Source organism: Borostomias antarcticus (genome assembly GCF_949987555.1).
Source record: "Borostomias antarcticus genome assembly, chromosome: 17".
Taxonomy (NCBI): domain Eukaryota; kingdom Metazoa; phylum Chordata; class Actinopteri; order Stomiiformes; family Stomiidae; genus Borostomias; species Borostomias antarcticus.
This window is the reverse complement of record NC_140250.1, coordinates 19,062,081-19,134,169: the sequence shown is the minus strand read 5'-3', so window position 1 is coordinate 19,134,169 and position 72,089 is coordinate 19,062,081. Positions and strand designations below refer to the sequence as shown.

The 72,089-nt window shown below is 46.6% G+C and overlaps 2 protein-coding genes across 2 annotated transcripts; one reads left to right on the top strand and one right to left on the bottom strand.

The window, feature by feature from the left end:
* Window positions 1-37,664: 37,664 nt before the first annotated feature.
* On the bottom strand, window positions 37,665-50,191 carry tbccd1 (TBCC domain containing 1; the record flags this gene model as incomplete). Its single annotated transcript, XM_084452052.1, has 11 exons — window positions 50,051-50,191; window positions 47,430-47,769; window positions 46,824-46,985; window positions 45,893-46,009; window positions 45,375-45,624; window positions 44,388-44,574; window positions 43,446-43,952; window positions 42,807-43,014; window positions 42,542-42,560; window positions 39,290-39,552; window positions 37,665-37,937 (listed from the first exon to the last, which is right to left on the bottom strand). The coding sequence occupies exons 2-11, from the start codon at window positions 47,763-47,765 to the stop codon at window positions 37,665-37,667; spliced, it is 2,322 nt and encodes a 773-aa protein (XP_084308178.1). The 5' UTR covers window positions 47,766-47,769; window positions 50,051-50,191.
* A 1,180-nt stretch (window positions 50,192-51,371) lies between these two features.
* dnajb11 (DnaJ heat shock protein family (Hsp40) member B11) lies at window positions 51,372-58,120 on the top strand. Its single transcript, XM_084451863.1, has 10 exons — window positions 51,372-51,505; window positions 52,011-52,167; window positions 52,914-53,011; window positions 53,147-53,279; window positions 53,441-53,583; window positions 54,376-54,458; window positions 54,746-54,803; window positions 54,979-55,090; window positions 55,308-55,467; window positions 56,658-58,120. The coding sequence occupies exons 1-10, from the start codon at window positions 51,432-51,434 to the stop codon at window positions 56,720-56,722; spliced, it is 1,083 nt and encodes a 360-aa protein (XP_084307989.1). The 5' UTR covers window positions 51,372-51,431; the 3' UTR covers window positions 56,723-58,120.
* The last annotated feature ends 13,969 nt before the right edge of the window (window positions 58,121-72,089 follow it).

The window sequence follows — 72,089 nt, the reverse complement described above, 5'->3', positions numbered from 1 at the left end:
TCAGACCATGGAGGTATAATATAAACTATACGGGCTAAGACCATGGAGGTATAATATAAACTATACGGGCTCAGACCATGGAGGTATAATATAAACTATACGGGCTCAGACCATGGAGGTATAATATAAACTATACGGGCTAAGACCATGGAGGTATAATATAAACTATACGGGCTCAGACCATGGAGGTATAATATAACGGGCTCAGACGAGGGAAGGGTCAGGGTCAGGTGCTCCTCTAATATAAACTATACGGGCTAAGACGAGGGAAGGGTTAGGGTCAGGTGCTCCTCTAATATAAACTATACGGGCTAAGACGAGGGAGGGGTTAGGGTCAGGTGCTCCTCTAATATAAACTATACGGGCTAAGACGAGGGAAGGGTTAGGGTCAGGTGCTCACCATGGAGGTATAATATAACGGGCTCAGACGATGGAAGGGTTAGGGTCAGGTGCTCCTCTCATATAAACTATACGGGCTCAGACGAGGGAAGGGTTAGGGTCAGGTGCTCCTCTAATATAAACTATACGGGCTCAGACGAGGGAAGGGTTAGGGTCAGGTGCTCCTCTAATATAAACTATACGGGCTAAGACGAGGGAAGGGTCAGGGTCAGGTGCTCCTCTAATATAAACTATACGGGCTCAGACGAGGGAAGGGTCAGGGTCAGGTGCTCCTCTAATATAAACTATACGGGCTAAGACGAGGGAAGGGTTAGGGTCAGGTGCTCCTCTAATATAAACTATACGGGCTAAGACGAGGGAAGGGTCAGGGTCAGGTGCTCCTCTAATATAAACTATACGGGCTAAGACGAGGGAAGGGTCAGGGTCAGGTGCTCCTCTAATATAAACTATACGGGCTCAGACGAGGGAAGGGTCAGGGTCAGGTGCTCCTCTAATATAAACTATACGGGCTCAGACGAGGGAAGGGTCAGGGTCAGGTGCTCCTCTAATATAAACTATACGGGCTCAGACGAGGGAAGGGTTAGGGTCAGGTGCTCCTCTTATATAAACTATACGGGCTAAGACCATGGAGGTATAATATAACGGGCTCAGACAGAGCTGTACGGGACGAGGGAAGGGTCAGGTGCTCCTCGGGCGCTCACCATGGAGGTATAATATAAACTGGAGACGGCGTTGAAAATGGCTGCCTAGGTACTCCGCTATATTGTACGACTCGCTCCCACAGTCACTCACTATGGGCCTACCGCATGGGACCTGATGTGGGATGGTCCACTTGTCGGGGGCTTTGTGAATTTTCGGGAGGAGATATAGAACGCGAGGGCGTGGCTCGTCTGGGCCCCACAGATAGGCTGCGTTCCGAATCGCCTACTACCCTACTATATAGTATGCCAAAACAGAAAGTAGTATGTCCCAATACATAGTATGCCACATGCAGTATGGCAAAAATGCCAGGATGTGATACTACATCCGGTCGTATTTTTCAGTATGCACGCCAGCAGTCTTCTCTGCCTATTCTGACCATGGATGTATTATATAAACTGGATACAGCCACTCCATTCACTGGCCGCTATCAACAATGAAGCCCTATTGAACCGCGCCATCTTGGCAAAATTTGTAGTCATTTGACTATTTCCGGTTACTTTTGACTTGCGCAGTTGTGCTTTTCTGGCCTTCCGGTTACTTTTGACTTGCGCAGTTAAGCTTCTCTGGCCGACGCGCGTCCACGAAAAAGTTCACATTTTTTAATGAAAATGACCACAAGACAACCTCCTGTGCATAGTTGAAATGGTAGTGGGATACGGTGATAAACTGGAGTGATCATTTGACAGCAATTATTAGCCTTTTCCAGGAATGGACAGAAATGGGATATTTTTAGAATAACAGGAATTTATTCACATACAATGTAAAGGAGTTGATGTGTAGCATGAAGATGAAACGATACACTGAGTTTGGGTGTTTTCAGTCAACGTTGGCGTTCACCGCTTCCAGCTATCGAATGGCCGACTGGTGTAAGATGGATAGCCTAACGTTAGAGAGATAAATGTAGGCTATGGTTATGTTAATAAAGCTAACAATGATGTTGTAACATGCATGCAGCACTGCCGATCTGATCTGAACGATTGATTCATTATTACCATGGATCGGTATTGGGATTGATCAAGGGCGAATGTGAAATAGCAGCCAGGAACTCAGCGGGTTTTCCGAGATGCGGTAGCCGCGGCCAGAGCTCCTGCTGGCGGGGAGTGAAGCTCTTCAACTCGCCGGTCACTGACTCCCTGGAGGAATTTAGCCTGGCTGCAATAACGTTATCGCGAACGGAATGAATACCATCTACTAGCAAACAAAACATGTTAAATTATATTTAACCTGTTAAAACTAAGATGCCAGGATCAAAAAATAATTTCTCCAATTGATATATTTGACAAAAACAGGTTAATATGCAAGCCGGTTTTCATTGCTAAATCAAAGCGGGGAGAGCCGGGAACGCGCGTCTACATTTCAGAGAAATGTGAACTTTTTCGTGGACGCGCGTCGGCCAGAGAAGCTCAACTGCGCAAGTCAAAAGTAACCGGAAGGCCAGAAAAGCACAACTGCGCAAGTCAAAAGTAACCGGAAATAGTCAAATGACTACAAATTTTGCCAAGATGGCGCGGTTCAATAGGGCTTCATTGTTGATAGCGGCCAGTGAATGGAGTGGCTGTATCCAGTTTATATAATACATCCATGGTTTGACCAGTCTCTGCACTTATGGGAAGTAGCCTTCGACACAGGCCGTAGTTGGATCCCATCTAGCCACCGAAAGGCTGCACCTGACTCAGGTTGCCTCGCAAAAGAATAATTTTACATTAACTAAGCACTCACTGCCCCCTGCTGGTGATCTCTCTACATGACGCCGTAAATGACATCTGTCCTTACATTTTCAAAGTTCTCTCTTGCGTTTCATTTTATATTGGACAGACATTTTTGGGGCGCCAACCACACTGGCTCAAGGACATTTGATATATCAAGAGCCAAGTCAATATTCATATAAACCTTAAATTGAATTTTCAATTGAAAAGCAACATTTGTCCCTTCCAGCAGAACACTCTGGCCTGATCAGTTCATCCCTTCCTGTGAGGGGGAGGAGCCTAGACACCATCCACCCTGAGGGGAGGAGCCAGAGTCAGAGGGGTGGACGGTGTCCCAGAGGGGACACGAGGGTCAGGAGGGAGAGGGATTGAATTCCCCCCACCCTGTTGATGATGAAGCTAGAAGAAGGTACTGAATTCAATCAAAAAAAACTGATGAACTTTTAAACAAATTACTAACAGTAAAACATTGATAGCCAGTCACTGTCCTTTTAATGAATATGAGCCCCTGGCTGTTCCATTCAAGTTCCTGTGTGTAGGCAAGTTGAAGAATGAGTCGATTCAAATACAAACTAAATACAAGAACAAACTATTTTAATTAATAAATAAAAACATCAAATACAAGAACAAACTTTACTTTATTTTTTAAAAATAAATAAAAACATTGGCTAGCCAGTCACACAGTCTATTCGAAGTTGAATTCAGGTCACAGACTGTGTGCTTCGGCCTTCTTGGAGAGATAGCTCATCAGTTTCTGAAAAACAAGTGAAGTCAGGGTTTGGTGGAGGGCAGATCAATAACTTGTTAATTATTAGTTTTGGGTGATTGAGTCAGGTTTACAATCAGGTTCTTCATCTGCAGAACAGCGATATCGTCGATGAGCCCCACATCAATCTCATCCTTGGTCTCTTCACAAAGTCGAACCACCTGAGCAGAAAAAAACCTTTAGTCCTGAAGTCAAACCCACTTTTGTGTGAGTGGTGTAATAGTGAGACGTTACCTCTCCCTGGGACGTGGATATGGTGACGTGCGGAGAACATCCTGCTTCTGTGGACCACCATGCCTGGTCTTCACCGGTGCTCATCGTTCTGGAGACATGCAGAGAACAGCGAGGGAACGCATCAGAGAACAGCGAGGGAACGCCTCAGAGAACAGCGAGGGAACGCCTCAGGAGACATTCCTGAATCGGAGCTTGACACAGTATGATCTAAAACAAACGGTAGCAAACACCTAGATTAAAAAAACAAACAAACACAGAAATGTGTTCCTTGAGGAAAACCTGCTCTCAGACACATCAACAAACCTGGGTTTACTTGGCATCACTGCAGTCTGGTCACTGATTTTACCCACACGCGTCACAGTCCTCTTGGTCATGGCTGAGGCACACCTGAAAGAGACATCCATAACGATGGTGCTGATCTGAAACTGAAGCAAGTGCACTAACCCCGTTCACCCAAGGCCCCGGGCTGGTGACCGCTAACCCCGTTCACCCAAGGCTTCGGGCTGGTGACCGCTAACCCCGTTCACCCAAGGCCCCGGGTTGGTGACCGCTAACCCCGTTCACCCAAGGCCCAGGGCTGGTGACCGCTAACCCCGTTCACCCAAGGCTTCGGGCTGGTGACCGCTAACCCCGTTCACCCAAGGCCCAGGGCTGGTGACCGCTTGATTTGCAACGTCATATACTGCTTGTTAATGAGCCTCAGGTAGTTACTGTACCCCAAGTTCCCTGCGCTTCTGCTGGGCGCCAGTGAACCCGTTTTCTTTGCAGGTCTCTGAAACAGAGGAAGGTCCGGCGATGAGGATATTTTCTAGAAGAACTCCCACCCATGAGACTGTGATGATCAGAATTACTTACTTCTGGAGACGGACAAAGAATTATGGCATCAATTACCTACCTTTGCCGACTCTGCAGTTTTCTGTTTAGCTGTGAGTCTGTTGAGTGCAGGGTCACTTTTCTTAACTGCAGAGAAAATAGTTGATATTTTACTAGTGTCAAAGTCACCTTTATTTAAATAGCACTGTTCATACAAGCAAATGTAGCACACTGCTGTATAGAATAAATACAAAATAAACAGTTAAAATAGTAGATTAAAAAAAATAAACATTACAGATCATATGGTAAGAGAATAGAAAGTAAGAAGCAGTAAAAAAACAACTTGTCAGCATAAAATATTTTTTAAATTAGAACATAAAACATGATAAAAGCGAGATAATAGGTAGGCTATGTCTCAAGATCTCACTTAAAAGTTCCCACCGTTTCAGCCATTCTTTAGGCTTTCTGGCAGGATATTCCTGAGGCTGGGAGCATAAAAACGTAAGGCTGCCGCCCCATGTCTCTTGGTCCTGGCTCCAGGAACCGTTCACAGCTCAGTGCTAGAGGATCTCAGGGACCACTTGGTATACATCATAAAAGCATGCCTGACATGTATTCAGGTGCATGAATATGGAGGGCTTTGTAAAATATTCTTAAAATCTATTCCAAAACTGACAGGTAACCAGTGCAGCAATTGTAAGACTGGTGTGATGTGATCCCTCCTCCTGGTCTGCTGCAGCATTTTGTATCATCTGAAATTGACTAATAGCTTTCTTTGGTAGACCAGATAGGAGAGCCTTACAGTAATCCAGCCTGCTATTGATAAAAACATGCATTTTCAGTGTCAGCCTGGGAGAGAAAAGGTTTCACTTTAACAATATTTCTCAGGTGATAAAAAAGATGTCCTAGTTAAACAGTCTTCGTGAGTCCCAACATTTAACAGTTAAAACGGTGTATGTCCCTTGGGAGACCAGGGTTCGAATCCCATCCTGGGCATGCTTAACAGATGGGTTGCACATAAATTGATTTGTGAAGGCAACCTTACCTCTTTTACCGCTGCGCTTCCTCGTAAGCGGTTGGTGCATCTCAGGAGACTCATTCTGATACAGAAGCAAGCAGGATATTAATGCTGACGTTACTGTAAATGTCCACTAGATGGAGATGTTTAACCGTGATTTTTAACCAGGTGGTTTTACCTTGATGGCGATTGTGACTTCACCCACTGAAATATCATCCGCTAAAATCAGAATTTTTTGTAATTATCATGATAAAATGAAAACGTAATTTGCACTTTTAAATTCAGTATAAGGGTTTGCCTCATATCCTACCATTTAACAAAGTCCCCATTAATGTGTTCTGAAGGGCAGGCGGCATTTTCATTAGCTCCACTTTGAACACGCGATCCACTGTAGCAAGCGCTTGTTCCATTTTAGACACCAAATCGTTGATACGGTCTTGCGCTATATGGAGGGGGAAGGGCAATGTTAAGTTTATTTGATAAAAACCAGCCTCAAATGCGCGCTATTGGAGAATAAATAATGTGTAGACCTCATTATACCTTCTTTCTCAAACTGCTGGATAAAAAGCGCCCCTTTCTTCTGACGCATCTCGCTGCGTTCCTTGGTCTGCCCGTCAGCGCTCACTTTCCTCGTCCGTCTCGTTGCCATGATTTCTGCTTCAGCCATCAACTTCCCAACTTTTAAACCCTGAAACCTCACAGACTTAATTGACGCCACCTGAGCGTCGTGGCCACGAGATGCTCGTAATGGATTGAGCGGCGCAAAATACGGCCGCCATATTGGTCCGGTACCGCTGTCACGTGACAACCGCTCTCCTCTCCAGTTTCAGTCAGTAAAAGTAACCCTGCATCAAGAGATAACTCTAGAAGATAAGTAGAAACAAATATTTTTGTCTTTGAACTATCCTAACAGTCAAATAACATAAATAATAAATAAACTAAAAAATTACAAAATGCAAAACAGCAGCATCCAACAGTTTTAGTTGTATCTATCAGCTAACAACTATGTATTTATCATCGTTCACTTAAAAGAGCCGGCACATAGAGCCGTCTCGTTCACGACCGACCCATCACTAGTTTACTCGCCGGAGCTCCGTACTGGACCAAGATGGCGGCCGCATTTTTCGTCCGGCAGCAATCAAATCAACGTCAATGCGGCGTCTAGTGTATGGTCGTGGCTAGAAGGGATACAGCTACGGCCGGTGTAGAAGGACGGTAAAGGCTAGTTCCCATAAACGTAGAGGCCATTTAGGGTTAGATTTAGTGTTGGGTTTGACCAGTCTCTGAACTTATGGGAAGTAGCCTTCGACACAGGCCGTAGTTGGATCCCATCTAGCCACCGAAAGGCTGCACCTGACTCAGGTTGCCTCGCAAAAGAATAATTTTACATTAACTAAGCACTCACTGCCCCCTGCTGGTGATCTCTCTACATGACGCCGTAAATGACATCTGTCCTTACATTTTCAAAGTTCTCTCTTGCGTTTCATTTTATATTGGACAGACATTTTTGGGGCGCCAACCACACTGGCTCAAGGACATTTGATATATCAAGAGCCAAGTCAATATTCATATAAACCTTAAATTGAATTTTCAATTGAAAAGCAACATTTGTCCCTTCCAGCAGAACACTCTGGCCTGATCAGTTCATCCCTTCCTGTGAGGGGGAGGAGCCTAGACACCATCCACCCTGAGGGGAGGAGCCAGAGTCAGAGGGGTGGACGGTGTCCCAGAGGGGACACGAGGGTCAGGAGGGAGAGGGATTGAATTCCCCCCACCCTGTTGATGATGAAGCTAGAAGAAGGTACTGAATTCAATCAAAAAAAACTGATGAACTTTTAAACAAATTACTAACAGTAAAACATTGATAGCCAGTCACTGTCCTTTTAATGAATATGAGCCCCTGGCTGTTCCATTCAAGTTCCTGTGTGTAGGCAAGTTGAAGAATGAGTCGATTCAAATACAAACTAAATACAAGAACAAACTATTTTAATTAATAAATAAAAACATCAAATACAAGAACAAACTTTACTTTATTTTTTTAAAATAAATAAAAACATTGGCTAGCCAGTCACACAGTCTATTCGAAGTTGAATTCAGGTCACAGACTGTGTGCTTCGGCCTTCTTGGAGAGATAGCTCATCAGTTTCTGAAAAACAAGTGAAGTCAGGGTTTGGTGGAGGGCAGATCAATAACTTGTTAATTATTAGTTTTGGGTGATTGAGTCAGGTTTACAATCAGGTTCTTCATCTGCAGAACAGCGATATCGTCGATGAGCCCCACATCAATCTCATCCTTGGTCTCTTCACAAAGTCGAACCACCTGAGCAGAAAAAAACCTTAGTCCTGAAGTCAAACCCACTTTTGTGTGAGTGGTGTAATAGTGAGACGTTACCTCTCCCTGGGACGTGGATATGGTGACGTGCGGAGAACATCCTGCTTCTGTGGACCACCATGCCTGGTCTTCACCGGTGCTCATCGTTCTGGAGACATGCAGAGAACAGCGAGGGAACGCATCAGAGAACAGCGAGGGAACGCCTCAGAGAACAGCGAGGGAACGCCTCAGGAGACATTCCTGAATCGGAGCTTGACACAGTATGATCTAAAACAAACGGTAGCAAACACCTAGATTAAAAAAACAAACAAACACAGAAATGTGTTCCTTGAGGAAAACCTGCTCTCAGACACATCAACAAACCTGGGTTTACTTGGCATCACTGCAGTCTGGTCACTGATTTTACCCACACGCGTCACAGTCCTCTTGGTCATGGCTGAGGCACACCTGAAAGAGACATCCATAACGATGGTGCTGATCTGAAACTGAAGCAAGTGCACTAACCCCGTTCACCCAAGGCCCCGGGCTGGTGACCGCTAACCCCGTTCACCCAAGGCTTCGGGCTGGTGACCGCTAACCCCGTTCACCCAAGGCCCCGGGTTGGTGACCGCTAACCCCGTTCACCCAAGGCCCAGGGCTGGTGACCGCTAACCCCGTTCACCCAAGGCTTCGGGCTGGTGACCGCTAACCCCGTTCACCCAAGGCCCAGGGCTGGTGACCGCTTGATTTGCAACGTCATATACTGCTTGTTAATGAGCCTCAGGTAGTTACTGTACCCCAAGTTCCCTGCGCTTCTGCTGGGCGCCAGTGAACCCGTTTTCTTTGCAGGTCTCTGAAACAGAGGAAGGTCCGGCGATGAGGATATTTTCTAGAAGAACTCCCACCCATGAGACTGTGATGATCAGAATTACTTACTTCTGGAGACGGACAAAGAATTATGGCATCAATTACCTACCTTTGCCGACTCTGCAGTTTTCTGTTTAGCTGTGAGTCTGTTGAGTGCAGGGTCACTTTTCTTAACTGCAGAGAAAATAGTTGATATTTTACTAGTGTCAAAGTCACCTTTATTTAAATAGCACTGTTCATACAAGCAAATGTAGCACACTGCTGTATAGAATAAATACAAAATAAACAGTTAAAATAGTAGATTAAAAAAAATAAACATTACAGATCATATGGTAAGAGAATAGAAAGTAAGAAGCAGTAAAAAAACAACTTGTCAGCATAAAATATTTTTTAAATTAGAACATAAAACATGATAAAAGCGAGATAATAGGTAGGCTATGTCTCAAGATCTCACTTAAAAGTTCCCACCGTTTCAGCCATTCTTTAGGCTTTCTGGCAGGATATTCCTGAGGCTGGGAGCATAAAAACGTAAGGCTGCCGCCCCATGTCTCTTGGTCCTGGCTCCAGGAACCGTTCACAGCTCAGTGCTAGAGGATCTCAGGGACCACTTGGTATACATCATAAAAGCATGCCTGACATGTATTCAGGTGCATGAATATGGAGGGCTTTGTAAAATATTCTTAAAATCTATTCCAAAACTGACAGGTAACCAGTGCAGCAATTGTAAGACTGGTGTGATGTGATCCCTCCTCCTGGTCTGCTGCAGCATTTTGTATCATCTGAAATTGACTAATAGCTTTCTTTGGTAGACCAGATAGGAGAGCCTTACAGTAATCCAGCCTGCTATTGATAAAAACATGCATTTTCAGTGTCAGCCTGGGAGAGAAAAGGTTTCACTTTAACAATATTTCTCAGGTGATAAAAAAGATGTCCTAGTTAAACAGTCTTCGTGAGTCCCAACATTTAACAGTTAAAACGGTGTATGTCCCTTGGGAGACCAGGGTTCGAATCCCATCCTGGGCATGCTTAACAGATGGGTTGCACATAAATTGATTTGTGAAGGCAACCTTACCTCTTTTACCGCTGCGCTTCCTCGTAAGCGGTTGGTGCATCTCAGGAGACTCATTCTGATACAGAAGCAAGCAGGATATTAATGCTGACGTTACTGTAAATGTCCACTAGATGGAGATGTTTAACCGTGATTTTTAACCAGGTGGTTTTACCTTGATGGCGATTGTGACTTCACCCACTGAAATATCATCCGCTAAAATCAGAATTTTTTGTAATTATCATGATAAAATGAAAACGTAATTTGCACTTTTAAATTCAGTATAAGGGTTTGCCTCATATCCTACCATTTAACAAAGTCCCCATTAATGTGTTCTGAAGGGCAGGCGGCATTTTCATTAGCTCCACTTTGAACACGCGATCCACTGTAGCAAGCGCTTGTTCCATTTTAGACACCAAATCGTTGATACGGTCTTGCGCTATATGGAGGGGGAAGGGCAATGTTAAGTTTATTTGATAAAAACCAGCCTCAAATGCGCGCTATTGGAGAATAAATAATGTGTAGACCTCATTATACCTTCTTTCTCAAACTGCTGGATAAAAAGCGCCCCTTTCTTCTGACGCATCTCGCTGCGTTCCTTGGTCTGCCCGTCAGCGCTCACTTTCCTCGTCCGTCTCGTTGCCATGATTTCTGCTTCAGCCATCAACTTCCCAACTTTTAAACCCTGAAACCTCACAGACTTAATTGACGCCACCTGAGCGTCGTGGCCACGAGATGCTCGTAATGGATTGAGCGGCGCAAAATACGGCCGCCATATTGGTCCGGTACCGCTGTCACGTGACAACCGCTCTCCTCTCCAGTTTCAGTCAGTAAAAGTAACCCTGCATCAAGAGATAACTCTAGAAGATAAGTAGAAACAAATATTTTTGTCTTTGAACTATCCTAACAGTCAAATAACATAAATAATAAATAAACTAAAAAATTACAAAATGCAAAACAGCAGCATCCAACAGTTTTAGTTGTATCTATCAGCTAACAACTATGTATTTATCATCGTTCACTTAAAAGAGCCGGCACATAGAGCCGTCTCGTTCACGACCGACCCATCACTAGTTTACTCGCCGGAGCTCCGTACTGGACCAAGATGGCGGCCGCATTTTTCGTCCGGCAGCAATCAAATCAACGTCAATGCGGCGTCTAGTGTATGGTCGTGGCTAGAAGGGATACAGCTACGGCCGGTGTAGAAGGACGGTAAAGGCTAGTTCCCATAAACGTAGAGGCCATTTAGGGTTAGATTTAGTGTTGGGTTTGACCAGTCTCTGAACTTATGGGAAGTAGCCTTCGACACAGGCCGTAGTTGGATCCCATCTAGCCACCGAAAGGCTGCACCTGACTCAGGTTGCCTCGCAAAAGAATAATTTTACATTAACTAAGCACTCACTGCCCCCTGCTGGTGATCTCTCTACATGACGCCGTAAATGACATCTGTCCTTACATTTTCAAAGTTCTCTCTTGCGTTTCATTTTATATTGGACAGACATTTTTGGGGCGCCAACCACACTGGCTCAAGGACATTTGATATATCAAGAGCCAAGTCAATATTCATATAAACCTTAAATTGAATTTTCAATTGAAAAGCAACATTTGTCCCTTCCAGCAGAACACTCTGGCCTGATCAGTTCATCCCTTCCTGTGAGGGGGAGGAGCCTAGACACCATCCACCCTGAGGGGAGGAGCCAGAGTCAGAGGGGTGGACGGTGTCCCAGAGGGGACACGAGGGTCAGGAGGGAGAGGGATTGAATTCCCCCCACCCTGTTGATGATGAAGCTAGAAGAAGGTACTGAATTCAATCAAAAAAAACTGATGAACTTTTAAACAAATTACTAACAGTAAAACATTGATAGCCAGTCACTGTCCTTTTAATGAATATGAGCCCCTGGCTGTTAAATTCAAGTTCCTGTGTGTAGGCAAGTTGAAGAATGAGTCGATTCAAATACAAACTAAATACAAGAACAAACTATTTTAATTAATAAATAAAAACATCAAATACAAGAACAAACTTTACTTTATTTTTTTAAAATAAATAAAAACATTGGCTAGCCAGTCACACAGTCTATTCGAAGTTGAATTCAGGTCACAGACTGTGTGCTTCGGCCTTCTTGGAGAGATAGCTCATCAGTTTCTGAAAAACAAGTGAAGTCAGGGTTTGGTGGAGGGCAGATCAATAACTTGTTAATTATTAGTTTTGGGTGATTGAGTCAGGTTTACAATCAGGTTCTTCATCTGCAGAACAGCGATATCGTCGATGAGCCCCACATCAATCTCATCCTTGGTCTCTTCACAAAGTCGAACCACCTGAGCAGAAAAAAACCTTTAGTCCTGAAGTCAAACCCACTTTTGTGTGAGTGGTGTAATAGTGAGACGTTACCTCTCCCTGGGACGTGGATATGGTGACGTGCGGAGAACATCCTGCTTCTGTGGACCACCATGCCTGGTCTTCACCGGTGCTCATCGTTCTGGAGACATGCAGAGAACAGCGAGGGAACGCATCAGAGAACAGCGAGGGAACGCCTCAGAGAACAGCGAGGGAACGCCTCAGGAGACATTCCTGAATCGGAGCTTGACACAGTATGATCTAAAACAAACGGTAGCAAACACCTAGATTAAAAAAACAAACAAACACAGAAATGTGTTCCTTGAGGAAAACCTGCTCTCAGACACATCAACAAACCTGGGTTTACTTGGCATCACTGCAGTCTGGTCACTGATTTTACCCACACGCGTCACAGTCCTCTTGGTCATGGCTGAGGCACACCTGAAAGAGACATCCATAACGATGGTGCTGATCTGAAACTGAAGCAAGTGCACTAACCCCGTTCACCCAAGGCCCCGGGCTGGTGACCGCTAACCCCGTTCACCCAAGGCTTCGGGCTGGTGACCGCTAACCCCGTTCACCCAAGGCCCCGGGTTGGTGACCGCTAACCCCGTTCACCCAAGGCCCAGGGCTGGTGACCGCTAACCCCGTTCACCCAAGGCTTCGGGCTGGTGACCGCTAACCCCGTTCACCCAAGGCCCAGGGCTGGTGACCGCTTGATTTGCAACGTCATATACTGCTTGTTAATGAGCCTCAGGTAGTTACTGTACCCCAAGTTCCCTGCGCTTCTGCTGGGCGCCAGTGAACCCGTTTTCTTTGCAGGTCTCTGAAACAGAGGAAGGTCCGGCGATGAGGATATTTTCTAGAAGAACTCCCACCCATGAGACTGTGATGATCAGAATTACTTACTTCTGGAGACGGACAAAGAATTATGGCATCAATTACCTACCTTTGCCGACTCTGCAGTTTTCTGTTTAGCTGTGAGTCTGTTGAGTGCAGGGTCACTTTTCTTAACTGCAGAGAAAATAGTTGATATTTTACTAGTGTCAAAGTCACCTTTATTTAAATAGCACTGTTCATACAAGCAAATGTAGCACACTGCTGTATAGAATAAATACAAAATAAACAGTTAAAATAGTAGATTAAAAAAAATAAACATTACAGATCATATGGTAAGAGAATAGAAAGTAAGAAGCAGTAAAAAAACAACTTGTCAGCATAAAATATTTTTTAAATTAGAACATAAAACATGATAAAAGCGAGATAATAGGTAGGCTATGTCTCAAGATCTCACTTAAAAGTTCCCACCGTTTCAGCCATTCTTTAGGCTTTCTGGCAGGATATTCCTGAGGCTGGGAGCATAAAAACGTAAGGCTGCCGCCCCATGTCTCTTGGTCCTGGCTCCAGGAACCGTTCACAGCTCAGTGCTAGAGGATCTCAGGGACCACTTGGTATACATCATAAAAGCATGCCTGACATGTATTCAGGTGCATGAATATGGAGGGCTTTGTAAAATATTCTTAAAATCTATTCCAAAACTGACAGGTAACCAGTGCAGCAATTGTAAGACTGGTGTGATGTGATCCCTCCTCCTGGTCTGCTGCAGCATTTTGTATCATCTGAAATTGACTAATAGCTTTCTTTGGTAGACCAGATAGGAGAGCCTTACAGTAATCCAGCCTGCTATTGATAAAAACATGCATTTTCAGTGTCAGCCTGGGAGAGAAAAGGTTTCACTTTAACAATATTTCTCAGGTGATAAAAAAGATGTCCTAGTTAAACAGTCTTCGTGAGTCCCAACATTTAACAGTTAAAACGGTGTATGTCCCTTGGGAGACTAGGGTTCGAATCCCATCCTGGGCATGCTTAACAGATGGGTTGCACATAAATTGATTTGTGAAGGCAACCTTACCTCTTTTACCGCTGCGCTTCCTCGTAAGCGGTTGGTGCATCTCAGGAGACTCATTCTGATACAGAAGCAAGCAGGATATTAATGCTGACGTTACTGTAAATGTCCACTAGATGGAGATGTTTAACCGTGATTTTTAACCAGGTGGTTTTACCTTGATGGCGATTGTGACTTCACCCACTGAAATATCATCCGCTAAAATCAGAATTTTTTGTAATTATCATGATAAAATGAAAACGTAATTTGCACTTTTAAATTCAGTATAAGGGTTTGCCTCATATCCTACCATTTAACAAAGTCCCCATTAATGTGTTCTGAAGGGCAGGCGGCATTTTCATTAGCTCCACTTTGAACACGCGATCCACTGTAGCAAGCGCTTGTTCCATTTTAGACACCAAATCGTTGATACGGTCTTGCGCTATATGGAGGGGGAAGGGCAATGTTAAGTTTATTTGATAAAAACCAGCCTCAAATGCGCGCTATTGGAGAATAAATAATGTGTAGACCTCATTATACCTTCTTTCTCAAACTGCTGGATAAAAAGCGCCCCTTTCTTCTGACGCATCTCGCTGCGTTCCTTGGTCTGCCCGTCAGCGCTCACTTTCCTCGTCCGTCTCGTTGCCATGATTTCTGCTTCAGCCATCAACTTCCCAACTTTTAAACCCTGAAACCTCACAGACTTAATTGACGCCACCTGAGCGTCGTGGCCACGAGATGCTCGTAATGGATTGAGCGGCGCAAAATACGGCCGCCATATTGGTCCGGTACCGCTGTCACGTGACAACCGCTCTCCTCTCCAGTTTCAGTCAGTAAAAGTAACCCTGCATCAAGAGATAACTCTAGAAGATAAGTAGAAACAAATATTTTTGTCTTTGAACTATCCTAACAGTCAAATAACATAAATAATAAATAAACTAAAAAATTACAAAATGCAAAACAGCAGCATCCAACAGTTTTAGTTGTATCTATCAGCTAACAACTATGTATTTATCATCGTTCACTTAAAAGAGCCGGCACATAGAGCCGTCTCGTTCACGACCGACCCATCACTAGTTTACTCGCCGGAGCTCCGTACTGGACCAAGATGGCGGCCGCATTTTTCGTCCGGCAGCAATCAAATCAACGTCAATGCGGCGTCTAGTGTATGGTCGTGGCTAGAAGGGATACAGCTACGGCCGGTGTAGAAGGACGGTAAAGGCTAGTTCCCATAAACGTAGAGGCCATTTAGGGTTAGATTTAGTGTTGGGTTTGACCAGTCTCTGAACTTATGGGAAGTAGCCTTCGACACAGGCCGTAGTTGGATCCCATCTAGCCACCGAAAGGCTGCACCTGACTCAGGTTGCCTCGCAAAAGAATAATTTTACATTAACTAAGCACTCACTGCCCCCTGCTGGTGATCTCTCTACATGACGCCGTAAATGACATCTGTCCTTACATTTTCAAAGTTCTCTCTTGCGTTTCATTTTATATTGGACAGACATTTTTGGGGCGCCAACCACACTGGCTCAAGGACATTTGATATATCAAGAGCCAAGTCAATATTCATATAAACCTTAAATTGAATTTTCAATTGAAAAGCAACATTTGTCCCTTCCAGCAGAACACTCTGGCCTGATCAGTTCATCCCATGGATGTATTATATAAACTGGATACAGCCACTCCATTCACTGGCCGCTATCAACAATGAAGCCCTATTGAACCGCGCCATCTTGGCAAAATTTGTAGTCATTTGACTATTTCCGGTTACTTTTGACTTGCGCAGTTGTGCTTTTCTGGCCTTCCGGTTGCTTTTGACTTGCGCAGTTGAGCTTCTCTGGCCGACGCGCGTCCACGAAAAAGTTCACATTTTTTAATGAAAATGACCACAAGACAACCTCCTGTGCATAGTTGAAATGGTAGTGGGATACGGTGATAAACTGGAGTGATCATTTGACAGCAATTATTAGCCTTTTCCAGGAATGGACAGAAATGGGATATTTTTAGAATAACAGGAATTTATTCACATACAATGTAAAGGAGTTGATGTGTAGCATGAAGATGAAACGATACACTGAGTTTGGGTGTTTTCAGTCAACGTTGGCGTTGACCGCTTCCAGCTATCGAATGGCCGACTGGTGTAAGATGGATAGCCTAACGTTAGAGAGATAAATGTAGGCTATGGTTATGTTAATAAAGCTAACAATGATGTTGTAACATGCATGCAGCACTGCCGATCTGATCTGAACGATTGATTCATTATTACCATGGATCGGTATTGGGATTGATCAAGGGCGAGTGTGAAATAGCAGCCACGAACTCAGCGGGTTTTCCGAGATGCGGTAGCCGCGGCCAGAGCTCCTGCTGGCGGGGAGTGAAGCTCTTCAACTCGCCTGTCACTGGCTCCCTGGAGGAATTTAGCCTGGCTGCAATAACGTTATCGCGAACGGAATGAATACCATCTACTAGCAAACAAAACATGTTCAATTATATTTAACTTGTTAAAACTAAGATGCCAGGATCAAAAAATAATTTCTCCAATTGATATATTTGACAAAAACAGGTTAATATGCAAGCCGGTTTTCATTGCTAAATCAAAGCGGGGAGAGCCGGGAACGCGCGTCTACATTTCAGAGAAATGTGAACTTTTTCGTGGACGCGCGTCGGCCAGAGAAGCTCAACTGCGCAAGTCAAAAGTAACCGGAAATAGCCAAGTGACTACAAATCTAGCCAAGATGGCGCGGTTCAATAGGCCTTCACTTTAGATTTCGATTCCTGGGGGCTTGGATTCTGACCCACAATCCTGTGCGCAGCGGAAATTACGTCACGTGCGAGTCGCGCTGGAGGCTTTATTATGAATCCTGCGGCGCGCAGACAGATGTGCAAGCGGCAGCGGCAGCGCATTCAAGTGTTAGTACAGTAACGTCACTACATATTTGTAGCGACTCGTGTTGTGTGTATAATTGAAACATTAAAAGATACTATTGCTGCACGAAGCTAAGTGGATAAATGAGCGCAAATGTAAACCTATAACCTCAGCCAGTGGCCTAGTGGTATCTATAGTGGTAGCTACTAGCGTAACTTACTTCTGTAACATCAACTAGCCAGCTAGTTAGCTAGCTAGCTATGTGGTGCACTGAAGTTAACAACGTTACCTCTCACTCTTCTCATCATTCGTCAAATTTGCCAAAAAGCAGAATGCAAGCCAAGTCAGTATAGCTAGCTATGTAAGGTACGACATACCAATTCAGCTCACCAGAAAATAGTTTGCTGTTAATGCACGAGCCTATCCAGGACGTCAGTTAGCTAACGTTAACTAGGTAGTTGAAGTACTAGTCAGTCAACTGCTTTGTCTCACTGGAAAACATCATTAATTTGTTAGGGACAGATGAACATACTGAGCAACTCATCCAGTGGAGGATGGAGAAGGAGGAGCTGTTCACTGGGAAGAGAAATGCAGCAATAAAGGGGTTTGAGTGAGTAACACTTGACCCTATTTTACGAAATGTGATGAAAGGAGCATTTGTCATTGCTGGGCATGTTCCTTGTCCCCTTAGGATGTTTGTGGTTGAGCTTGGCTTGGAGGGGAAGGTGACACCAGCCACCATAAAAAAGAAATGGGAGAACCTCAAACTAAAATAGAAAGTCAGTCACCAGTGTTGTGTGTATGCCTTCGATTAGCCATTTACTATGCTTTAGTGTCATTAACTAATCCTGTCATCTAATTTGCAGGATTTGAAGTGTCCTAAAACAGGGGTCAGCACAGAGGGAGGGGAGGCAACAGCAGCCTCCTGGAAATGGTATGGGGTGATGGATGCTGCATTGGGCAGTAAGCCATCCATCACCCCACCATTGCTAATTTCATCAGCAAGCCAGGAGGCTGTTGAAGTCTCAACTCCCTCTGTGTCTGATCCCATTCCTGTGGAGGACGAGTGTCCTGCTGTACCACCACGAAAGAGAAGGAGGGAGGGAGGTCAGTCCAGTAGCCAGGTACTGGACTACCTTAGAGAGACGGAAAAGAGAGAGGCAAGACAGCAGGCACTAGAGGGGCAAAGGTATGAGGAGGCCAGGGGGAGAGAGGAGGCAGCCAGGGCTAGGGAGGAAGAGAGGTACCAGGAGAGCAGGAGGAGAGAGGAGAGAAGAGGAGGCCAGGAGGAGAGAGGAGGTGGCCAGAACAAGGTATGACAAATACAAGATGGTGTGGACTACTCCAGTCTCCCTCAGTATAACAAGATTGTGCTGTATTTTTACTCTTTTTTAAATCTTTAGTGTCTTTTACTTAATTACTTCTATTTTTTACTGTACTATGCACTTTTGGGAGCTAGCAATTGCATTCCAGTGCATATTATACCTGTATGATGTGCACCTGACTAATAAAACTTACAAGGGAGGAGAGAAGAGACGAGGAGGCCAGGAGGAGAGAGGATGAGTCTCGGTCAAGAGAGGAGAGGCGGGAGGACCGCTTTTTGGCACTACTGGAGGCACTCGCCAAGAAATGATCATTTAGCTTTGTTTGTTTTGTTTGTCTTGTGTTGCAGCATGTTTAATTTTATTAGCTTCATTTGTTTGCTTAAAATGCCTCATTAAATGTTTCGACCAACTAACCTGTGCTTTCTTAGAGCTCAATCAGTCAAATATACTGTATCCTGAGTGTTGAATAATTGTTGACTGACGGGTAGCTTGGCCTCCACTGGACTTGAAATGGTCTTTCAAAGCATCCACACTTTTTCCTTCAAAGTTACAGGTGAAACTGGGACAAAGTGATGTGTGGATTACACAGTACACAATACACAAGTCATGATTGATCATTAGATGTAGTTATGATTGATCATTGGATTTATACATCACACGTGTTAAACAAAACATAATGCATAATGGTAGCTTGGGAAAATGAGGGTGACAATACAAAATGAAGAACAAATTAACAGGCATCAAGCTTGGTTTTGGTGAAGAAACAATGAGGTGTGATGCTGTGTATCCTAATGTTGGATCGTGTAATCGTGTTCTTTGAGAGCTGGAACACAGTCAAGTGGTGCAGACACTGCTGCAGCCAGGAGATCATCAAAGTAGAGCTGCAGGATGGGTGCATTGGGGTTCAACTGGCAATATGTTGTAGGGTGGACATCCTATGAATATGAGTATGGTGATTGAAGTGAAATGAATGGGAAATAAAAAGTTAACTTAATTGCATGAATGGTTTATTTCCAGTTTGAGATACAAGGACACTACATTACAACTGCAATGATCTGATTATATACTGTCACATATCAAAGTTAGTAAAATGTAGGTTCAGTGAACTAAGTTACACAACAGAATTGGCAATAATGTTTACACTGACGTTACTAAGTTAAATGTGAGGCTGCTTCACATGCAGACAGGACATAGAATGACAATGACTGAAATGCATTATGTAATTTTACTGACGTGGATAAATACCTTGATCAGGTTAAAATGTACAATTCAGTTCAAACTACATACATTGCAAAGGAACAACAGGAGAGCTCTTGTCCTCCGACGGTATTGGCGTCTCTGGCGTTCTCGTGCATCTGCAAGGGATTTACTGCGCCAACCATCTCGAATCTTGCGCGTCTCTGCCATGGAGGTATAATATAACTGGAGACGGCATTGAAAATGGCTGCCTATTCATTTCAATGAAAGTTGCTCACCGGCGCATGAAGCCATTTGACGTAGTGGCCAAAGCCCGGTATTGCAAGTCATGTCACGGCATGCGGCCCAAGAACCTTATTTCCCATGTTAGTGGATGATGATAGATAGGGCTAGAAAAGGAAAACAAAATTTTTCTGGGTATCATTCAGCATCAGAGACCAATCTTATCAATATAAACTTTTAATTCAATGGGGTTTTGGGGTTTTTGAAGCCACCAATACCTGTATCGAGCCATTTAAACATGTGCTGTGCACGAGCCTCGGGGACGCGCTGGTCGCGCGTTCGTGAGTCCTGCGAACTCGGGAAAGCACGTGACCATAGGAAGACCCGCCCTACTCTGCCTCTGATTGGATAGGAAGTCATGTAATGACGTCGCTAACATTTGCTATGCTTTAGCAATGAAGCTTATGATCATGCTAATCAGAACGTATGTCTATGATGCAAATGATCATGACATGTGGTTACTTTAGGACATCGTTGGAAAAGATCTAGAGGGTAAGTGGGTCAATGTTGAATAACTTAGCTAACATTATCTAATGTTACATTTCTTTATATTAACATCAACTATATTGATAGGCTAGGGAGCTATGCTAACGGTAGCTAATGCTAACGGCTTAGGGTTAACGTTAGTTAATGCTAACGTTACGTTCGGAGGTCTCAGATGTATTTCAATTTTAACATAATGTTGAGCATGATCAATGTGACATTGTTCATACATTGATTACAGTCTGTAATCTTGTCTGGCATTATTTAGCTATAGTGGGCTGATGCTACTAGCATTTGCCACATTATACATCAAATTAATCAAGCATAGTGTTATTAACTGAAGGCATTATTACCATTGCAAGTAAGCATGCCATGTATATGCCATGCCTGGAAATCAAATTAATAGTGTAATTATTCCCCATCATAGCTCATTGTACACTGATATAATCATTCTCCTTGCCTTTGCTAATACTCATCTCTTTTATCAAACTTTGTGCTAGGAAAGAAATCTGGCTGTGATTCGTCGCTAGTGCTCATCCAGGCTGTTGTCATCTCCCGCCTGGACTCCTGCAACTCCCTACTTGCTGCCATCCTGCAGCGTTGGCCATCAGACTCCTGGAGAAAGCTGCTGCTGACCTGGTGTTCAACAGCCCCATGCTCTTCCACAAAACTTCCCTACTCTGTTCTCTGCACTGGCTCCCTGCGCTGTCCCATCCAGTTTAGGACTGTGGTTCAAGCCTACAGGGCAAATGAACAGCTCCCTCCGACCTCCAGGCTGTGGTCAAGCTCTGCTGCCTTGAGGTGATTGGTTCCCCAGTTGCTCCAAGCCCCCCTACGGCAGATTGTAACGGCCATGGCTTTTTTCTGTCCTGGCCTCACAGTGGTGGAATGAACTGTGCACTGATGTCAGAACAGAGCCAATAATACACACTGTTCATAGTGAGCCTAGTTATTATTGATTAACTTGGACTGTTTCCTCTCTCCTTGTCAGTCATTAAAATATGTTCAGTGTTTCACAATACTGATGTATAACATTTCATTATTTTGTCTCAGACCATTTCTGAAACAATCATCAGTGTCAGTATACATTTCCCTCCAATGTTATTGCTTGCCCATTTTTAACCATTTAACTACTAGACTGTACAAACGAATTGCACAACTATAGTATTTTCTAGGTATAGCCTACTTCTCCACTTTCTCTTAATGTTGGTATGAAATGGCAGTCAAACTATGCAATGATGTTCCACACTGTTTCCACCCAAATTCCCAACAAATGTGGCCACCACACTGTTCAGGACATTCACAGGTCTTGCTCTCAGGGATCGGTAAAAGAAAGGGACATGGTTCCTCCATAATGTGCTAAGGCTCTGCTTAGATCAAAGGCTTGGTCATCAGAAAATATCACAAAGACAGTGATCACAAAACAATTAAAAACATGTCACCAGTGTATGCCTTAACCCTAGTCAAATTTCTAGTATGTGTGAACCATATACATGGCAGTAAACAGATCTTGAGTCATACAAACTGGAGGATGCTTGACCCATACAAACTACTTTAACTCAATTTCAATAAACAACTCCAAAATATGGCAGACAGAAGAGCTGAGCAGACTTGGTAGATGACTGGATGATCTTACAGAGAACCAAGGGAAATTGACTGGTATTAATGCTAAGAGTAATGAGGGATGAGGTGCAGCTGGGCAGAGTGGAGACAGGTGGCAGGTGATGCAGGAGATGGGAAGGTGAGTAGGCAACAACCAAGCATGAACAGGAACTGGACCAATGGCTCCCCTTGACTGTCCAACCCATCCATCAGCGCCAGCAGAGTGGACACGATAGAGCCAGAGAGAGAGAGACAAATGCAACGCAAGGTTAGTTTAGTTCCAATCGCCCATGTGCAACATCAATCAAGTACGCAGCCAAGCTGAAGAACCGAGTTACATCAGAGGCGGAGCGAGGCGGTGGCTCCGTGACAGACAGGCCTCACCTGTGTATCTGGTCCTGTCTGCTGGAGCATACTGGGGCCAGCCGGTCTATCTTGTGGAAGAAGATGAAGGAGGGTCTCATTAGGTTGACCTTGGGAGAGACCAACAAACAGCCATCACAAGCTCTCAGTCAACACTGAGGATGATGGTCAGGTGTCCTGTCCAATAATTATACCCCCCTCCCCCCACCGCCACAGTTGCCCCATTGGCTAACCTGGTCAAAGAGAAGGCAGAGCTGATTATGTGTTCTGATTCACCAACCCACTTGCTAAGGCAGTCAGCTCCTTTCCTTATAGACACCTTTGTGTTTCCCTGCCTACACTCGTTAGTCTGCACCCGCGCCACTGGGGTCTTGCCTGTACTTGGGGGACTGTAGATCAGAGCACTACACATCTGTAGGTGGGGGGGGGGGTTGGGGGGAGTATGTGAAAAACAGGGACTTCACAAGACAGCTCAAATTAGACAAGACAGCTTAAATACGGCTGGGTCTTCATATGTTTACTGGAGCAACGTACTGTAGTGTGGTCTCACCTAGGAGGTTCTTCTATCAGGTGATCGAACACAGAGGGGTTGCTCTGCTTCCTGTTCACTGACTGAAAAAGCAATCACAGTGGGATTTAGTGACATCATTATGCACATCAGGAATTCATTATCTCATCTAGTCAGTCAAAAAATGATTTTGTCCTCACCAATAGGTGGCGCCTCATATCACTGCATTTATCTTTTAAAACAGCAAACACTATGTGTAAATAAGGTTTTAAACTTCATCAACATCATTATAAATAATCAGCCCCTATGGCTGGATACAGGCGCAGCAGAAGTGGAGGGTGACAGTACTAGGTTTTTTAGCTGGCAGGTGCCCGTCAGGCTCAGTGAATATCTGGTTGAACTGGTTTAAACTCTGTCCTCAGTATTAGTACTGCCCATGTGCACAATTGATTCGCTAGCTTTTCATTGGGATAGCTGGTGGCAGTGTTCTAGAAAGGTGGTCATGTGCGTTCCTAAGTCAGAGGACCCGGGTTTGAACCCAGTGTGGGCAAGTGTGGTGGAATCAATACACCTGTTACAATCGCAGGAATTTTATGGGAAGGAAGGGGCTTCTTTTTTCTTTCTTTTTTTAAAGGTTTTGTACCTTCAATATTAGACACTTAAGCAAACAGAAAAACACAAAACACAACTATAAAAGGCCTGGCTTGGTTTAAAGCCCACTCACCACGTCAAGGTGCAGGCCAAGAGTGGGGACACGACAATCACTAACAGACAAACCCTGACAAATACACATGTAAAGACATGTAAAGAAACACGTAAAAACATATAGACTATACATATAGGAGTAGGGAAGTTGTGTGGAAGAGCATGGGGCCGTTGAACACGGGATTAGCAGCAGCTTTCTCCAGGAGTCTGATGGCCAACGCTGCAGGATGGCAGCAAGTAGGGAGTTGCAGGAGTCCAGGCGGGAGATGACAACAGCCTGGATGAGCACTAGCGATGAATGACAGCCAGATTTCTTTCCTAGCACAAAGTTTGATAAAAGAGATGAGTATTAGCAAAGGCAAGGAGAATGATTATATCAGTGTACAATGAGCTATGATGGGGAATAATTACACTATTAATTTGATTTCCAGGCATGGCATATACATGGCATGCTTACTTGCAATGGTAATAATGCCTTCAGGTAATAACACTAACTATGCTTGATTAATTTGATGTATAATGTGGCAAATGCTATAGTAGCAGCAGCAAGCATCAGCCCACTATAGCTAAATAATGCCAGACAAGATTACAGACTGTAATCAATGTATGAACAATGTCACATTGATCATGCTCAACATTGTTAAAATTGAAATACATCTGAGACCTCCGAACGTAACGTTAGCATTAACTAACGTTAACCCTAAGCCGTTAGCATTAGCTACTGTTAGCATAGCTCCCTAGCCTATCAATATAGTTGATGTTAATATAAAGAAATGTAACATTAGATAATGTTAGCTAAGTTATTCAACATTGACCCACTTACCCTCTAGATCTTTTCCAACGATGTCCTAAAGTAACCACATGTCATGATCATTTGCATCATAGACATACGTTCTGATTAGCATGATCATAAGCTTCATTGCTAAAGCATAGCAAATGTTAGCGACGTCATTACATGACTTCCTATCCAATCAGAGGCAGAGTAGGGCGGGTCTTCCTATGGTCACGTGCTTTCCCGAGTTCGCAGGACTCACGAACGCGCGACCAGCGCGTCCCCGAGGCTCGTGCACAGCACATGTTTAAATGGCTCGATACAGGTATTGGTGGCTTCAAAAACCCCAAAACCCCATTGAATTAAAAGTTTATATTGATAAGATTGGTCTCTGATGCTGAATGATACCCAGAAAAATTTTGTTTTCCTTTTCTAGCCCTATCTATCATCATCCACTAACATGGGAAATAAGGGTTCTTGGGCCGCATGCCGTGACATGACTTGCAATACCGGGCTTGGCCTGAAAGCCCATGGTGGCTTCAATGCGCCAAGCTGATCCTGGGGGCTTGGGGTCTCTGCGGACAGCTGTGGGCGAATGTCGCTTTATGGACTGCGACGGATGTGGTCAGCTTTCAGGGCGCAATGTTATGACAGAGTAGTCTGTCCCAATTGGATGCCTACTGCTTGCAAAGTACGTACTTTCTGAGGGCAGCTGTAGTAGGTACTAGTAGTAAGTAGTAGAAGTATGCGATTCGGAACGCAGCCGCAGTCTCTCTGTCTAGCACTAAGGAAGCCGTCCGCGAGGAGCTGTGTTACGATCTGACGGATGCGCGCCTGGCTCTCTGCCTGCATAGAGTGATCGAGGGGGGCATAATGGAGGGAATTAGACAGCTGCCTGTCCGCCTCTAACACGTACTGTACCCTGTCCATAATGACAATCTGGGACCCTTTGTCTGCCGGTTTTATGACCAGCGTGTTGTTACTGCTGAGACTTTTAAGGGCCTGGCGATGTTCTGTGGACAGGTTTTGCACCTGTGCAGGCCTAGGCCTGTAGCTGGTCAAGGCCTCTAAGTCCTCCCTGATGACCTCTCTAACCCAGGGGGAGGCCCTCTCCAACTCTGGCTCCCACCTCGAAGGTGCTGTAAAGGGGGTGTAAGGAAAGTCAGTATCGAAGGCGAAATGGTCAAGCAGTTTTAATCTGCGATGGTAAACGTGGAGGTCCCTGCGGAGCTGGTCGCGGTCCAGCTGTCCAGGAGTGGGGATGAATGTTAGCCCTCTCTCTAGGACCTCACTCTCAAGTTCCGTCAGGCGGTAGGATAGAGACAAGTTCATTACATTAGATGGGTGGGGAGGTGTAGGTGTACACTCGTCCCCCCCTACATGTTTAACTGGTCACACCAATGCTTTAGAATGGCCGCCGCCGTCTCTGCGGTCCAATGGACCGGGTCGTGGGGCTCTGTCCGGAACCTGAGAGGACTGATTTCGCTCAGAAACTGACATTTCCCTAAAATAGTATTGTTGAGGATAGTGAGAAGGGCCTGTTTGTGTTTCTCAAGGCGGTCAGAGAAGTTGATGACAGGGACATATATCTCAGCATTGGGGAAGACTACGCCAGCTACCTTTAAAACCTGCTGCAGCTGTTTCCAGGTAGTGTTGGAACTTTGAGGACGCAGACAGTTGTTTAAACCTGCGGCCACGACTACCTTCTCCACTAGGGGCTGCGGATCTACTCGTCTCAGCAGGGCTTGCAGATGATGGTATGTAGCGCCCGGGTAGGCCTCTACCTGCACTCGCGGGTCTCTAAAAGCTGGGATACGCGCCAGGTTGGAATCTCCTAGGAAGAATGGGTTTCCTAATCTCCAGCTGCCACTCAGTAAGCTTGTAGAAGGTGTTAGGGTGTCTGGTAGGCTCCAGGGGCCCTCTCTCCGCGGCGACCGGCGCTATATGTCTAGCGGGCGCAGAACCCGAGCACGGGACCCCGCCCCGAGGGGTGGTGTTGTCCCCAGGGGGGAGGGAGGGGGGCCAGAGGGTCGGGGGTACGGCTTCGGCCAGGCTCCCGTTTGACAATCTCCCAGAAGCCCGAGACACAGGGGACGCTGGGCCAGAAGACCGCGAGAGCTCAGCCGGGACAGATGGCTTGACGTGATGTACATGAAGGGACTCAGGTAGGGACTGACTCACACAGGGTTGAGGTTGGGGTTAGGGTTAAGGTTGGGGTTAGTGTTGGCGTTTAGGGCAGGGTTAGGGCACCGTAAGAATAGACTGTGACCTTTTTTTTTAACAGCTTTTAAGGCTTCAGTGAGTGAAAAGAAGAAAAAAATGCAATAATTTGTTCCACTGTATTTTCTTACCTGGTTTTCCCTAGTATGTTTCATTCATTTATGTGTGTGCGCGTGCCTGTGTTTGTGTGTGGTGTGTGTGTGTGTGTGTGTGTGTGTGTGTGTGTGTGTGTGTGTGTGTGTGTGTGTGTGTTTAGGATGCCCATGAGTTCCTTGGCTGCTTCCTGGACCAGCTGATGTCTCTGGCTCCAGGTCTGAAGGGACAAGCAGTGGCGATGGGCAGGACCTATACCTGCCCTATCCAATCACATTTCACCTTCCAGCTGCAGAGCACAAGGACCTGTAGAAGGTGAGACACACGCACACACTGTGTGTAAACATGCATGCATTGCACACACACACACACACACACACACACAAACACACATTTTTAGCTGGAACAGATCTCAATCATGTGTTTAAGCCTGATTCCTTTTTCTTTGAAGGTGCGGAATGAAGTCCTCAAGACAGCAGAAGAATTCAAACCTGTCCCTGGATTTGATCAGTGGCGATTCTGTAAAGGACAGCTTTCACAGATATTTCATGGTCAGTGTCACACTCTGTACTCTATTCACTGTTGTTGTATTTAATGATTAGGTCTGTATATCTCCCCAGGCGCTCGTACTAACCTTCTCCGACTCCATATGCCACAACTAGCTATGGTTAGGGTTAGAGTTAATGGATCAGTTAGTAGTTGATAGTTTATTTTTAGACATTTTTTAATTCATTTATTGATTTATTGGGGGTGGGCGGGGCTCAAAAGTGTCCCAGTGTCATGTACTTCCTGTAAACTATATTGGAGATGACCGCTGTTTCCTCTCTGCTGTAGGAGACGGAGCTGGACTACAGATGTGACTGTGGGGGTTCTAGCCCAGGCCTGCGCTGGTCTCTACTGACCCTGCCTCGGTGAGAGAGCTGACCCTTGACCTCTGTGGGCTCGTCTGTGCATGCATATAGACATATAAGACTTCCTCTATTGTCCAAACACTTGCCAGTGATAATTATACAGCATTGAAATGCAACACCAAAGACTAAAATGACATCTTATATTTTACTATAGGCTACAGTTACATCTCTTCATATCAGAATTCGTTTATTGCCATGCAGTTTTCAACGTACTAGGAATTTGCTTCCATATATGTTCTTGTTCTTATAGAATATAATAATATAGTTATTATTGGCTACATTAGTATATCTACAGCTACAACATTACCTTCCTCTACAACTCTCTCTGGATTCTTTCTTTTTTCTCTCAGGGTGTTGGTCCTCCATCTGAAGAGGTTCAGAAAGATGTCAGATTTCACTCTGGAGAAGACCGAGGACCCGGTCCACCTGTCCAGAGAGCTGGTGGTGAGCTCTGGACCATCTGGGGAATCCGCAGTCCTTCTCCCTGACAACAGGACCCAAACACCGGACCTCAACCAGAACCGGCGGAACCACATCCAGAACCAGAGCCCCCCACCGGCCACAGGTAACATCCCAGTAAAGGGTTCTGATTCTGCGACCGTTACAGCTCTCACAGAACGGACCAGGTGTAGAATACACTCTATTAAGCCGGGCTCAGACTACAGGATTTTTGGGCCGATTTATCCCAGATTCCCGACAATCGGAGGAGAAATCTGGTCTGGAACGTTGGTCGGGGCCGATGATCGGCCCAGATGATCTTGTAATGTGAGGGGTTTACAGATCCAATCTTACACCTCCCGATCGGCTCGCAGACCCATCGGGGCGGCCCCGATAATATCAAACATGTTTGATATTTAAGATTATTACGTCCCGACTTTTACAAGCGAGACGGCGAGACCAGTGGTTCGTTGCTCCCTCGGGCGCGATAAGATCCTGTAGTGTGTGATGAGCCGTTATTTTCAAATCTTGCCGTGTGTGCTTGTTTGAGATGCGCAAGAAGAATATCTGTTAAAATTCTCCTTATGTGCGCGATGTAACCCGATTTCGAAATTGGTTAGGATTTTAAATATCCTGTAGTGTGAGCCCGGCATTAGTCAGAGCTGGAGAACAAGCATAGAGATCAGACTGGTCTTTTCTTGCCCTGTCCTTTGCCGATCCAGTCCTTCTGAGCACAAAGAAGAGCGAGCCAGAGAAAGAGGGGAGCGACTATGTGGTGAGGAGGACAGAGACAGATACCTTAGACTCAGAGAGACACAATCAAACACTCAAAGAGAAGGTAGCAGCCGACTGTATGGTTGAGAATAACACATGAGAACATCAGGCATGATCATGTTGATTCTGTGTGTATTGTATAATGCTGGTATGTGTGTGTTAGTAATTACTAGCTTGTATTTCTCTCGTGTCAGGGAGGGTTCAGATACTGTCTTGTCAGCGTTTTGAGCCACATAGGCTCGTCTACCACATCAGGTGAGGCCTAGTTTGGACTGGATAAGACATGAAATGGCCCCTGTCTCATAGTTGAGGCACGCACACATCCTCAAGACACACACACACACACACACACACACACACACACACACTTACTGTAGACCTGGCTGAGAATAAAACAACAGAACTACTGACCTGTGAACTCAGATACATACAGTCCATGAACATAATATTATTATACTAACCTCAAAGCTTTACTGGTAAGAATAAAACACAGACAAAGAAGAAAATAACTCACAGTTGAAAGCAATTAATTGAAGGTGAGTGTCAACACACACACACACACACACGTTATACACATCTGATCACATCAACTGACTGTTTCCCCTCTCCTTGTGGCGTCTGATGTCCGTGTGTTGTGTCCTTGTGTTCTGCGTTACTGGACCAATAACATGTCTTCCCTGTCCTCTCCGTCTTCTCCATGTCCTGTGCTGACTCTGTCCCCTGTGTTCTGGGTTCTTTGTGATCCACCCTCAACTCGTTCTGTCCTGTAGGACATTACATCAGCGATGGCGTCTATGCTGATGGAGGCCCGGGAGACGGGAACGACCGCTGGCTCTCCTACGACGACCTCAGCGTTTCGGAAACCACCGGAGCGTCAGTGTGTCGCCTGCGAGAGAAGAGCGCCTACATCCTCTTCTACGAAAGACAGGTGCCCTGTTCTCATTCACAGTTCTACACACAGCATGGAAATCAACAGTAATGTCCTTCAAGTTCAAGTCATCACTTTATAAGACAGGATATTTGCATACATCAACTACTTGGTGACATATAAATGTTTTCTCTTGTAGAAGCCGGAGATTTGTCCAGGATCTGGAGGGGGCAGCCTGGGCGCTGGACAGACCAGGGAGCCTCGGGCGGACGGCCAGGGGGCGGAGCCGAGGGCCAGGGGGCGGAGCCTAGGGCCAGAGCCAGTCCGGGGGATCCTGCGCTGTCTGGAGCGCGGGACCGCGGTCCGGCCGCTGGAGGTCTGGCAGGAGGTCGGCAGGCCGGGCGCTGGACAGACCAGGGAGCCTCGGGCGGACGGCCAGGGGGCGGAGCCGAGGGCCAGGGGGCGGAGCCTAGGGCCAGAGCCAGTCCGGGGGATCCTGCGCTGTCTGGAGCGCGGGACCGCGGTCCGGCCGCTGGAGGTCTGGCAGGAGGTCGGCAGGCCGGGCGCTGGACAGACCAGGGAGCCTCGGGCGGACGGCCAGGGGGCGGAGCCGAGGGCCAGGGGGCGGAGCCTAGGGCCAGAGCCAGTCCGGGGGATCCTGCGCTGTCTGGAGCGCGGGACCGCGGTCCGGCCGCTGGAGGTCTGGGAGGAGGTCGGCAGGCCCCGCCGACGGCACCAAAACCAGGCGGCTGAACATGCTGGGTCAGCTGGTAGACGGGCAGGGGAACCCAATGGAACCAGAGAACCCTGAGAGAACAGACGCAGCACCGGATGAGGAGACACTGACAGAGGAGACTGCTGCAGCACAGACTCGGGAACCGGACCTCGATTGTGGCTCTGGGCTCCGGGCACTCCAGAGAGGAGTCAACTGGACTGGGGCTAACATGGCTGAGGCTAACCAGACTGAGGCTAACCAGACTGAGGCTAACCAGACTGAGGCTAACCAGACTGAGGCTAACCAGACTGGGGCTAATCCAACTGGGTCTAGCCAGACTGGGACTTACAGACTGGGGCTAGCCAGACTGGGGCTAATGATACTGAGGCTAGCAGGGCTGAAGCTACTGAGAGGGTTAGGAATAGCCACAGCTAAGAGGACAAGGATTGGGACAAGATCTTGAACAGGGCTGGAGTCGGGGACAGGGTCAGGCTCATCTACAAGGACAGGGGCCGTTCCAGGCTCTGAGGACCCCAGGAACCCAAACACAAAGGCCTGCGGGAGCACAGGAACTGAACAGCTCAGGACCAGGGGATCGCTGCAGCACAGGACCTGGGGATCGCTGCAGCACAGGAACAGGAACCTGCCACCACACAGGAACAGGAACCTGCCACCACACAGGAACAGGAACCTGCCACCACACAGGAACAGGAACCTGCCACCACACAGGAACAGGAACCTGCCACCACACAGGAACAGGAACCTGCCACCACACAGAAACAGGAACCTGCCACCACACAGGAACAGGAAACTGCCACCACACAGGAACAGGAACCTGCCACCACACAGGAACAGGAAACTGCCACCACACAGGAACAGGAACCTGCCACCACACAGGAACAGGAAACTGCCACCACACAGGAACAGGAACCTGCCACCACACAGGAACAGGAAACTGCCACCACACAGGAACAGGAAACTGCCACCACACAGGGCTGGAGCAGGGGGACACTAAGGCCCAGTCCCAATGTCCACCCTTGCAGACTCGCAGACTTAAGGGCGCGCTCCCGCGAAGTCCGCGAGGGCTTAGGGGTGTCCCAATGTCAACTCGGCAAGTGCGCGAGGGCTCTCCGGCAGCCATTTTGAGCCCTTTATGGCCCCTTCCCGTAAGTCTGCATTTCTGCAGACTTAGCCCAAGGGAATTACCCACAGTTCATAGCGTCGTGACGTGAAACACGGGGTTACCTGAAGAACAGCCAATAAACAAGCACGGACAGATCAACCAACCCTAACGTTCACGTTACAGAACAAAATATGTTTTCATGTTTTCAGCTGGACTTGCTTATCTGCACAAGTAGCCTTATAATAAATTTGGTTTCATTATTTTTAAGTATGGGTTATTAACCCCATGTGTTTGTATAATGTGATTTGTTTAAAAATATGTAGGCTATGGTTATAATTTACATCGATTTCTGTTGCTCTAAATCATATGATTGCCCAGTTAAAAGCAGTATGACATTAATTACCCATTTCGGTGCAGTGTTCTTTGAATTGAGATTTCCAACATGAATATGGAAAGAGTTGTGAGGTGCAGGAATGTGTATTATCATTCTTAAGTAAATACTTTTGGATTCATCACAAACAAGAATCACAGGCAGTAATGTAGGATCGATGCGATCCTACTAACAAATACTGGGTTGGGTTGATATTTGATCGCAGATGCGATCGCATATGACCACAAAATGAAATGATTCCAAGTTGAACAAATGTTTTGAGGGTAACACAAGAGAGTTCTGATAATGTAAAGGGGATTTGACTCAGCCAAAATTAATTTACACGAAGGCCTACAAGAAAAACAAGTACAATTTACAAATTGATTTAAAAAAAAAAGCCCCACGCCCACAATAGTAAGAAATATGTTTTCACGTCAACGTAATGTGATGTCACAAGTGCTGTCCCATTCCTTGTTATACCAATTCGAGCCCTTGCAGCCTCGCGCACTCGATCACTTCACCAGGTGACGTCAATAAGTCTGTGAGGGCTCAGGGCTTGAGGGTTTAGGGGGGACATTGGGATTGGGCCTAACAAGACGGTTTAGGCCCCGCCCGTGGCCTCCACCTCTGCTAATTAGACTGATCGTAGCCACCTGTCTTCCTGTGGTCACATGGGTCCTGTTGGGCAGTCAACATGCGTATATCTGACTTGTATTCCTGCTACTCTGTGCCAGTTCAATGATAACGCATTTCAGAGAATGAACAAAGGGTTTAAAAAAAAAAACACTAGACAGGTTTGAGAGAATCAAAGCATCTCCCGGTAGCATACTGACATTAAACTGGCACTGAGTAGCAGAAATGCAGGTCAGATATTACAGTGGCCCTAAAGTGTCACAACACAACGCATAAAAAAAAAGTGACAACGCATCAAAAATTGTGACAACGCATCAAAAAACGTGACAACGCATTAAAAAAAGTGACAACGCATTAAAAAAAGTGACAACACATCAAAAAGGTGACAACACAAACCGGCCACAACACAAACCGGCCACAACACAAACCGGCCACAACACAACACAACCCGGCCACAACACAAACCGGCCACAACACAACACAAACCGGCCACAACACAAACCGGTGAGCCACAACACAATGGAAGTGAGCCACAACTGGGGGGGTGGAGTCTCGCCATCACGCCACTATCCACGCCACGAACCCCACAACTCGGCCCCTGAGTAGGCTAGCAACACACGGTCTTCCCCGGTGGGTGCAGGAGGGTGGCCCAGAGAGGGCTACACTGTCCGCGACTGACTCTAACCTGAAGGGGCGGAGTCTCGCCATAACGCTACTATCCACACCACAATCCCACAACTTGGCCTTTCCGGAGCCCCCCGCTTACCCCTCTGCCATCAAGCTCTGCATGTGCTGGTATGAGGAATTTTGTGAAGTACTCCATGGTGCATGCAGGGATATACTTTGAGTTAAATTTCCATTATGTGACAGTACAATTACTTATAGCCACATCTGTGTTAATATCCAGATTACCAGAGGATGGTGTATCAGCAGTTGTCCAGCTTGACCAACATGCTCGGTGCGGTCATGCAGAGTCTGAGGGAGCTAGCGCAGAGACTATCCGGGGAGTCTGATGGGGTCGCACGGGGAGCAGTACTGGATGCACTGGACCCTGCAAAAACGGAGGAGGTCTTGGAGGAGCAGCTGAAGGACAAGGAGCATCAAAGGAAGATGGTGAGTAACTTCCGGGCAGAACTTTGTTCCTTATTTTTGCAGGGAAGTGTTAAGGATCTGCCAGATGGGGTCCGGCGGGTGCTGTCAGCCATTGTGTCTACAGCGTCCATGGGAAGAGGGGGAAGAAGCCTCTAAAGAATATAACCCTCTACAATGTCATATTACGTAAGGGATTGTTCATATTTTCGCAAAATAATACATTGTCTTTGCTTCATGCCATGTGCATTGAAACCATTCCCTTTTTGGTTAAAAGGTGCAGTTATGGCCTGTAAGCCAAGCACCACTGTGACGGAGGTGTCTGCCCAGCTGCAGGAGACGCTGAAACATGCCCCTGCTCGATGCAAAAAGGTATGTGATGTCAGTCAGTTCATTTTCTCGTATCCAGTGACATGGCACGCTTCCAATGCGACTTGCGTTTACAGCCATTTCATTATGTCCTTAGGCATCTGCTCCAGCCCAGCTGACCTCCCCAGCCCAGCCCCTGACCGCAGCTCCAGCCCTGACCACAGTGGAGTATTCTGACGTGGATGACCTCTTCTGCCCAGACCCTCGATTCAGATGAGGGTGACCTCCAGCCCAGCCCGTCTCCCTAGACCTCCCTTCCCTGATGGATGGATCAGACCTGCAGTTTTCTGGAAGCTTGTTCAAGGGGAACACTTGGATCCACTGCCTGGGATCTCTGTTCCCTTATGGACTGAATATAAACGATGACTTAAAGTGTTTTCTGTACCTCTTTTCATTGGCTATTTAGATTAAAGTCCAGGTTAACCCAGTTCAAATTTTTGTTATGAGCTTCACACACCACAGGAAAACATGTCATTAACCACCCAGCCAAATCTGAGTGATTAAAAATGTCGCTAAGTATATAAAATAAGGCTTCAAAATCGGTTAAAAATCATTAGCATTCTCTGGTCTGAGACTGTGGGGGCGTGTCTGCTGAAGGCACCGAAGCCACACCCAAGGGCGAATGTGAAATAGCAGCCACGAACTCAGCGGGTTATCCGAGATGCGGTAGCCGCGGCCAAAGCTCCTGCTGGCGGGGAGTGAAGCTCTTCAACTCGCCGGTCACTGGCTCCCTGGAGGAATTTAGCCTGGCTGCAATAACGTTATCGCGAACGGAATGAATACCATCTACTAGCAAACAAAACATGTTCCGTTATATTTAACCTGTTAAAACTAAGATGCCTGGATGAAAAAATAATTTCTCCAATGGATATATTTGACAAAAACAGGTTAATATGCAAGCCGGTTTTCATTGCTAAATCAAAGCGGGGAGAGCCGAGAGAGCCGGGAACGTGCGTCTACATTTCACATAAAGGTGAACTTTTTCGTGGACGCGCGTCGGACAGAAAAGCTCAACTGCGCAAGTCAAAAGTCACCGGAAATAGCCAAATGACTACAAATCTAGCCAAGATGGCGCGGTTCAATAGGCCTTCACTTTAGATTTCGAATCCTGGGGGCTTGATGGACTCCTACTGTCAATGATGGTGGGCCGATACGCCGATGCTCGAGAAAATCTCCCTATTTTTCACAACCCAATGTTGACAGGTATGGAAATGTGATTTTTTTCTGCATAGGACATTTAAATTCACTTTTCTGAGACCCCAGAAACCGATTTTAGGTAGGTAAAAACAGCATATGCGGTGCCCTTTAAGGAAGAAGAGTGCAGATCGAACTAATAGGGGAGTCGGATTCTGACGGGGTCCGTTTTTATGATGAGTAGTACGTCCCGTCTGATCCGAAGAAGAACTTTCACGCTTGTAAACAAACCGTCGTCTGTGAACTTTCCTACTACACGAGGGACTTCGGACTTGTGTTTACAATTGTCTGAAATTAGTCACCTCTTTCACGGATTCGTTTCAGGGAGAGAGTTGAGAGTATCATCTAGCCCGTCAGAGCCAGCCTGTCAATCGAAGACTGAATGAATGGGAGTGACATTTCGGTAGGTGGGTTAGGGCTAGGCTAATCTAAACCCTTTAGCGCTGCAAAACCTGTAACCAGCAGTATGTGACTTTCAATTGGATCGTAGCCTCCGCGTAGGCATAAAGACATGATAGCTTGTGTTGTGTTTTGACACCGATAGGTGCACCAACGACAGCAGTGTTGTCAGCAAAGTGTCTGCAGCAGCTCGGTGTACTTTCAAGATGACTAACTAAAACATTTTGTGTCTAAAGTTTCCAGGAGAGCCCCTCTGATCAACAGCTCAGTGGGAGGTCTATGGGATGCAGTATACTTTACCTGTCTATCTGAACTAGGACTGTGTAGCCTATTTGGTACTGTTGATCTCTTTTTAATGTTTGGTCTCCTGTTAGGGGCTATTATGTGCGTTGGAGAGCCATGGACCACTGTGTAAGACGGTTTCTGCAGGTGACAGAGAATTGCCCCTACAGGCAGGTATACGATGTACGCTTCTCCAACACGGATTGATGAAATCAGCTCAGCCTCCCTGTGTGGTTTTAATGAAGCGGTAGGGTTTCTCTCTCCCTTCCCTCTCTAGATCCTGTCCCTCGGGGCGCGCTTCGGCTCCCCCCCCCCCCCCCCCCCAAAAAAGATATACTTCTTTGCTTGTAGCACAATTCGAGGTCTGCCCCCATGGGAACCAAAATACCAGTGCTGTTTTGAGGTGTAGGGCAGCTACTGAAGTCTGTCCTCAACACCCCCCCCCTCCTCCTCCTCCTCACAACAAGACTTCCTGTTTGTGTTTGGAGGAAGAAATGAAGCTGAGGCAGCTTTGGGCAATGCCCACTTCCTGTGTCTCAAAGAGCTGCACTGGAGGTTTGTTAGATTCAGATCCAGATTTGTCACGTGTAAAAGTACAATATGCAGTGAAATGTTGCTGCATATTGTACACTACTTTTACACAGAGTGTCACAATAATCATACGATATATTTCATTAAGACGTTGCTTAAGAACACTACCTAACGTCTGCCCGTGTGTGTGTGTTGTATACCCATGAAGTAGGCTACTATGTCCTTTCGACCTGTCACTGTCATTTTTTATATGTATTTTTGTATGTAACAATGTGATTGCTATCTAGACTTATGTAACTGACTGAATCCTAATGTCTGACAGCATTGTTTGTGTTCATGACCTTTCTATTTCTATTTATGCGGACATAAATAAATTATTCAAGTGTGTGTGTGTGTTTCCAGCTCCCAGTAGAGGGCGCCCCACCTGAAGCTCGGCTGTCCCGCTCGGCGTGGGTACGAGGGAGGTGTAGTGGTGTTTGGAGGACTAGGCAGAGGCGGAGCTCTGCTGGGGGACACGGCCCTGCTGAGGCCCACTGCCACAGGCCTCCGCTGGGAAAGACCGCAGGTCCGCCCGCCTCCAGCCCTCAGGTCTGCAAACGCTCAACACTACCTCGACCTCTTACCAGGATCTGCGCCTAAAAACGTCTGTGTGTCTACTGGTGTAAATCTCTGCTCGTCTCCATCCCAGGTATTCTCACTCTGCAAATGTGATTGGCCATCGGCCGGTGCTGGTGGGCAGGGTCTGTCTGCAGGCCAAGTGTGCCTGGTATCACTGTTATAGACCTGACCACAGGGGGCAGTGTGGAGCTCAGCCTGGACACAGTATGTTGGCCTCTACCTGTTCGATCCTTACATCGAAACGATGGTTGATGAGACAGGGCGTAACTTGACTTCTATCTCTCCTTCTCTATCCCTCCACCCCTCCCTCCCAGTCCTCCGTGCTCTGGCCCCTCATGCTGCACTCCTTCTGCTCCGAGCTGCTGGACTCTGAGGAATCAACGCTGGCCCTGATTGGTGGAGGAGGCAACTGTTTCTCCTTCGGTACGCATCACAACCCTCTGTGAGCCAATCACAGCCCTGGGCACTGGCTCCCTAAGCCAATCACAGCCATCGTCCCGTCACTGTGGACTTTAGGTTGGTTACTACGGACCAATCGCAAATCTCAAGAGAGACTCAGCTCAAGGAAGACATTATTCTTGTTTTAACTTAATTTTGGGTGAATCTTACCCAAGTGACTGCCCTCTTGTACACGCACACACACACACACACACACACACACACAGACACCAATTCAAATAAGAGGCACCATCTTGTGACCTGCTTACCAACCAAGTTTTATTTCAATTTAGACCTCAGCGAAGTCATAATCAAAGAACTTCCACTGCAGCTGGACAGAGCTGGGGTCGGGGGGGCTCCCCAGCTAGACAGGCCCTCGTGTCGTCGGGGTGTGTAGCCGGCCCAGGGCGGGGTCATTCGGACAGGCGTCTGAAGGACTGGATGGTGGGGCTGACGGCGCCCCAGTCCCCGGGCTTGCGGTACTCGCCCTTCTCCAGGAAGTACTGGCGGCCTCGGAAGTTGGGGTGCTCGTAGAAGACCCAGTAGCCGTGCAGGACCCTGCAGGAGTACACCTCCCTCCAGCGGTACTTCTCCGGCATGGAGGGGCAGTCCTCACTGGCCTCGTAGGACTGGCCCACGAAGTCTGCCTTCTCATACAGCTGCATCTTGTACTGGGTCCCGCTGGTCTGGGGGGGGGGGGGAGGCAGGGGAGGGCGGTCAGTGCAGGGGGTTGGGAAAGAAGGGGGAGGGGACGTGCGGTAGGAGAAAGGGGGAAGGAGGGATATATAGGGAGATGAGATTCTTACTCAACACCGTCTGACTCTTTTGGGTGCGTTTGTTTTCTGTGTGCAGGCCCTGATGTATAGATTGTAGCACACGGACACAGTTTTCCTTGTTTACTGTCATTATCTTGTACAAAATCAAATCAGAATGTATTTATATAGAGCAAGGCAACACAATGCGCTCCACAGAAAGGAAGGGGGGGGTGGTTGTTTACTGATCCGACCCCTAATTTCCCGAGGGAAGTAAAAATATCCAGTTCAGCCATTTTTGAGCCAATATAAGAGAACTGTAAAAATCCTTCCCTGATCTCTCTCAGCGAGACGATCTAGCAAGCTCCTGGAAATGTTTTACTGTATTAGCTACGTCATCGGAACATATTACAGAGCACATGGGCATAGCTGAAATACTACATTATAAGAATGTAACCCTATCAAAAAGAGAACAGTGAATAAATAAATTCACACTCAATCTTGTATTCATCCATCACCAATCCGACGCCAATTTCAAACTAATGTTATACAGTCCATCATTTGGAAATAAACATGTTTTCTAGTTTGATTTTCCTCAGTGTCAGAAGTCTCAGAGGGTACCATGATTGATTGTGTTGTGTTTGTTTGTGTCAGCCCATAGCTCTCTGCGTTACGTCAAGGCCATCAGTACCATATGCTCGCATTGATCTCTATTGGCAAAGCCCTGAGGCCAATGGTTGAAACTTCATTATCAGTCAGTAGCCTCATTGGCAAGTCTATCTATGCCCTGCCCAGACAAGGTCTAGCCTCAGTTGTCCAAAAGCTACATAGATTTTATGGGTATCTTTAGCTTGATGGCCGGCAACAAAGTTAAGATAATCTTGGTGCCGCAAAGGTTTTGGGAAACTAGCGACAGTTGGAGTGTCCCACGTTTCAGGCGACTGTTAGCCTCGTGAGACCATCCTGATCTTGGGAGCTCACGTTGCTAACGCCAGGGTAAGACAACTGTTTCTGTACGGCGTCCAATATTACATTCACATCAGCGTAGAACCTTAATGGACTCTGTGAAGGACTGACCTTCCACCCACTCACCTTCTATACACCTGGTTCTACACTCTAGTCTACGTTCCACATCTGCATCCTCCAGCCCTGATCCTCTGGGCTACAAACCTACAGAATGTGGACGCACAAGTAGCCTACCGAATGGACCTGAACACGGTGTGCGGAGAGACCGGTACGTTGGCTAGTCTGGCGGCGGGGGGCCGCGGGGGGCGTGGCTGACTTACGAAGTGGATCATCTTGCAGGAGCTGAGGCGTTCGTTGAGCCCCATCCAGCGGAGGTATTCTGGGTACTCGCCCCTGGTCAGCACGTACTGGTAGCCCATGTAGTTGGGGCGCTCGTAGACCACCCAGGCCCCACTCTCCACCCTGATGGAGTTGCAGCGGCTCAGGTAGGCGTGGAAGTCCGTGCAGTCGCTGTCGCACTCGTAGCGACGGCCCTGGAAGTTCTTGTCCTCGTAGAAGACGATCTGGAGGGAGAAATGCAGCGCTCACGTTCGGCACCCCTAAGAGGTCAATAGGTCAGGTGTCGCAGGTGACCCATTTGTACTGTGATAGTCAACACTGCAGTGAAGTGAGCCGGCACCTTTGTACAGTGAATCAAGCCTCCGTCCTGGAATATGTGATTTATAGTTTGTTTTCTGTCGGTACACTACAGTTCAGAGATCAAGCTGACTCGAGCAGTCTCTCTCTCTCTTTCTCTCTCAACACCTGTGATCACCACAGAACTGGTCCACCCAGCCAACAGCTCATTCCTATCCTGGCTGTCCCTCACTCTCTAACACTGCTACAGTCCTCACCAGGATCAAATGCCATGTAATCTGTTGGAGCTGCTCTTCACAGTCAAATTAGATGATGAAAATTAAATTGTTGAATTAGTAATGGGTCTAAATTCCTATGAAGTCTAATGGCAAATGAGAAAAATGGCTTTCTGACTAGTTTTCAACCTTTCAGCTTGTCTACAGAAAAGAAAATCAGTAGAACTGCATCAAACAAATTATCAAACCATTACTGCACCCCCCCCCACCCTCCCCCCAAAAAAACAAAACTAAAATATCCTGCATTTGTTCCTTTCTGTCCTTTCAATTCCTTAGATACTGTAACATACAACACAGAAATAATACACTGCTGCTATGCTTACATATAAAACTATCATCCATCCTGTGTTGACTTATGTCTCTCTGATGTGTGTGTGTGTGTAGGTGTGTTACATCATGCTACTAGTCTGCTCCTGCTACTCACTCTGCCCATGCTGGATGTTGTATGTAGGCTGGGCCTGGTGCTGATGCTGGTGGGTCTCCCTGGGGTGTGGATGAGTCTGCTCCTCGCCCTTATATACAGCCCGCCTCCCCCGCCCAAAACCCAGGTTCAGGGGAACAATCGCTTTGTCATGAAAATTACATCCAAAAATCGAGTCAGTGATTCTAGTGCCATTCAGTTCCAGAAAAAGCGAAGTGGGATTACGGCATAATGGCACGGTGACCTGCCCCCGTTGGCTGGCTCTGATGCCCCCCACCTCTCCTCCACCCTCACCCCGGCACACGTGCCAACCCTGCCAGCTCGCCTCCATACCAGTCCTACACTCACCACCATGTACTGAACCTACCTGCACCTGCTATACAACCCTGAAGTGCAATCTGCATAACATGAGATGTTCCTGGGTGTCATTCATTAGTTATGTGAGCCAAGCCAGGTTCATCACACCTGGTCTTCAAGGGAAGTAGAAGTATGGTAATGACAGACAGCTGTGAAGACCTGTATCATCCGTCTTCATCCTGCTTTTGTAACCAATCAGTGAAGTGGGGAGGTGGGACTCTGGGGTGATGCCCTCTGGTTCAGCCAAACATAGTTGCTGCTCCAGTGATGGGTTACTTTACCCTGAATTGGCACAATGATGTCAAATTAACTGTACAGTAATTCTCCACACTTCTTCCTGGTGCGAGTCCACTGTCCCTACATAGATCTCTATAACCATGGCATGGGTTGTGATCATCAACCACACCAAGTCATGTGGCAAAAACTATTGAGTTTATTTCATTTTGTCAGTGAACAGAACACGTGCTTATACAAAACACACTAATGATTTTCTACTGTTAACCGTGTGGCGGACGTCGCAGTGCAATTTCAGTGAAAGGCAAGTTTGAGAAATACAGCAGTTAAGGCATAATTATACAATCGTATCCTTCCTCTTTGACATACTGGCCTTCAAAATGAAAAGAAGAAAGAATGTGAAATACGTAGATAGCGACATCGGCACGCTGTTCCCTGCATTCTAATAATATTCTACAGCACGGGTCATCGCGTCTTCTCTTCTGTCCCTCGACTTAGAAATGAAAACTGCTTCCCTGTAGACATTTCATACACACGCTGTGCACCGAGATAGAGAGGGAGAGAGTGAGGAGATAGAGGGGGAGGGAGAGAGTGAAGAGATGGAGAGGGGGAGGGAGAGAGTGAAGAGATAGAGAGGGGGAGGGAGAGAGTGAAGAGATAGAGAGGGAGAGGGAGAGAGTGAAGAGATAGAGAGGGAGAGAGTGAAGAGAGAGGGGGAGGGAGAGAGTGAAGAGATAGAGAGGGGGAGAGTGAAGAGATAGAGAGGGGGAGAGTGAAGAGATAGAGAGGGGGAGGGAGAGAGTGAAGAGATAGAGAGGGAGAGAGTGAAGAGAGAGGGGGAGGGAGAGAGTGAAGAGATAGAGAGGGGGAGGGAGAGAAAGAGGGGCACTGTTCTCCACAGGCCACTCCAGTACCCTAAAGTCCTACTTATGGAGGCTGTTTCCGAGGTACAGGCTTGGGTCATCACATTCTAACTCCCATGCTAACGGAATTGGCGTATTTCACGCCATAAAAATAACATCATACTTTCACGCTACCAGAAAAAGGTAATATTACTAATTCATGAACCATTACAAAGTACATATTCATACAGTACGTTAATGTGTAGACATTTTATTCAGATTCCCCACAATGAATGGACGTATTTAACTTATGCATTAGCAATGATTCCCCATTATTTCATAGGTGGAACGAGACATAACACACTAACGGAAACGATCCTGAGGATAACAGTAAAGTACCCTGGGTTATCCCTCACACTCCCAAGTGCTCTAGTTAGCAAATATAAACGTACACTTACACTCCACCCTTCAGCCCTTAGCGTGCAGCTGCTCACTCGCTGAGAGGACGAGTGATTAAATATGGTGGGCGCCAAGAAATGCTTGGGCGCTGGACACAAGAGCATGAGAGCACGCTTCAGGGAGAAGGGGAGAGACGGTGCAGACGTTGTCAAGAGGGCGGAGCACCGTTCGGGGCTTCTTATCTTAGAATAGACTAGACCCGAGTCTTTTAGCCAGCTGATCGGGGGCTGTTTTCCCCAAACGTGGTCCGGCCTCGTCCACCTCCTCTTGTCAGAAGGGCCGGTTTGAGGCGAGGGGCTTACAGGACCGGCCCATTTCATCCTGAGGGGTTTGAGGCGAGGGGCTTACAGGACCGGCCCATTTCATCCTGAGGGGTTTGAGGCGAGGGGCTTACAGGACCGGCCCATGAGAGCTGCACGTCCGCGCTGGGCTCCCGGTCAGCTTTAGCGCTGGTCGGTCAGTAGGTCCAGGCCTGCCTGGAGCTGGTGAACACAGCCAGCACCACTCACACAAGGACAAACACGCCTATCAGTGAAAGGCAATAGTCAACAGATTTATAAGGACCCCGGTGAAAAGGACCCCTAAGTCAGCGAGTCGTAGGCTACTACCCCACTATCCGCCCGGCTGAGGTCCCTTTCTGTCGGGGGTCCCTCGTCGTGGGCTGCAGGGGGCCGTCTCCGGAGCCCTCGTCTGCTGCGGGGGGCTCCTTGGAGGAGACGCCGAGGGGGGTGAGGCTGTCCAGCTCCTGCCGGTGGCCCGTTTCCACCAGCCAGTCATGGAACCTCTTCTCCACCAGGGCCTGGAACTGCTGACGCTGCTGTCTGCAACACAAACACAAGACCACAACTCAATATATATATATAAATATATATCACCGATTCTATCTAATATAGTAATCTGATTTAAATCCAATTCCTCTTGAGCGATATTCTGCTCTACTCCAACCCACCCTCCCCCACTCCACCTGGGCAGCGAGGACACACACACACACACACACACACACACACACACACACACACACACACACACACACACACACACACACACACACACACACACACACAAATTTCACTAGAGAGGAGCCCAGGCTCAGCTACAGCACCTACAATCCTACGGTAATTGCTCAAGGGCACAACGGAAAGCTAAACGGTTGGTTCATTGTACCCGTCGATAATGCAAAGCGCTTCCTTGTTTTCTATTTCTAATCCCCGCGTGTCAGGTCTGTCGCCGTCGCCGGCCGTCCGCCCCTCACCTGTTAAGGTTGGCGTCCTTCACCGCCCTCTGCCACACCTGCACCCTGTGTTCGCGGCCCTCCACGGCCCTCTGGTACTCCGGCGGGAGGCCCCCCGGAACCTCGCAGGTGTCCCCCTCCATCTTGAACGGCACCGCCAGGGGGTAGAAGTCGGCGGGGGGCAGCAGGCGGTAGCACCCGGGGTCGGGGTTGGTGGTGCCCTCCGGGCCCAGCAGCAAGGGCTGGTCCCAGGCGTTGGGCACCACGGCGAGGCCCGCCCTGGCCATGTGGTCCTCCAGGGCGGGGTAGAACGTGTGGAAGGGCCCCAGGGTGAGGGCCGTGTTGCCGGGCAGCAGCAGGGGCCGCGTGGGGGTGAGGGCGTGGACGGTGCAGTGGGAGGAGGCCCCGACGGCCACGCGGCCGGCCACGCACGCCACCCGCACGCCCTCGCAGCTCTGGAGGTGGACGCTGGTCTCCACCGGGCCCAGGACCACGGTGGTGTTACGACACTTGTCCAGGCTCACTGACCTGAAACACACACACACCGCCGGGGACACACCATAGCTGTGTTCAGCTGTGTTCAGAATCGTTCCCTCACTCCCTATTCCCTATATAGGGTTCACCATGTAGTGAACTACCTAGGGAACGGAGAAAATGTAGGGTACATGCACTGTTCCCTGGAAATCAAGGTGAATTGTGGGTAATAAATAGTGGACTATATAGGGAATGAAAATTCGGACACTACAAACAAAATGGCTGACGCCCTATTTAGTGCACGATATAGTGAATAGAGAGCGATTCCGAACACAACTCATGTCACTGGAGCGAGAGATAGGATATTGCACATCTTTTCAAGGTTTCTGTCGGCTCCGTTATACTGGATGGGCCGAATCAAGTGCACCTAAAGTACAGCGGTTTAGGTAAGTTGGGTTCATGTCTCCATCCAGGGCCAGGGCAGCTGACCTGAGTGGGGCGAGCAGGTAGATGAAGGCCTCACTGCAGCGATGCAGCTTGACGTTGGCCCCCGCCAGCTTGTCCGAGTCCTTGGCCAGAGTCTGCCTGAACACCTGGGACATCAGGACCATGCGGCTACCTGGGGGCGCCATGTCGGTGTTCCGGGCGATCCTGGCTCTCTTCATGGCGCCCTCCACTGGACAAGGCAAGAACAGCAATAGCGTTAAACACAGGTATTGAGGAATGAACACACTCACTCTCTGGCTGCGTTCTTAATCGCATACTTCTATACTATAAAGTATGCCCAAAATTGATGTAGTATGTCCCAATACATAGTATGCCACATGCAGTATGGCAAAAAATACCAGGATGTTCTACTACATCCGGTCGTATTTTGCAGTATGCAAGCCAGCACTCTTTTCTGGCTATTCTGACCCACAATCCTGTGCGCAGCGGAATTGTGTCGCGTGTGCCAGTGGCGCCGGAGGCGTTTTGATGGATCCCAGCTGTAGACAAATGTCGCTTCATGGACAGCGAAGGATGTGGGCAAATTTCAAGGTGCAATGTTAAGACAAGATAGTATGTCCCAATTGGATGCGTACTGCGTGCAAAGTACTCTCTAGTGGTAGTTGTAGTACCTACTCATAGTAAAAAAAAGTAGAAATATGCGATTCGGAACGCAGCCTCTGTCTACTCCTCCCCACTTCTACAAAAGTTCTGCACCCAGGGGTGAAAATTAACTTTTTGGCTCACGGTGAGTCACCTGCCAAGGGGACTGTAGATGAAAAAATCTACCGGCCAAGTTTTTTTTTTCTTTTTTTTTTCTTTTTCAGATAGCCTTCCGGAATCTAGTCACCAATTGGAAATTTTACCTGCATTTGGCCGGTGTTAATTTTCAGCCCTGTCTGCACCAGTCACAGTCACTCCACAAGTTGTCAGTAAAACAGTCACACTCTGTTCAAAAGCCCCTGATCTCTGCGGGGGTCCGGTACTGACCCTGCTGGGCCCAGGCCAGCTTCTTTCCCGTGCGCAGGCAGGAGGACATGCCGAACGGGCTGAGGACCAGCGCCCGTCTCAACCAGGACATGAGCTGCTGCAGGGGGAAGGAGCGGCTGAGCTTGGAGAAGCCGGCCTGGTTCTGGAAGGGGGCCCTGGACAGCAGTCGGTGGACGGGTTGGACCGTCCGGCCCGGGCCCGCCGACCCCTCCAGCAGCAGGCTGAGGCTAGACAAGGCTTCCAGAGACACCTGGACAACACAACCACACCCAGCACGTGATGACAGTCAAGACATTTCATTATCAAATACCACAGCGTTTGATAAACACAAATGTGTTTTTTGTCACAAACATTGACTGACGGAATGATATAGCAACACGAGCAGTACAGAACGTGAATAAAATGCTGAATCTCTCGGTAAGACTGTCTTTATGTTTGGTCCCAAGGAAGAATACTGTGCATAGGAGTATTAGACCATGTCCTAAACGAGACGCATGTGCGCTTGGCGTCCAGCAGACCTGGCTGTCTCTGATGGCCTGTCCGGAGCTGGACAGCTGTCCCGGCTCCACCAGCAGCTCCAGCAGCTCACACAGGTGGGTCTGGATGAAGCAGAGGTGGGCCTGGTCGTCCCAGTTCTACCGGGGAGGGGGGCGGAGAACAACGTGAGTGAATGTGCATATGACTGTGTTCTCATCAGCGATGCTGGTTCCCACTCTCAGCATGTCTTAAAGTCGCACTGAAATTTAAAAAGCATTCTGTCCCATTTTGGTTCACATAATTGGTCATAGTGTTCACCTATTCAACGATGTATGCCAATTTTTTTTACAAAATTCTACTTTTGTTGTAATCTTATATCAAAGTATATAATTTCTTACTTCCTGGAAAACTGTAGGTCACGTGCGATGACGACAACAGGTACCTTAGATTTTAGGCCAATAATCTCACGACATCCACCCGTCAATCAACGCTATCCTTCTATCGAATCTGTCTAAAGTTCTTATAACCCGTCCACTTGTCAATGTTCCAATCAAATTCCTCTAAACGCATGTCCCACCCTCATAGCTTGTTTGAGTCGGAAATACGTCAAACCACGGAAGTTAGATGATCTCAAACGTCCGTTTCTGTGCGACTTTAAGGCCCATTATTACTCTACGCATGCTACGCTAGTGCAAGTTACGCGAGCTGTGCAAGGCTACCGGGGTGACGTTGACACGTCCTTGCGTAGGAACGTGTGACATGCTAAAAATTGTACCTTTACGCTAGCACGAGTGCCATTTCACGTGAACCGAACTGACGCAAGGCGGCGACCCCCACGCGCTCAGAGCGTACCAAAATACTTGCATAGAGTTCACAGTCGCCGTCAGCGTAGCTTGCGTAGAGTATGAAACAGACCTTAGTCCATAGCGATAATACTGAGGTATCTCTGGGTGTGTTGTTGTGCACGCGGACCTTGTTTTGGGAGCTGGTCTTGGCCTCGCGGTCCGAGGAAGGGGACGGTGAGCGGGCGCGCGGGCTGGGCCACTCCTCGCCGATCAGGGAGGTGCGCAGAGACACGCGGTTCAGTTGTTGGATGAAGAGAAAGAGGAGGAACTGCAGCGTGTCCACACACAGCTGACAGAGAGAAAGACATCGGATCCAATACACCTTCAGGCCATGTTGGCTCTGAAAGCCAATTACAGCACTAATCCAGGGCAGTGCCATGATAATAATGAGGACTAAACAAACACAGCTCTGTGAAACGGCCCTTCCTCCGGACAAAAGGAGCGAGGACATAACACTGTGAAAGCACATCTGACACCCAATATCTTGGTTAACAAAGAAGCTCACACACTTTTCCAGACTCATCTCTCCTCTCACTCTCTCTCTCGCCATCTCTCCTCTCCCCCCCTCTCTCTCTCTCTCCCTCCCTCCTCCCTATTTCCCTCCCTCTCTCCCCCCCCCCCCTCTCCCTCCCTCCTCCCTATTTCCCTCCCTCTCTCCCCCCCCCCCCCCTCCCTCCCTCCCTCCCTCCCTCTCTCCCTCCCCCTCCCTCTCCCCTCTCCCCCTCTGCCTCACCTTGCTCCTCTGGCGGTCCAGCTCTCTTGGGGTTGAGCACTGAGACAAAGCCTCCGCCCACTCCAGCCTTTCCTCGGGGGTGTGGTGAGCCAGAAGGTCGAAGGTCTGGAAGTAGAGCCAGGCCAGGTCCTCCTGCAGCTGCAGCTTGCCACAGGCGATGTGACGCCACATGGCCCAGCCCAGCATGGGGAAGCAACCATCCCGTGTGCGCACGTAGGCCGCCATCTTGCGCAGGTAGTGCAAGCTGAACTTGGCGGGAGGCGCTGCCTGCAGCGCCCCCAGCAGGAAGGGCTCGGTGCGCGGCCACACACTCACATGGTCACTGCTGGGATCCATGGGCCTGTACGGACAGGTAGACAGAGACAGGGCCCTGGTTAGGAAGGAGCAGTGTCACAACAGGGATGTAGCCATGTGGTTTAGCAGGTGTGCGATTTAAGAAACAAAGGTTATAAGGTAACTCGTCTGGACTAGGGAGTCGTAACCACTGAACTACGCCTCACATAAATGAAGCACCCAAAGACAAGAGAGAGAGGGGAGGAGGAGGTAATGGAGAGAGAGAGAGGTGAGGAGGTAATGGAGAGAGAGAGGTGAGGAGGAGGTAATGGAGAGAGAGAGGTGAGGAGGATGTAATGTAGAGAGAAAGGTGAGGAGGATGTAATGGAGAGAGAGGTGAGGATGTAATGTAGAGAGAGGGGTGAGGAGGATGTAATGGAGAGAGAGAGGTGAGGATGTAATGTAGAGAGAGAGGTGAGGAGGAGGTAATGGAGAGAGAGAGGTGAGGAGGTAATGGAGAGAGAGAGGTGAGGAGGAGGTAATGGAGAGAGAGAGGTGAGGAGGTAATGTAGAGAGAGAGGTGAGGAGGAGGTAATGGAGAGAGAGAGGTGAGGAGGAGGTAATGGAGAGAGAGAGGTGAGGAGGTAATGTAGAGAGAGGGGTGAGGAGGATGTAATGGAGAGAGAGAGGTGAGGAGGTAATGTAGAGAGAGAGGTGAGGAGGAGGTAATGGAGAGAGAGAGGTGAGGAGGTAATGGAGAGAGAGAGGTGAGGAGGAGGTAATGTAGAGAGAGAGGTGAGGAGGAGGTAATGGAGAGAGAGAGGTGAGGAGGTAATGGAGAGAGAGAGGTGAGGAGGAGGTAATGGAGAGAGAGATGTGAGGAGGTAATGGAGAGAGAGAGGTGAGGAGGAGGTAATGGAGAGAGAGGTGAGGAGGTAATGGAGAGAGAGAGGTGAGGAGGAGGTAATGGAGAGAGAGATGTGAGGAGGTAATGGAGAGAGAGAGGTGAGGAGGAGGTAATGGTGGGGGAGAGGAGGATGGTCATTATTAGAATGATGGAATAGAGCGGGTGAACCCACTCACTCCCTCTCTCTCTCTCACACTCAATCTCTCTCTCTCTCTCTCACACACACACACACACACACACACACACACACACACACACACACACACACACACACACACACACACAAAGAAACCAAGAATCACTGGCCTCAGTAACTACAGACCCGTCGCCCTGATCTCTGTAGCAATGAAGGTTTTTGAGCGCCTTGTTCAGCCGCATCTCAAATCCATCACTGACCCCCTCCTGGACCCCCTGCAGTTCGCCTACAGAGCCAACAGGTCTGTGGACGGCACAGTTAACATGGTCCTTCACAACATTCTCCAGACCCTGGAGTCCCTCGCCAAAAAAAGCACAGCAGAGGATGCACTTCCTGAGGCAGCAGAAGAAATTCAACATGCCAAAGGCAATTATGGTGCTCTTCTACACCTCCATCAGAGTCCATCCTCACCTCCTCCATCATCATCTGGTTCTACGCCGCAACAGATAAAGACAAGGGCAGAATGCAGTGCATCATCTGCTCTGCTGAGAGGGTGATCGGCTGTAGACTGCCATCCCTACAGGACCTGCACGCCTCCAGGGCCCTGAAATGGGCAAGAAAGATTGTGGCCGACTCTCTTTGAACCACTCCCCTCTAGCAGGAGACTGCGGTCCATCAGGCCGGTCCATCAGGACCGGCAACACAAAAACTTCTTTCCCACGGCCATCAGACTCATCAACAAGGCTTGTGTCCCCCCACGACGCCCTCCGCCCCCCCACTGACCACACCCTTTGCACCACTTGCACACGACCTCTGATTGTACCACATACTCTATGTATGTCGCTCATCTTATCACACTACACTGCACACACACTGTACATACACTCATCACACTCCATTCTGTATATATTATATATACTATATATTGTGTCTCTGCACTGTCCTGTCCTGCACCATGTCCTATGTCGTCCCCATCGGCGCATGCCATTATCCTAGTCAAATTCTTAGTATGTGTGAACCCATATACATGGCGAATAAACTGATCTTGAATTCCTCCTGGCTTTGCGACGCACTGGATGTTCCCATGACAACATATTTTAGCCAGCTAATCTAGCTAACGTTAGCTAGCAAGCAAAACAAAGTGACTAACTATCTAGCTAACTCTCACAAAGCATGAGTTATCTAGCTACCTAATTTTCTATTTTGATAAGAGCTACTGTTTAGGAAGTTGAAGCTAGCTAGCTAGCATGTCTACTAAGTTAGGCTAGTTGGCTAGCAAGCATCTCGACCAAAGCAGCCACTCACAGGCAATTTCCTCGTCCACGAGATGTCTAGTCCCACCAAGATGTTGCAGGAGCTGTATATAAAACTCAATACGTGAAATAAAATTGTGCGAGCCTTATCCTGTCTTGCTCTGTCATGGTTTGTTGACTGACTGAACGTGTCTTCCTATTTGGCGCGCTCAAGTACCCATCTGTTGCACGCGCTTCACGGGGTCGCGCTCAAGTACCCATCTGTTGCACGCGCTTCACGGGGTCGCGCTCGAGATGAGCGGAGCCGCACTAGCAGATGCATACAAATTCGTATTTTGTGTTGATTAACACACCGGCCTCTATCTGAGATGCAGTAGGTAGAATTGTATACAATTAACTGGTGTTCATTTCACGGGAAAGAGCAAGGAGACATAATCCAAAAAGTTTATACGGATGAATATAAACGCTAGTATGCGTTTTTTGTTTTATCTCTTTAAAGGAGTAGTAAAGGGAAAATGCATGTTTAGCCCTGTTTTAAGGTTACTTATGATCATATACAATGGTTCAGATCAAAACGTTGACAAAACTAGCACTTTTGAGAAAATCTGATAATTGCTCTACCACCATTTTGGTCATCTAATGGATGTGGGTGGGCTTCTTGAAAAATCTTTCAAAAACATGTTAAACTCTCGATTTCAAAGACAAGAAACTCACCGAAGTGTTAGTTGGCGTTCTGACATATAATTTGCCATAAAGTAAGATTCTAGTTAATCTGGAAAGGCTTTTTAAAATATTTAGCATAGAACTATTTAGTCGCAGCACATACCATACGTGTGTAAACTTCCGCAAATTAGGTAGCCTAGCAACATAAACAATAACAATAGCTACCGTAAGTAGTTCCGCTTCCTGAATCCCCTCTGCAGATTGATCTACACATCTACAACGGTCGCGTCAATACAAGTCAATGGATTTAATAAAATGATCAATAAAACCCTACAGGATTCATACTTTACGGCGAATTTGATGTCAGAACACCAACGGACACCAATTACCCCCTCAGTGAGCTTCTTGTCTTTGAAATCGAGAGTTTAACATGTTTTTGAAAGATTTTTCAAGGTGCCCATCCACATGCATTGTATGACCAAAACGGTGGTAGAGCAATTATCAGACTTTCTCAAAAGTGCTAGTTTTGTCAATGGTTTGATCTGAACCATTGTATATGATCTTAAGTAACCTTAAAACAGGGCTAAACATGCATTTTCCCTTTACTACTCCTTTAAGAGGTGGGCGGGCTTTGTCGCGAGAGGCGGTTCTTACGTCAGCATGTGGGCGGGTGCTCCGCTGACAGTAGGAAGCTCGCTGACTGACAGCAGAGAAGCGATCTCAAAAAGCCGGGGTGTTCCTTTAGCCTTCTCGAAGAAATATTAGAATCTATGGCTGTTAAAGGGATGAATCTGCGCAGTTTATGCTGTCTGCTCTTGTGTTTTGTCTCGGCAGTACTCGCAGGGTAAGTAGTTTGTTCCCTACCCCTCTCACTAACACACCGCCAGTTTAACAGTATAACAGTGTCGCCGGCTGGTACACATGTTTCATTGTGATTGGTCTACGCCGTTGAACCCACCTTCCCCTCAAGCGTGGAAGCACCAGGGAAGAGCTACTACAATGCTAACTTGCGATCTTCCAACATTGCGATATCGTTATTTGAATCCACTAAATCAGATTGAACTGCTTTAATCTGTTTTCATGATTTATCTAGCTAAGGTCTAGCTACACTATCTAGCTAGGTGTACAAATGGATATAATGCTGCCAGGCCAGAGCAAGTAGTGGCTAGCAGTAGTGCTATCCAGTTAATTGTAAATAAACGTTACATTTAACTTAAGGTTATAATGTAAAAGTCTACGTTATGCAACCATAACAAAACTAGCTAACTACAGTATAGACATCCATCTAGCCATCTTGCTTGCAGTCACATCCTGGTGCACTGATTTTGTTTGAATTTTCCTTCACACAGACGAGACTTCTATAAGATCTTGGGAGTGACCAAGTCGGCGTCTGTGAAGGACATCAAGAAGGCTTACAGAAAGCTGGCCCTCCAGCTGCACCCGGACAGGAACCAGGACGACCCAGAAGCCCAGGACAAGTTCGCGGACCTGGGGGCAGCCTACGAGGTGACATACATGCGCAACATAGACCTATCCCCTTGTGCGTGATCCCACAGGGATGTTTAGCTCAGTTAGTTTGCCTGTCTATCTTAGTTACGTTGCGTTTTTATATCCACATGATGCTCTCGATGTCAGTCTTTGCATCGGTAATACCTGTACATATGAACATAGAGTAAATCGATATGATATATGAATGCTTGACTGCCTGCTGCAGTACGTCTAGTGCTGCAGTAATGCATTTTGTTACACGGGAATTGATGTGTGCGTGTAATCTGACTATTGTCAAGCTGCAGAAATATAATGGGGGTAATGTATTCTATTTCGCATCGCGGAAGTGCTCGAGGCACTGAAACAAGAGTCTTCTGTGACCGATGACGCGACCTATTTGGTTGTCGTTGGAAACGATGTGGGATTTCGATTGGCCATTTAGACCGTGTGGCTGGCTCTGATTGGCTCATACGTGTCTGTACGGTGCTCTTGAAAACTCGACGTGGAGCACTTGGAACGGCTCGGTGAAACTGGCCTAGTGCACCAAACATTGCTCTGTGCAGTGACCAGTGACTGACCTGAACCCTACTAAAATGTCAGACTGATGAGATTATAGAATTACATGTAGCCAACTTTATATAGTTATAGGGAAGTTATGGGTGATATAGGCCATAGATATGGGCTATACATGAATGGTACTGTAATGGTGTCTGTGATTGTAAACAATGTGAGGTTGACATTTGTGTGTGTGTGTGTGTGTGTAGGTGCTCTCTGATGAGGAGAAGAGGAAACAGTATGATGCCTATGGAGAGGACGGGCTAAAAGAAGGTCACCAGGGTTCTCACAATGACATTTTCTCCAGGTGGGTGGCGGTCTCGCGTTTGGGTCTAGGGTTGAATTAAATGGTTTTCTCAGTGGGGTTCGTATTCATCAGAATGTGAATATTGATAAACATATAAGTTAGACACACGTGTAAAGAAAGTGATTCTTTTCACAGTTTCTTTGGTGACTTTGGGTTCATGTTCGGCGGGAACCGACAGCAACAGGACAGGAACATACCGAGGGGAAACGACATCGTGCTTGACCTTGAGGTCACGCTTGAAGAGGTGTACACTGGGAACTTTGTAGAGGTACGCGTCACTATCGATGATGTGCCTAACCTTGTGTCCCCTGTCCACCCTTTTTCTCAAGCCGTGTCCTCTCGAGTCCTTGGGACTCTGGATTTAAAAGAGTTTCTAACCCCCTAGTAGTTTGTGGCAGTGGCAGTAATACGTCTGTATTCATCCCTCAGGTTGTACGCAACAAGCCTGTGGCCAAGGAGGCCCCTGGGAAAAGGAAATGCAACTGCAGACAGGAAATGAGGACGACCCAGCTTGGACCTGGGCGCTTCCAGATGACCCAGGAAGTGGTCTGTGATGAGTGCGCCAACATCAAGTGAGTCACTGGTTGGTTTCGTACCTCATGGTCGCTTTGCATAGATTTTTAAGTCATGAGATGGGGTTTTCCTACAATGTGCATGTATCATTTTATATTATATTTATTTATTTATTTATGTATTTAAAAGGGACAGCGTACAGTTAAAACATATACATTACGCATAGACTACTATGACAACATATAATGCACTGTACCAGATTCTAGCTTCAAGCTAATTTGCATCTGCAGTCCCCTTGGCTGGTCAGAGTACATAAAACACAACAAGCGATACAGAATAAAAACAGCATGAGAACACAGAAAATACAGCACAACACAGATGTATGCTTGTCAGAGAGAGGCCAGTCGCTCTCAATGAGTGCACGACTGACCAGCTTTTAAGATGTTTTTCAGTGTAGATTTAAAAGTGCTCACAGAGCGACATCCTCACTTCTTCAGACAGGGCATTCCACTGATTTGTAGCTTTATATAATATGTTTAGCATCACTAGTTAAGACATGCGTTAGCGTTTGGGCAGTGATGATGTTAATAGACTTAAACATTTTCCAGGAGCTTGCTCGATCGTCTCGTTCAGAGGGAATAATTTTTACAGTTCTCTACTGACTCCAATGGGTGAAATGTTTTTTTTTGCTTCCCTCTGTAAAATCAAGGGTTAGGAACAGTATGTACACCCCCCTCCCCCTTCTCTCTAAAGCGCATTGTGTTGCCTTTGTGTATGAAGTGTGCTATGTAAATACAGTTTGATTAGATGTTTTGTAATGATGATGGCAATCTGACTGTCTGTGGCACCAGGCTTATAAACGAGGAGAGAACCCTGGAGGTGGAGATCGAGCAGGGAGTCAGGGACGACATGGAGTACCCTTTCATTGGCGAAGGTAAGCAGCTCCTACCCAGGGTGGCACACAGGTTAGGTCATATGGGGTCAGGGGTCAAATGTATCACCGCTGTATTTGGTGATAGTATTCTCTTTCCAGAAGTTGTGGTATGACAGCCTGGGAAATAGTACTTGAAGGCTATTTGTAAGACGCTTTATAAGACGCTTCCTAAACAATGAGAACCCCCCCCCCCCCCCCCACCACCCTTTTCTCAGCATGTGATTCACTTGTCGGTGGCTGTTTGCTTTGGGCTCAGCTGTCATTATCTGTGTGTGTCCTGTCCACAGGGGAACCTCATATTGACGGAGAACCCGGAGATCTGCGCTTCCGCATCAAAGTTCTGAAGTACGGACACCTTTCCTTTATTGACATTCTGACTAAAGATCTTTTATCAACTTGGAGCAGTGACTGAGGACCCTTTGGTTTCAGCTGCTCATGAGTGTGTGTGTGTGTGCGTGCGTGTGTGTGTTTGCGCTTGCGTGCGTGTGTTTGCGCTTGCGTGTGTGCGTGCATGTCCTAGGCACCCAGTGTTTGAGCGTCGAGGAGACGACCTGTACACCAACGTCACCATCTCCCTGGTGGAAGCCCTGGTGGGCTTCGAGATGGACGTCACCCATCTGGACGGACACAAGGTGAGGGAGAGCGGAGCGGACACTCGCGTGGACTGCATCACTGTATCAGGCAGCTGACATGACGTAGACATATTGGAGGACATCTCAAAACAAATACGACATTTTGATTCAAATATTATCCAAGATACTGTGGGTATTAGTATTTGTGGGTGGTGTGAGTAGTAATATGTCCCTAGTGATTGACCCCCCCCCGCCCCATCTCCTGCTGCTGTTCCAGGTTCACATAGTGAGGGATAAGATCACCAAACCTGGTGCCCGGTTGTGGAAGAAGGGGGAGGGCCTGCCCAACTTTGATAACAACAACATCCGTGGCTCCCTCATAGTCACCTTCGACGTGGACTTCCCTCAGCAGCAGCTGGACGACCAGCAGAAAGACGGTGAGAAGGCGAACAGGAAGGGGAGGAGGTTTAGGACGGATAGACAGGAAGTGGAGGGATTGTTTAAGGATGGTTAGACAGGAAGGGGAGGAGGTTAAGGACGGGTAGACAGGAAGTGGAGGGGGTTAAGGTTGGGCAGACAGGAAGTGTGGGGGGGTTAAGGGTAGGTGAACAGGAAGTGGAGGGGGTTAAGTATAAATAGACAGGAAGGGGAGGGGTTGTTAAGAATGGGTAGACCAGTAGAGCTGAATCCCAAATCGCGCACTTAGGCGAAAGTGCAGAGCACTCGCGGCCTTGTGGCCTTACATGCGCGTTCCCGCTAAGTCCACAAGGGCTCAGGGTAGTTCCAAAACGGAATCGCTAGGTCCACAAGTGCGCCACGCCGCCATTTTGCGCACTGTAACCGCACTTACCGAAAGTCCGCAATTTCACGGACTTAGGAGCAGAAAATACCCACAGCCCACCGCGTCTCATGTGACACAGTGCTTGAGTGCATCCGAGTCATGATCCGAGTGCATCACACATAAATGATGACATTTGCAGATAACACAACATTTATCTTGAAATCCACATGCTGCAAACATATCCCACCCAACCTAATTTTTTAATTATTATTAAATTAAAACAGACGTCAATCGGTCAATTTGCAGAGCTGAGGGGAGCGTCAGAGCAGCCTCTGCGTCGGAGGAACGCGGCAGCCAATGAAAACGAAGTGGGAGGGGCATTGAGCGAAACTGGGAGTGCTGTCCCGTTTAATTCACCGCCCTGCACCCTCTGGCCCTTCCAGCTGACGTCAATTAAGTGCTCAGGCCTCAGGCCACAAGTGCGAGGGGCCGCAAGTGCGGTTTGCGCACTCAGATTGGGATTCAGCTTAGGGGAGGGGTTATTAAGGATGGGTAGACAGGAAGTGGATAAGGTTAAAGGTGAGTAGACAGGAAGGGGAGGAGGTTAAGGGTGGGTAGACAGGAAGTGGAGGGGGTTCATGTAAGTAGACAGGAAGTGGAGAAAGGATGGTGAGTTTGTGTCTGCAACAGTGATTCTGTGGAAAAAGTGAATTGCAAGTATCATTGTAGTAACGTTGTGTATTTTATTGTCAACATGTATACAGTGTATTCTATGCATATTTTAACTATGTGACTTTAGGATTTATAATCCTATGTATAACAATGTTATTGTTGTTGTTGGTCCAGGTGTGAGGGGGCTGCTGAAGCAGGAGTCGGTACAGAAAGTGTATAACGGCCTGCAGGGATACTGACATGGCAACAGACAGTCTGGACTGAGTGGTCTGTCACACTGACACACACACACACACACACACAGACACACACTCTCACACACACACAGCAGAAAGCGGAGACCATGATGCAGGGGTTTATTTATTATTTAGGGACTGTTTTTTTTCTCAGGATGGGTTTAATTGATTTGTTTTATCTTTTTAACAATGTCCTGTATTCTAAACGGGAACCATTTTTTTTCTAAAACAAAACCAACATCTGTTAGAAACGATGCCATATCTATCCTAACTTAATTTTCTGGGCCTGCTTTTTTAATTTTTAAAAATTTTCTTCTCAAATGGCATGATTTACATTTGGATCTTACATCACCGCCAGTATCCACTACAAATGAGAGCCGCCTACTCACATCAGTGAAACCTGGACCGGACTGGACCGATCAGTTCTGAAGGAACATGGATCTGGATTTAGCCGCAGAATAAAGAACTCTGCCATAGACTTTCTTTGGAACTCTACTGGACTGGATATGAATGTACTGTACTAGGATGAGTGCCACTTAGAGGTATACAGACCGTACTAAACTCCTAGTAAACTAGGTGATCTGCTCAATCATTTTGTTATCAGTAACATGCCAAACAATATGTAAATAGCAGAGAACAAAATCTTTTTTTTTTTTCATTCTCTTTCTTTCTTTCCTTCTTTCTTTCTTTCTCAAATTCATGTTGAATTGGACCTTGTGTTTTTGACATGTTCTTAGTGGTGTGAGGTCTGTCAAGGTGTGTGCGCTTCAAGGCCTGTGTTGAGAGTTGACCTCTGCAGTAGGGGTGCCGTATTCAATTCAGGAACCGGATGATATTCCGTATAAATATGAGATCTTGGAATTCCGATAATGCTTTCTAGTCGCCTATTGCGCAAACCGATCGATGACGCTACAAACATGAGCCACTAACCTAAAACATGGGGGTGGTGTGGAAATATTACTAAGTGTCTGAGACAGATGTCTCCGATATTCTGCGACTGAATTTGATGGATGGATGAATTGTCTGTAAATGGAAACTGTTAGACCTATAATACTACAATACCAGCTGCTATAACAAAAATTAACAGTATCGGCAGATGTGGCTTCTTCTTCGTCGTTTGGGTAAGTTGGTTCGGTCCTCTTACCCCAGGCTCGGGGCCGAGGGGCTGTCCTTTAACCACCCCGAGCCTGGGTCAGGGGGTCACCCGGGCTGTGTAGATGTGGCTCATAGACGATCGGTGACCGGAATTGGCGGCAAAAAGCGCAATCAGGGCGTCCGTCCTCTGCAGCAGCATCACAGCGCATCCTCATCATCATCAACAGGGTGGGGGGAATTCAATCCCTCTCCCTCCTGACCCTCGTGTCCCCTCTGGGACACCGTCCACCCCTCTGACTCTGGCTCCTCCCCTCAGGGTAGATGGTGTCTAGGCTCCTCCCCCTCACAGGAAGGGATGAACTGATCAGGCCAGAGTGTTCTGCTGGAAGGGACAAATGTTGCTTTTCAATTGAAAATTCAATTAAAGGTTTATATGAATATTGACTTGGCTCTTGATATATCAAATGTCCTTGAGCCAGTGTGGTTGGCGCCCCAAAAATGTCTGTCCAATATAAAATGAAAAGCAAGAGAGAACTTTGAAAATGTAATGACCATGGATGTATTATATAAACTGGATACAGCCACTCCATTCACTGGCCGCTATCAACAATGAAGCCCTATTGAACCGCGCCATCTTGGCAAAATTTGTAGTCATTTGACTATTTCCGGTTACTTTTGACTTGCGCAGTTGTGCTTTTCTGGCCTTCCGGTTACTATTGACTTGCGCAGTTGAGCTTCTCTGGCCGACGCGCGTCCACGAAAAAGTTCACATTTTTTAATGAAAATGACCACAAGACAACCTCCTGTGCATAGTTGAAATGGTAGTGGGATACGGTGATAAACTGGAGTGATCATTTGACAGCAATTATTAGCCTTTTCCAGGAATGGACAGAAATGGGATATTTTTAGAATAACAGGAATTTATTCACATACAATGTAAAGGAGTTGATGTGTAGCATGAAGATGAAACGATACACTGAGTTTGGGTGTTTTCAGTCAACGTTGGCGTTGACCGCTTCCAGCTATCGAATGGCCGACTGGTGTAAGATGGATAGCCTAACGTTAGAGAGATAAATGTAGGCTATGGTTATGTTAATAAAGCTAACAATGATGTTGTAACATGCATGCAGCACTGCCGATCTGATCTGAACGATTGATTCATTATTACCATGGATCGGTATTGGGATTGATCAAGGGCGAGTGTGAAATAGCAGCCAGGAACTCAGCGGGTTTTCCGAGATGCGGTAGCCGCGGCCAGAGCTCCTGCTGGCGGGGAGTGAAGCTCTTCAACTCGCCGGTCACTGGCTCCCTGGAGGAATTTAGCCTGGCTGCAATAACGTTATCGCGAACGGAATGAATACCATCTACTAGCAAACAAAACATGTTCAATTATATTTAACTTGTTAAAACTAAGATGCCAGGATCAAAAAATAATTTCTCCAATTGATATATTTGACAAAAACAGGTTAATATGCAAGCCGGTTTTCATTGCTAAATCAAAGCGGGGAGAGCCGGGAACGCGCGTGGACGCGCGTCGGCCAGAGAAGCTCAACTGCGCAAGTCAAAAGTAACCGGAAATAGCCAAGTGACTACAAATCTAGCCAAGATGGCGCGGTTCAATAGGCCTTCACTTTAGATTTCGATTCCTGGGGGCTTGGTAATGACAGACGTAATTTACGGCGTCATGTAGAGAGATCACCAGCAGGGGGCAGTGAGTGCTTAGTTAATGTAAAATAATTCTTCTGCGAGGCAACCTGAGTCAGGTGCAGCCTTTCGGTGGCTAGATGGGATCCAACTACGGCCTGTGTCGAAGGCTACTTCCCATAAGTGCAGAGACTGGTCAAACCCAACACTAAATCTAACCCTAAATGGCCTCTACGTTTATGGGAACTAGCCTTTACCGTCCTTCTACACCGTCCGTAGCTGTATCCCTTCTAGCCACGACCATAGACATACACTAGACGCATGAGAGATGAGGCAAACCCTTATACTGAATTTAAAAGTGCAAATTACGTTTTCATTTTATCATGATAATTACAAAAAATTCTGATTTTAGCGGATGATATTTCAGTGGGTGAAGTCACAATCGCCATCAAGGTAAAACCACCTGGTTAAAAATCACGGTTAAACATCTCCATCTAGTGGACATTTACAGTAACGTCAGCATTAATATCGTATAATATAATTAAGCATGCCCAGGATGGGATTCGAACCCTGGTCTCCCAAGGGACAGACACCGTTTTAACTGTTAAATGTTGGGACTCACGAAGACTGTTTAACTAGGACATCTTTTTTATCACCTGAGAAATATTGTTAAAGTGAAACCTTTTCTCTCCCAGGCTGACACTGAAAATGCATGTTTTTATCAATAGCAGGCTGGATTACTGTAAGGCTCTCCTATCTGGTCTACCAAAGAAAGCTATTAGTCAATTTCAGATGATACAAAATGCTGCAGCAGACCAGGAGGAGGGATCACATCACACCAGTCTTACAATTGCTGCACTGGTTACCTGTCAGTTTTGGAATAGATTTTAAGAATATTTTACAAAGCCCTCCATATTCATGCACCTGAATACATGTCAGGCATGCTTTTATGATGTATACCAAGTGGTCCCTGAGATCCTCTAGCACTGAGCTGTGAACGGTTCCTGGAGCCAGGACCAAGAGACATGGGGCGGCAGCCTTACATTTTTATGCTCCCAGCCTCAGGAATATCCTGCCAGAAAGCCTAAAGAATGGCTGAAACGGTGGGAACTTTTAAGTGAGATCTTGAGACATAGCCTACCTATTATCTCGCTTTTATCATGTTTTATGTTCTAATTTAAAAAATATTTTATGCTGACAAGTTGTTTTTTTACTGCTTCTTACTTTCTATTCTCTTACCATATGATCTGTAATGTTTATTTTTTTTAATCTACTATTTTAACTGTTTATTTTGTATTTATTCTATACAGCAGTGTGCTACATTTGCTTGTATGAACAGTGCTATTTAAATAAAGGTGACTTTGACACTAGTAAAATATCAACTATTTTCTCTGCAGTTAAGAAAAGTGACCCTGCACTCAACAGACTCACAGCTAAACAGAAAACTGCAGAGTCGGCAAAGGTAGGTAATTGATGCCATAATTCTTTGTCCGTCTCCAGAAGAAAGTAATTCTGATCATCACAGTCTCATGGGTGGGAGTTCTTCTAGAAAATATCCTCACCGCCGGACCTTCCTCTGTTTCAGAGACCTGCAAAGAAAACGGGTTCACTGGCGCCCAGCAGAAGCGCAGGGAACTTGGGGTACAGTAACTACCTGAGGCTCATTAACAAGCAGTATATGACGTTGCAAATCAAGCGGTCACCAGCCCTGGGCCTTGGGTGAACGGGGTTAGCGGTCACCAGCCCGAAGCCTTGGGTGAACGGGGTTAGCGGTCACCAACCCGGGGCCTTGGGTGAACGGGGTTAGCGGTCACCAGCCCGGGGCCTTGGGTGAACGGGGTTAGCGGTCACCAGCCCGGGGCCTTGGGTGAACGGGGTTAGTGCACTTGCTTCAGTTTCAGATCAGCACCATCGTTATGGATGTCTCTTTCAGGTGTGCCTCAGCCATGACCAAGAGGACTGTGACGCGTGTGGGTAAAATCAGTGACCAGACTGCAGTGATGCCAAGTAAACCCAGGTTTGTTGATGTGTCTGAGAGCAGGTTTTCCTCAAGGAACACATTTCTGTGTTTGTTTGTTTTTTTAATCTAGGTGTTTGCTACCGTTTGTTTTAGATCATACTGTGTCAAGCTCCGATTCAGGAATGTCTCCTGAGGCGTTCCCTCGCTGTTCTCTGAGGCGTTCCCTCGCTGTTCTCTGATGCGTTCCCTCGCTGTTCTCTGCATGTCTCCAGAACGATGAGCACCGGTGAAGACCAGGCATGGTGGTCCACAGAAGCAGGATGTTCTCCGCACGTCACCATATCCACGTCCCAGGGAGAGGTAACGTCTCACTATTACACCACTCACACAAAAGTGGGTTTGACTTCAGGACTAAAGGTTTTTTTCTGCTCAGGTGGTTCGACTTTGTGAACAGACCAAGGATGAGATTGATGTGGGGCTCATCGACGATATCGCTGTTCTGCAGATGAAGAACCTGATTGTAAACCTGACTCAATCACCCAAAACTAATAATTAACAATTAACAAGTTATTGATCTGCCCTCCACCAAACCCTGACTTCACTTGTTTTTCAGAAACTGATGAGCTATCTCTCCAAGAAGGCCGAAGCACACAGTCTGTGACCTGAATTCAACTTCGAATAGACTGTGTGACTGGCTAGCCAATGTTTTTATTTATTTAAAAAAAATAAAGTTTGTTCTTGTATTTGATGTTTTTATTTATTAATTAAAATAGTTTGTTCTTGTATTTAGTTGTATTTGAATCGACTCATTCTTCAACTTGCCTACACACAGGAACTTGAATGGAACAGCCAGGGGCTCATATTCATTAAAAGGACAGTGACTGGCTATCAATGTTTTACTGTTAGTAATTTGTTTAAAAGTTCATCAGTTTTTTTTGTTTGAATTCAGTACCTTCTTCTAGCTTCATCATCAACAGGGTGGGGGGAATTCAATCCCTCTCCCTCCTGACCCTCGTGTCCCCTCTGGGACACCGTCCACCCCTCTGACTCTGGCTCCTCCCCTCAGGGTGGATGGTGTCTAGGCTCCTCCCCCTCACAGGAAGGGATGAACTGATCAGGCCAGAGTGTTCTGCTGGAAGGGACAAATGTTGCTTTTCAATTGAAAATTCAATTTAAGGTTTATATGACTATTGACTTGGCTCTTGATATATCAAATGTCCTTGAGCCAGTGTGGTTGGCGCCCCAAAAATGTCTGTCCAATATAAAATGAAACGCAAGAGAGAACTTTGAAAATGTAAGGACAGATGTCATTTACGGCGTCATGTAGAGAGATCACCAGCAGGGGGCAGTGAGTGCTTAGTTAATGTAAAATTATTCTTCTGCGAGGCAACCTGAGTCAGGTGCAGCCTTTCGGTGGCTAGATGGGATCCAACTACGGCCTGTGTCGAAGGCTACTTCCCATAAGTGCAGAGACTGGTCAAACCCAACACTAAATCTAACCCTAAATGGCCTCTACGTTTATGGGAACTAGCCTTTACCGTCCTTCTACACCGGCCGTAGCTGTATCCCTTCTAGCCACGACCATACACTAGACGCCGCATTGACGTTGATTTGATTGCTGCCGGACGAAAAATGCGGCCGCCATCTTGGTCCAGTACGGAGCTCCGGCGAGTAAACTAGTGATGGGTCGGTCGTGAACGAGACGGCTCTATGTGCCGGCTCTTTTAAGTGAACGATGATAAATACATAGTTGTTAGCTGATAGATACAACTAAAACTGTTGGATGCTGCTGTTTTGCATTTTGTAATTTTTTAGTTTATTTATTATTTATGTTATTTGACTGTTAGGATAGTTCAAAGACAAAAATATTTGTTTCTACTTATCTTCTAGAGTTATCTCTTGATGCAGGGTTACTTTTACTGACTGAAACTGGAGAGGAGAGCGGTTGTCACGTGACAGCGGTACCGGACCAATATGGCGGCCGTATTTTGCGCCGCTCAATCCATTACGAGCATCTCGTGGCCACGACACTCAGGTGGCGTCAATTAAGTCTGTGAGGTTTCAGGGTTTAAAAGTTGGGAAGTTGATGGCTGAAGCAGAAATCATGGCAACGAGACGGACGAGGAAAGTGAGCGCTGACGGGCAGACCAAGGAACGCAGCGAGATGCGTCAGAAGAAAGGGGCGCTTTTTATCCAGCAGTTCGAGAAAGAAGGTATAATGAGGTCTACACATTATTTCTTCTCCAATAGCGCGCATTTGAGGCTGGTTTTTATCAAATAAACTTAACATTGCCCTTCCCCCTCCATATAGCGCAAGACCGTATCAACGATTTGGTGTCTAAAATGGAACAAGCGCTTGCTACAGTGGATCGCGTGTTCAAAGTGGAGCTAATGAAAATGCCGCCTGCCCTTCAGAACACATTAATGGGGACTTTGTTAAATGGTAGGATATGAGGCAAACCCTTATACTGAATTTAAAAGTGCAAATTACGTTTTCATTTTATCATGATAATTACAAAAAATTCTGATTTTAGCGGATGATATTTCAGTGGGTGAAGTCACAATCGCCATCAAGGTAAAACCACCTGGTTAAAAATCACGGTTAAACATCTCCATCTAGTGGACATTTACAGTAACGTCAGCATTAATATCCTGCTTGCTTCTGTATCAGAATGAGTCTCCTGAGATGCACCAACCACTTACGAGGAAGCGCAGCGGTAAAAGAGGTAAGGTTGCCTTCACAAATCAATTTATGTGCAACCCATCTGTTAAGCATGCCCAGGATGGGATTCGAACCCTGGTCTCCCAAGGGACAGACACCGTTTTAACTGTTAAATGTTGGGACTCACGAAGACTGTTTAACTAGGACATCTTTTTTATCACCTGAGAAATATTGTTAAAGTGAAACCTTTTCTCTCCCAGGCTGACACTGAAAATGCATGTTTTTATCAATAGCAGGCTGGATTACTGTAAGGCTCTCCTATCTGGTCTACCAAAGAAAGCTATTAGTCAATTTCAGATGATGCAAAATGCTGCAGCAGACCAGGAGGAGGGATCACATCACACCAGTCTTACAATTGCTGCACTGGTTACCTGTCAGTTTTGGAATAGATTTTAAGAATATTTTACAAAGCCCTCCATATTCATGCACCTGAATACATGTCAGGCATGCTTTTATGATGTACACCAAGTGGTCCCTGAGATCCTCTAGCACTGAGCTGTGAACGGTTCCTGGAGCCAGGACCAAGAGACATGGGGCGGCAGCCTTACGTTTTTATGCTCCCAGCCTCAGGAATATCCTGCCAGAAAGCCTAAAGAATGGCTGAAACGGTGGGAACTTAAGTGAGATCTTGAGACATAGCCTACCTATTATCTCGCTTTTATCATGTTTTATGTTCTAATTTAAAAAATATTTTATGCTGACAAAGTTGTTTTTTTACTGCTTCTTACTTTCTATTCTCTTACCATATGATCTGTAATGTTTATTTTTTTTAATCTACTATTTTAACTGTTTATTTTGTATTTATTCTATACAGCAGTGTGCTACATTTGCTTGTATGAACAGTGCTATTTAAATAAAGGTGACTTTGACACTAGTAAAATATCAACTATTTTCTCTGCAGTTAAGAAAAGTGACCCTGCACTCAACAGACTCACAGCTAAACAGAAAACTGCAGAGTCGGCAAAGGTAGGTAATTGATGCCATAATTCTTTGTCCGTCTCCAGAAGTAAGTAATTCTGATCATCACAGTCTCATGGGTGGGAATTCTTCTAGAAAATATCCTCATCGCCGGACCTTCCTCTGTTTCAGAGACCTGCAAAGAAAACGGGTTCACTGGTGCCCAGCAGAAGCGCAGGGAACTTGGGGTACAGTAACTACCTGAGGCTCATTAACAAGCAGTATATGACGTTGCAAATCAAGCGGTCACCAGCCCTGGGCCTTGGGTGAACGGGGTTAGCGGTCACCAGCCCTGGGCCTTGGGTGAACGAGGTTAGCGGTCACCAACCCGGGGCCATGGGTGAACGGGGTTAGCGGTCACCAACCCGAAGCCTTGGGTGAACGGGGTTAGCGGTCACCAGCCCGGGGCCTTGGGTGAACGGGGTTAGTGCACTTGCTTCAGTTTCAGATCAGCACCATCGTTATGGATGTCTCTTTCAGGTGTGCCTCAGCCATGACCAAGAGGACTGTGACGCGTGTGGGTAAAATCAGTGACCAGACTGCAGTGATGCCAAGTAAACCCAGGTTTGTTGATGTGTCTGAGAGCAGGTTTTCCTCAAGGAACACATTTCTGTGTTTGTTTGTTTTTTTAATCTAGGTGTTTGCTACCGTTTGTTTTAGATCATACTGTGTCAAGCTCCGATTCAGGAATGTCTCCTGAGGCGTTCCCTCGCTGTTCTCTGAGGCGTTCCCTCGCTGATCTCTGATGCGTTCCCTCGCTTTTCTCTGCATGTCTCCAGAACGATAAGCACCGGTGAAGACCAGGCATGGTGGTCCACAGAAGCAGGATGTTCTCCGCACGTCACCATATCCACGTCCCAGGGACTCCCTGGAGGAATTTAGCCTGGCTGCAATAACGTTATCGCGAACGGAATGAATACCATCTACTAGCAAACAAAACATGTTCAATTATATTTAACCTGTTAAAACTAAGATGCCAGGATCAAAAAATAATTTCTCCAATTGATATATTTGACAAAAACAGGTTAATATGCAAGCCGGTTTTCATTGCTAAATCAAAGCGGGGAGAGCCGGGAACGCGCGTCTACATTTCAGAGAAATGTGAACTTTTTCGTGGACGCGCGTCGGCCAGAGAAGCTCAACTGCGCAAGTCAAAAGTAACCGGAAATAGTCAAATGACTACAAATTTTGCCAAGATGGCGCGGTTCAATAGGGCTTCATTGTTGATAGCGGCCAGTGAATGGAGTGGCTGTATCCAGTTTATATAATACATCCATGGTTCATCCCTTCCTGTGAGGGGGAGGAGCCTAGACACCATCCACCCTGAGGGGAGGAGCCAGAGTCAGAGGGGTGGACGGTGTCCCAGAGCGGACACGAGGGTCAGGAGGGAGAGGGATTGAATTCCCCCCACCCTGTTGATGATGAAGCTAGAAGAAGGTACTGAATTCAAACAAAAAAAAACTGATGAACTTTTAAACAAATTACTAACAGTAAAACATTGATAGCCAGTCACTGTCCTTTTAATGAATATGAGCCCCTGGCTGTTCCATTCAAGTTCCTGTGTGTAGGCAAGTTGAAGAATGAGTCGATTCAAATACAAGAACAAACTATTTTAATTAATAAATAAAAACATCAAATACAAGAACATTTTTTTTAAATAAATAAAAACATTGGCTAGCCCAAATTGCCAAATAACCAAATTTATTCACATACAATGTAAAGGAGTTGATGTGTAGCATGAAGATGAAACGATACACTGAGTTTGGGTGTTTTCAGTCAACGTTGGCGTTGACCGCTTCCAGCTATCGAATGGCCGACTGGTGTAAGATGGATAGCCTAACGTTAGAGAGATAAATGTAGGCTATGGTTATGTTAATAAAGCTAACAATGATGTTGTAACATGCATGCAGCACTTCCGATCTGATCTGAACGATTGATTCATTGTTACCATGGATCGGTATTGGGATTGATCAAGGGCGAATGTGAAATAGCAGCCAGGAACTCAGCGGGTTATCCAAGATGCGGTAGCCGCGGCCAATGCTCCTGCTGGCGGGGAGTGAAGCTCTTCAACTCGCCTGTCACTGACTCCCTGGAGGAATTTAGCCTGGCTGCAATAACGTTATCGCGAACGGAATGAATACCATCTACTAGCAAACAAAACATGTTCAATTATATTTAACCTGTTAAAACTAAGATGCCAGGATCAAAAAATAATTTCTCCAATTGATATATTTGACAAAAACAGGTTAATATGCAAGCCGGTTTTCATTGCTAAATCAAAGCGGGGAGAGCCGGGAACGCGCGTCTACATTTCAGAGAAATGTGAACTTTTTCGTGGACGCGCGTCGGCCAGAGAAGCTCAACTGCGCAAGTCAAAAGTAACCGGAAATAGCCAAGTGACTACAAATCTAGCCAAGATGGCGCGGTTCAATAGGCCTTCACTTTAGATTTCGATTCCTGGGGGCTTGGGATGAACTGATCAGGCCAGAGTGTTCTGCTGGAAGGGACAAATGTTGCTTTTCAATTGAAAATTCAATTTAAGGTTTATATGAATATTGACTTGGCTCTTGATATATCAAATGTCCTTGAGCCAGTGTGGTTGGCGCCCCAAAAATGTCTGTCCAATATAAAATGAAACGCAAGAGAGAACTTTGAAAATGTAAGGACAGATGTCATTTACGGCGTCATGTAGAGAGATCACCAGCAGGGGGCAGTGAGTGCTTAGTTAATGTAAAATTATTCTTCTGCGAGGCAACCTGAGTCAGGTGCAGCCTTTCGGTGGCTAGATGGGATCCAACTACGGCCTGTGTCGAAGGCTACTTCCCATAAGTGCAGAGACTGGTCAAACCCAACACTAAATCTAACCCTAAATGGCCTCTACGTTTATGGGAACTAGCCTTTACCGTCCTTCTACACCGGCCGTAGCTGTATCCCTTCTAGCCACGACCATACACTAGACGCCGCATTGACGTTGATTTGATTGCTGCCGGACGAAAAATGCGGCCGCCATCTTGGTCCAGTACGGAGCTCCGGCGAGTAAACTAGTGATGGGTCGGTCGTGAACGAGACGGCTCTATGTGCCGGCTCTTTTAAGTGAACGATGATAAATACATAGTTGTTAGCTGATAGATACAACTAAAACTGTTGGATGCTGCTGTTTTGCATTTTGTAATTTTTTAGTTTATTTATTATTTATGTTATTTGACTGTTAGGATAGTTCAAAGACAAAAATATTTGTTTCTACTTATCTTCTAGAGTTATCTCTTGATGCAGGGTTACTTTTACTGACTGAAACTGGAGAGGAGAGCGGTTGTCACGTGACAGCGGTACCGGACCAATATGGCGGCCGTATTTTGCGCCGCTCAATCCATTACGAGCATCTCGTGGCCACGACACTCAGGTGGCGTCAATTAAGTCTGTGAGGTTTCAGGGTTTAAAAGTTGGGAAGTTGATGGCTGAAGCAGAAATCATGGCAACGAGACGGACGAGGAAAGTGAGCGCTGACGGGCAGACCAAGGAACGCAGCGAGATGCGTCAGAAGAAAGGGGCGCTTTTTATCCAGCAGTTCGAGAAAGAAGGTATAATGAGGTCTACACATTATTTCTTCTCCAATAGCGCGCATTTGAGGCTGGTTTTTATCAAATAAACTTAACATTGCCCTTCCCCCTCCATATAGCGCAAGACCGTATCAACGATTTGGTGTCTAAAATGGAACAAGCGCTTGCTACAGTGGATCGCGTGTTCAAAGTGGAGCTAATGAAAATGCCGCCTGCCCTTCAGAACACATTAATGGGGACTTTGTTAAATGGTAGGATATGAGGCAAACCCTTATACTGAATTTAAAAGTGCAAATTACGTTTTCATTTTATCATGATAATTACAAAAAATTCTGATTTTAGCGGATGATATTTCAGTGGGTGAAGTCACAATCGCCATCAAGGTAAAACCACCTGGTTAAAAATCACGGTTAAACATCTCCATCTAGTGGACATTTACAGTAACGTCAGCATTAATATCCTGCTTGCTTCTGTATCAGAATGAGTCTCCTGAGATGCACCAACCGCTTACGAGGAAGCGCAGCGGTAAAAGAGGTAAGGTTGCCTTCACAAATCAATTTATGTGCAACCCATCTGTTAAGCATGCCCAGGATGGGATTCGAACCCTGGTCTCCCAAGGGACAGACACCGTTTTAACTGTTAAATGTTGGGACTCACGAAGACTGTTTAACTAGGACATCTTTTTTATCACCTGAGAAATATTGTTAAAGTGAAACCTTTTCTCTCCCAGGCTGACACTGAAAATGCATGTTTTTATCAATAGCAGGCTGGATTACTGTAAGGCTCTCCTATCTGGTCTACCAAAGAAAGCTATTAGTCAATTTCAGATGATGCAAAATGCTGCAGCAGACCAGGAGGAGGGATCACATCACACCAGTCTTACAATTGCTGCACTGGTTACCTGTCAGTTTTGGAATAGATTTTAAGAATATTTTACAAAGCCCTCCATATTCATGCACCTGAATACATGTCAGGCATGCTTTTATGATGTACACCAAGTGGTCCCTGAGATCCTCTAGCACTGAGCTGTGAACGGTTCCTGGAGCCAGGACCAAGAGACATGGGGTGGCAGCCTTATGTTTTTATGCTCCCAGCCTCAGGAATATCCTGCCAGAAAGCCTAAAGAATGGCTGAAACGGTGGGAACTTAAGTGAGATCTTGAGACAGCCTACCTATTATCTCGCTTTTATCATGTTTGTTTTATGTTTAAATTTAAAAAATATTTTATGCTGACAAAGTTGTTTTTTTACTGCTTCTTACTTTCTATTCTCTTACCATATGATCTGTAATGTTTATTTTTTTTAATCTACTATTTTAACTGTTTATTTTGTATTTATTCTATACAGCAGTGTGCTACATTTGCTTGTATGAACAGTGCTATTTAAATAAAGGTGACTTTGACACTAGTAAAATATCAACTATTTTCTCTGCAGTTAAGAAAAGTGACCCTGCACTCAACAGACTCACAGCTAAACAGAAAACTGCAGAGTCGGCAAAGGTAGGTAATTGATGCCATAATTCTTTGTCCGTCTCCAGAAGTAAGTAATTCTGATCATCACAGTCTCATGGGTGGGAGTTCTTCTAGAAAATATCCTCATCGCCGGACCTTCCTCTGTTTCAGAGACCTGCAAAGAAAACGGGTTCACTGGTGCCCAGCAGAAGCGCAGGGAACTTGGGGTACAGTAACTACCTGAGGCTCATTAACAAGCAGTATATGACGTTGCAAATCAAGCGGTCACCAGCCCTGGGCCTTGGGTGAACGGGGTTAGCGGTCACCAGCCCTGGGCCTTGGGTGAACGGGGTTAGCGGTCACCAACCCGGGGCCTTGGGTGAACGGGGTTAGCGGTCACCAACCCGAAGCCTTGGGTGAACGGGGTTAGCGGTCACCAGCCCGGGGCCTTGGGTGAACGGGGTTAGTGCACTTGCTTCAGTTTCAGATCAGCACCATCGTTATGGATGTCTCTTTCAGGTGTGCCTCAGCCATGACCAAGAGGACTGTGACGCGTGTGGGTAAAATCAGTGACCAGACTGCAGTGATGCCAAGTAAACCCAGGTTTGTTGATGTGTCTGAGAGCAGGTTTTCCTCAAGGAACACATTTCTGTGTTTGTTTGTTTTTTTAATCTAGGTGTTTGCTACCGTTTGTTTTAGATCATACTGTGTCAAGCTCCGATTCAGGAATGTCTCCTGAGGCGTTCCCTCGCTGTTCTCTGAGGCGTTCCCTCGCTGTTCTCTGATGCGTTCCCTCGCTTTTCTCTGCATGTCTCCAGAACGATGAGCACCGGTGAAGACCAGGCATGGTGGTCCACAGAAGCAGGATGTTCTCCGCACGTCACCATATCCACGTCCCAGGGAGAGGTAACGTCTCACTATTACACCACTCACACAAAAGTGGGTTTGACTTCAGGACTAAAGGTTTTTTTCTGCTCAGGTGGTTCGACTTTGTGAAGAGACCAAGGATGAGATTGATGTGGGGCTCATCGACGATATCGCTGTTCTTCAGATGAAGAACCTGATTGTAAACCTGACTCAATCACCCAAAACTAATAATTAACAATTAACAAGTTATTGATCTGCCCTCCACCAAACCCTGACTTCACTTGTTTTTCAGAAACTGATGAGCTATCTCTCCAAGAAGGCCGAAGCACACAGTCTGTGACCTGAATTCAACTTCGAATAGACTGTGTGACTGGCTAGCCAATGTTTTTATTTATTTAAAAAAAATAAAGTTTGTTCTTGTATTTGATGTTTTTATTTATTAATTAAAATAGTTTGTTCTTGTATTTAGTTGTATTTGAATCGACTCATTCTTCAACTTGCCTACACACAGGAACTTGAATGGAACAGCCAGGGGCTCATATTCATTAAAAGGACAGTGACTGGCTATCAATGTTAGTAATTTGTTTAAAAGTTCATCAGTTTTTTTTTGTTTGAATTCAGTACCTTCTTCTAGCTTCATCATCAACAGGGTGGGGGGAATTCAATCCCTCTCCCTCCTGACCCTCGTGTCCGCTCTGGGACACCGTCCACCCCTCTGACTCTGGCTCCTCCCCTCAGGGTGGATGGTGTCTAGGCTCCTCCCCCTCACAGGAAGGGATGAACTGATCAGGCCAGAGTGTTCTGCTGGAAGGGACAAATGTTGCTTTTCAATTGAAAATTCAATTTAAGGTTTATATGAATATTGACTTGGCTCTTGATATATCAAATGTCCTTGAGCCAGTGTGGTTGGCGCCCCAAAAATGTCTGTCCAATATAAAATGAAACGCAAGAGAGAACTTTGAAAATGTAAGGACAGATGTCATTTACGGCGTCATGTAGAGAGATCACCAGCAGGGGGCAGTGAGTGCTTAGTTAATGTAAAATTATTCTTCTGCGAGGCAACCTGAGTCAGGTGCAGCCTTTCGGTGGCTAGATGGGATCCAACTACGGCCTGTGTC

Bases quoted from the DNA above. Each gene is read 5' to 3' on its own strand.
- dnajb11 (XM_084451863.1), top strand. From the start codon at position 51,432: ATGGCTGTTAAAGGGATGAATCTGCGCAGTTTATGCTGTCTGCTCTTG. The intron at 52,168-52,913 runs GTGACATACATG...GTGTGTGTGTAG, and splicing joins ACCTGGGGGCAGCCTACGAG to GTGCTCTCTGATGAGGAGAA. The intron at 53,280-53,440 runs GTACGCGTCACT...TTCATCCCTCAG, and splicing joins ACACTGGGAACTTTGTAGAG to GTTGTACGCAACAAGCCTGT.